Source organism: Somniosus microcephalus, chromosome 9 (assembly GCF_052327205.1).
Source record: "Somniosus microcephalus isolate GS21.2 chromosome 9, FLI_Smic_1.0, whole genome shotgun sequence".
Taxonomy (NCBI): Eukaryota; Metazoa; Chordata; class Chondrichthyes; order Squaliformes; family Somniosidae; genus Somniosus; species Somniosus microcephalus.
Window position 1 is genome coordinate 182677029 of NC_140995.1, and position 72089 is coordinate 182749117.

Consider the following 72089-nt stretch of genomic DNA (forward strand, 5'->3'; position numbering starts at 1 on the left):
GAGACGCCATTGAGCCGCGGAGAAGCAGGGAGAGCGCAGGAGGCACCATTGAGCCGCGGAGAAGAAGGAAGAGCGTGGGAGATGCCATTTTGTGAAGCCGCAGCAGAGAAGACGGGCGAGCGCGGGAAGGAAGGAAAGCGCGGGAGATGCCATTTTGTGCCAGCGGAGAAGAAGGGGAAGCGCGGGAGGCGCCATTGGTGATAGTTAACGCACAACCAAGGATGCCGAAGAGTGGCAGTATCTCTACGTTCGAGAATGAAGTCGAAGATTGGGCGACATATGTGGAACGTATTGAGGTGTACTGCAGGGTGAATGAAGTGCCAGATGCTAATAAAGCACTGGTTCTGTTAAATTCCATGGGTGCAAAAACTTATGGGTTACTGCGAAATCTAATAACCCCAGAGAAGCCTGTAAACAAGAATTTTGAAAGCATAGTAGAAATCCTACAGGACCACTGTTGAGTCTGTGTGTTATAGTGAGAATTACTACACAGACCACAAGAATAAATTCAACAGGTCTTTACTGGTTGGAGGTCGGGCTATACTGAATACAATATTATTACACCACCGGTATTACGTATACAGCAGCCAAAGAAAGTAGTACCTTTCTTAAGGTGGACCAGGCTTAAGTTCTCTTAAGGTGGAACAGGTTACATACACCACAATCCTCCCTTTTTAGTTTAACAGTCATATCCCCAAATAAACATAACATATATACATATATAACTTCAGGTATAACAGTTCAAAGGTTCAGTCTCTCAGGAGGCTTTCTGATTCGGCTTGGATAACGCCTTTCAGTGGTCTCTGATTCTTGTTGTTGAGGTGGCTCCTCTAGTTGGTTGCCAATGTATTGGGTGTCATCATCATCAAATACATTCTCGGCCGAGGTAGATGCTTCAGGTTCATGAACGTCTTCCACAGCTGTCTCTGTCACAACCATGGGTTCGACCCTTGCTCTCGACTCTACCAGTTGATCCGCATGACGCCTTATCACATTATGACCAATATCTACGGTGTACATCAGAGGTCCTTGTCTGGCCCGGATTGTTCCGGACTGCCATTTGTCGTTTCCATAGCCCCTTGCCATCACTGGTTGTCCTACGTCGAAAGTTCGAGTGGTCTTGCTGTTAATATGCCGAAACTGTTTGTTTTCCACTTCCCTCCGCACATTTGGTTTTAACAAGTCCAACTTGGACCGCAACCTCCTGTTATAAAACATCATAGCAGGACTTTGGTTAGTCATGGCATGATCGGCGTTTCTATATGACATCAGGAACTTATCGACCTTGTGTTGCAGCGGAATCTGATCATCATTCATGGTCTTAATAGCCTTTTTGAATGTCTGGACAAATCTTTCAGCCAACCCGTTTGTCGCCGGATGATATGGGGCAGAGGTATAATGTTTAACTCCATTCTTCTTTAAGAATTGTTGGAATTCTTCCGATACAAACTGTGGTCCGTTGTCCGAACAGATCTGTTCTGGCAATCCGTTCCTTGCGAATATTGTTCTTAACACCGCAATTGTCTTTTCTGAAGTAGTGGTATTCATCTTGATGACTTCTGGCCATTTGGAATGTGCGTCCACCGCGATTAGGAACATGGAGTCCATGAATGGACCAGCAAAGTCAATGTGTACGCGTTGCCATGGGGCTGAAGGCCATTCCCATGGGTGTAGCGGTGCTATCGGTGGTGCATTTTGCACTTTTTGACACCCAGCACAGCTTTTCGTTAACTCCTCAATCTGTTGGTCAATACCCGGCCACCATACGTAAGCCCTAGCAAGACTTTTCATTTTAACTCCCCCCAGATGACCTTCATGTAGTTCTTTTAAAACTCTTTCCCTTAACTTGGGAGGAATAATCACTCTTGTCCCGTACATCAAAGTACCATGGCAGACGGACAGCTGGTCTCGCCTTGCCGAGAATGCCGGTAACAGAGGATCACCCCGTGTTGGCCATCCTTTCACTGTCACCTCGTAGACTCTGGACAGTGTCGGGTCGTTCCTGGTTTCTCTTTCAATACTTGCGTTGGTGACAGGTAAACACTCGATAATGGTCGAATGAAATAACTCAACAGGGTCAACTTCCGTCGTGTCTTCATCTTCAGGCAGTGGCAGGCGCGACAGGCCATCAGCATTGCCATGCTGTTTCGTACCTTTGAATTCTATCTGATATTGATGTGCCCCTAAGAAAAGAGACCATCTCTGGAGACGCTGTGCTGTCATCACCGAAACACCCTTCTTAGGGTTAAAAATGGACACCAACGGTTGATGGTCCGTCAGAAGTGTGAATTTTTGGCCCTGTAGGTAATGATTAAACTTCTTCACTCCCCATACAAGGCTAAGGGCCTCCCTATCGATCTGCGCATAGTTGCGCTCAGCGGAGGTCAATGATCTGGATGCAAACGTGACTGGCCTTTCCGTGCCATTTGGCAATTTATGTGAGAGTACTGCCCCAATACCATATGGAGAAGCATCACAAGCCAACCGAATAGGCAGTGTCGGGTTGAAGTGAGCCAACACTTCCTCTGAGGTGATCAATTCTTTGCTTTTGCGAAATGCCTTCTTACAGTTTTCGCCCCAGTCCCATGGTACCCCTTTCTGTAAAAGAGCGTTCAACGGATGCAGCACCGTGGATAGATTTGGCAGAAATTTATGGTAGTAGTTAATTAATCCTAGAAACGACCTCAACTGAGAGACATTCTCCGGAGCGGGAGCCTTTACAACTGCTGCTATCTTGTCAGGAGACTTATGAAGCCCCTCCCGGTCAATGACATGACCACAGTACGAGATCCGCTTCTGGAAGAACTCACATTTCTGCCGATTTACCCTAAGTCCATACTCTTTCAGTCTGTTGAGCACCAGTTCCAAGTTAGCGAGATGCTGTTCATCACCATCACCTGTGATCAGAATGTCGTCCAGGTAACATTGTGTGCCTGGAATTCCCTGTAATACCTGCTCCATGGCCCTCTGCCAAATTGCTGGAGCCGATGCCACACCAAAAACCAACCTATTGTACCGGTACAACCCTCGATGCGTGTTGATCGTGAGGTATTGGCGTGACTCTTCTTCAACCTCCATCTGCAAGTACGCCTGCGCCAGGTCTATCTTGGTGAAGTGTTTCCCGCCAGACAGTGAAGCGAAAATATCCTCAATCCGTGGAAGCGGATACTGCACCGTGTGAAGCACCGGATTAACGGTGATCTTGAAATCTCCACAGATGCGAACCTTCCCTGGACCTCCTGGCTTATTGTTCGCAGGACGTTTCATAACGGGAACAATGGGCATAGCCCACTCACTCCAATCTACTTTAGACAGTACCCCTGAACATTCTAGTGCTTCCAGCTCCGCTTCAACCGCAGGTCGTATTGCATAGGGTACTGGTCTGGCTTTAAAAAATTTTGGTTGTGCATGTTCATCAATCTTGATGTTTGCCGTAATTCCTCTCAGTGTTCCCAGTCCCGGCTAGAACACCTCTTTAGCCTCATCCAATATTCTGGACAATCGTTTAGGTTTGACAGCTGTTTCCCCGGAATCTACCGTTAGTGCTTTCAAGGAGTGCCAGTCCATATTCATTTTCCTAATCCACTCCCGTCCTAGTAGTGGTGGACCTCCTTCAGGTAGCACATATAAGTCCATTACTTGGCTTCCTTCGCCCTTGTGGACCACTTCTACCTCTATTTTTCCGATGGGGTACACTCTTTGCCCCGTGTACGTTTTCAATATAATCTCCGTATCCTGTAAGGGAATATGTTGGAATAACCTTCTGTAATCTTTCTTATTCATGACCGTCAATGCCGATCCAGTGTCCAATTCCATTTTTACTTGGACTCCTGCTATCTTAAGAGTGACCCAAATTGTCTGGAGGTCTGTATCCTTACCAACGTTATGTATTCTTAAGCTATCCAGTTCATTACTGCTAGCGTCTGAATCTGACTTCTGTTCAGTCAAACTGTTCTTTGTCACCTTGTGTACCTTTGCATATTTTCCTTGCGGTGACTTTTTATTGCTGGTCTTCTTTCCTGACCGGCATACTTTAGCTATGTGGCCAAACCTGCCACACGTTCTGCATTCTTGGTTTTTAAACCAACACTGGTTCTGATCGTGCGTTGTCTTTCCACAACGATAACATTTGACAGAACTCAAACCCAATTTGTTTGTACCTAGTTCCGGTGGCCGTAGCTGCATTACTGCCGTGCCTCTCGCTGCGGCCTCATGTGCTGCTGCCATAGTGACCGCCTTCTCGAGAGACAGCTCATTCTCCTTGAGCAGTCGCCTTTGTGTATCCTGTTTAAATAAACCACACACAAATCTATCTCGAAGTGCCTCTGTCAGTCCCGTTCCAAACTGACAATATTTTGCTAGCTTACGTAATTCCATCAAATATTCAGCATTGCTTTCATTTTGCAGCTGTCTTCTATCGTAAAATTTAAATCGTTCCGCTAGCATCAGCGGCGTGGGGCTAAGATGATTTTTTAGGACAGTAACAATCTGTTCGAACGTCTTATCCGCCGGTTCATCTGGTGATAACAGGTGTTTCAATTGCCCGTATGTCTTCGCACCCATTAAGTTTAGTAATGTTAGTGCTTTATCTGTCTCAGGAATTTTATTTGCCTTACAATAGTTTTGTATGCGTTCTACATACATAGCCCAGTCTTCTATATCACTGTCGAAGGCATTAATATTCCCATGTTTAGGCATTGTAGCAATTTATCGTATTTTTAATGTTATCTAAGATGGCGGCTTCCCGCTCTTGCCGTCGTCCTCCGCCCACAAAATGGCGGTTTTCCCGCGCTTGGCGGTCTTCACCCATCCCCCGACGCTGTCTCCGCTTCACCGCGGCTCTCGCGCCTTCAGTTTCCCCAGACGCTGCGCCTTTAGCCCGAATGCGGCCCTTATCTCCGGTCGCGATCGATGTCCCGCGCTGCGCCTCTCGCTCGAAAGCGGCCCGGCCCTTATCTCTGGTCGCGATCGACCTCACCGCCCTTATTCCTCCGTCTTCCCAGCCCCGTCTGTACAGCCAATGCGGTTGACTTTCTGTCGCGTCGCTGCCCGGCTTACCCACCACGAGGTAGTAGAAGAAGCTGACAGTCGCTGATGGAGGCTTCGAGGTCAGGATGTCTTCTGCACTCCGGTTGCTCGATGCCTGCCGCTCGACGTGTCTTCCCGTAGGTGATGAGGGTGGAAACCTCTCTTCGACGTCCTGTCTGTGGACGAAGTCGCCGTGGAAATTACTGCAGCAGGGTAAGAATCGGACTCGTCGCCACTGTTAAGTCTGTGTGTTATAGTGAGAATTACTACACAGACCACAAGAGTAAATTCAACAGGTCTTTACTGGTTGGAGGTCGGACTATACTGAATACAATATTATTACACTATGCTTATATACTGGTGTGGTCACCACCGGTATTACGTATACAGCAGCCAAAGAAAGTAGTACCTTTCTTAAGGTGGACCAGGCTTAAGTTCTCTTAAGGTGGAACAGGTTACATACACCACAACCACTTAAACCCCACACCGCTGCTGATAGCAGAACAATTTAAGTTCCATAAAAGGAACCAACACAAAGACGAAAGCAATGCTGAGTACCTAACGGAACTGCGCAAGCTATCGAAATACTGCTAGTTTGGAGCGGGACTAGCAGACACGTTAAGGGACAAGTTTGTGTGTGGGCTACAAAGTGAAGGAACCCAGAAACGGCTTCTATCAGAAAAGGACATTACGCTGGACAAAGCTTTCAGTATGGCAGTATCACACGAAGCAGCCGCAAGGGGCGCTGCAGAGATACAATGGAGACCGCAAGAATATGGCACCAATGAAATGACCTATAGAACAGGGAAGTGCTATCGCTGCGGCAGAACAACACATGACCAGAAAGATTGTTGGTTCAAGGACCAAGTGTGCAGACAGTGTGGGAAAGCAGGACACATAGCAAGAGTCTGCAGGTCTGGGAAGTAAACCAACAGTAAGAAATCTCCACAGGAGAAGTACAAAAAGGTACACCAGGTGATGGACAGTGGTTCAGACGAACAGAAAAGTGACACAGACTCCGGAAGCAAGGAGCTGGGTTGTCTGAAACTACATAATGTAACCGAAATGGAGGATCACCAGACTATCTGGGTTACACTCAAGATAGACGGAGTCCAAGTGGAAATGGAATTGGACACAGGGTCAGCTCTAACAGTCATAAATCAAAGAGACTACAAGCGGCTATTTTCACACATACCCTTGAAAGCTACAGAGATTGTCTTGAAGACGTATACGGGGCAAAAAGTCTACCCCAAAGGAAAAATAAGGGTGCAAGTGACATATAAAGGTCAGGAAATACCTAAAATGGATATATATGTATTGCCAAATGGAGGACCACCACTGCTAGGACGTGAATGGATCCAGAAGATACATTTAGATTGGCATTCCATACAGGCACTGAAGGTGGAGGCCAAAAAGGATGATGACGTCACACCTGGACGACTGTCAAAAATGCTAATTGACGCAAAAGAAGTGTTCCAGGAGGGACTAGGAATACTAAAAGGAATAACAGCAACAATTAAAATAGAGGGTAATGCAAGCCCAAAGTTTCTGAAGGCCAGACCAGTGCCTTATGCGATCAGACCAGCGGTTGAAGCAGAGCTGGAAGGGTTGGAACGTTCAGGAGTACTGTCCAAAGTAGACTGGAGCGAGTGGGCTACACCCATCATTCCTGTAATGAAGAGGTCGTTGAGTAATACGCCTGGGGAACCAAAGAAGGTCCGCATCTGTGGGGATTTTAAGGTGGCAGTGCACCCAGTCCTTCACACGGTGCAATATCCGCTTCCACGAATTGAGGATATTTTCGCCTCGCTATCTGGTGGGAAAGGCTTCACCAAAATTGATCTAGCCCAGGCGTACTTGCAAATGGAGGTAGAAGAAGCTTCGAAACATTGCCTTACGATCAACACCCATAAAGGTCTCTATCAATACAACCAGCTGGTGTTTGGAGTAGCCTCGGCTCCGGCTATCTGGCAAAGGGCGATGGATCAGGTCCTGCAAGGCATTCCAGAGACCCAGTGTTATTTGGACGACATCTTGGTCACGGGCGAAAATGACGGTGATCACCTCGCTAACTTGGAGAAGGTGCTCGCCAGATTAAAGGAATATGGGCTACGAGCTAATCGCCACAAGTGCGAGTTTTTCCAGAAACAGATCTCGTATTGTGGCCACATCATCGATGAAGAGGGGTTACATAAGTCCCCTGACAAGATAGAGGCAGTAGTCAAGGCTTCAGCACCGGAAAATGTGTCACAACTGAGGTCGTTCCTCGGGCTGGTAAACTATTACCACAAGTTCTTATCAAATTTGTTTATGGTATTACACCCGCTGAACACCCTACTGCAAACAGGGGTACCATGGAATTGGGATGACGAACGTAGACGAGCTTTCCAGAAGTGTAAAGAATTGATCACATCAAAAGAGGTGTTGGCCCATTTCAACCCAGCACTACCAATTCGTTTGGCATGTGATGCATCACCCTACGGCATTGGAGCGGTGCTGTCGCACAAATTCCCAGACGGGTTGGAGAGGCCAGTAGCCTTTGCGTCTTGGTCACTAACCTCAGCCGAGCGCAACTACGCCCAGATTGACAGGGAGGCCCTCAGCCTAGTATGGGGAGTAAAAAAATTCAACCACTATCTGCATGGACAGAAGTTCACCTTGCTGACTGACCACCAACCACTTGTCTCCATCTTTAATCCTAAGAAGGGCATGCCAGTAATGACTGCACAGCGGTTACAAAGTTGGTCCCTGTTTCTAGGGGCAAATCAATATGAAATAGAATATAAAGGCACGAGACAGCTTGGGAACGCTGATGGGCTATCGCGCCTGCCACTGCCTACTGTGGAGGAAGCACCAGCAGTGGACCCTATCGAGATATTTTATTCGTCGATAATTGAACAATTGCCAGTAACAAACGTGGATATAGAGAAGGAGACCCGCAATGATCCGACGCTGTCACGGGTACATGAATTGACGGTGAGGGGATGGCCAACACATGGCGACTCACTGTTGCCAGCATTCTCATCCAGAAGAGAACAGCTGTCAGTATGCCAGGGGACAGTGATGTGTGGATCCAGAGTGGTGATTCCACCCAAGTTAAGGGAGAGAGTGCTAAATGAGCTACATGAAGGTCATCTGGAGGGAGTGAAAATGAAAAGCCTAGCTCGGGCTTATGTGTAGTGGCCGGGAATCGATCAACAAATCAAAGACCTAACTAAGAGCTGCTTAGGGTGCCAGAAGGTCCAAAATGCACCACCACATGCCCCTCTACACCCATGGGAGTGGCCCTCCTCTCCATGGCAACGGGTGCACATTGATTTCGCTGGTCCATTCATGGACTCAATGTTCTTAATAGCAGTGGATGCTCATTCAAAGTGGCCTGAGGTGATAAAGATGTCTTCAACCACTACAGAGAAAACGATTGCAGTCCTACGGACCATATTTGCCAGAAACAGGTTGCCAGAGCAGATCTGCTCTGATAATGGACCACAGTTTGTGTCCGACGAGTTCCAAAAATTCATGAAAAGGAATGGGGTAAGGCATTACACATCCGCCCCGTATCATCCAGCCACCAATGGATTGGCTGAGAGGTTTGTACAAACCTTTAAGAAGGCGATAAAGGCCATGTGCAACGAGGAAATTCCACTACAGCATAAGATGGACAATTTCTTATTAGCCTACCGAAACGCGACACATGCAGTTACCAACCAGACCCCGGCCATGATGTTCTTTAACCGAAGGTTGAGATCTCGTCTGGACTTGCTCAGACCAAATGTGCGAAGAAATGTTGAGGACAAACAATTCCAGCACATCAACGAGAAGCCGACAAGGAGCTTCAATGTAGGGCAACCAGTCTTGGCCCGGGACTATCGAACAGAGAAGTGACAACCCGGAACGATATGTACAAGGCAGGGGCCATTAATGTACACAGTGGATGTCGGGGAGAACATTGTGAGACGCCACGTCGATCAGATCTTAGCATCACAGGAATGCGTCAACCCCATGTCTCGAGTACCTGGGAATGAACCCGACATACCGGTAGTATCTACTTCAGACCCCGTAGCAGTGGAACCCGATGAACTACCCGATGAAAGGGGGTCAGAATCGCCTCTGCACCAAGAACAAGAACCTCCAGAAAGGCGCTATCCCGAAAGGGTCAGGAAGCCGCCCCAAAGACTGAATCTATAAATGGACTTTTGTTATTGAATGTACATGTAAAAATGTAATTGTTATTTGAATATTAAGGGGGTATTATTAATCTAAAAAGGGAGGAATTGTAGTGTATGTGCTTTAAGTCAGAACTACTTTTTACAGCTCCTGTATACTGTAGTACCGGCAGTAACCACACCGGTATATAAGCTTTGCGCATGCCTCTGTACCCCAGTCTAGAGATTACCCTCCTCCAGTAAAGACCTGTTATTTGTTTATGTACAGCATCCGTGTAATTATTTATCCACTGAACCACGGATCTAACAGTAACCCTGCCAGGTAAAACTCTGCATGATGCAGAAACAAGAATTAGAAACATAACACAAGTGTTCCATAAACAATTTAATTTGTAAATTGGAACTGGGTAGGAAAAAGCATTATGGGAACGGGAGAAACAAGTAGGACGGCAGAAAAGATTTTATGAGGCGACACGGGGGACTGCTAATGTTGTACCATTGTTTAAAAAGGGAGAAAGGGAAAAAGACCGAGTAATTACAGGCCAGTCAGCCTAACCTCGGTGGTGGGCAAATTATTGGAAACTATTCTGAGGGACTGTATTAATCGTCATTTAGCAAGGCACAGATTAATCAAGGACAGTCAGCATGGATTTGTTAAGGGAAGGTTGTGTCTGACAAACTTGATTGAATTTTTTGAGGAGGTAACAAGGAAGGTTGATGAGGGTAGTGCATTTGATGTAGTCTACATGGATTTTAGTAAGGCTTTTGACAAAGTCCCACATAGCAGACTAGTCAGAAAAGTAAAAGCCCATGGGATCCAAGGAAAAGTGGCAAGTTGGGATACAAAATTGGCTCAGTGGCAGGAAGCAAGGGGTAATGGTCGACGGGTGTTTTTGTGACTGGAAGGCTGGTTCCAGTGGGGTTCTGCAGGGCGCAGTACTAGGCCCCTTGCTTTTTGTGGTATATATTAATGATTTACACTTTAATGTAGGGGGCATGATTAAGAAGTTTGCAGATGATACAAAAATTGGTCGTGTGGTTGATAGTGAGGAAGAAGCGGTAGACTGCAGGAAGATGTCAATGGACTGGTCAGGTGGGCAGAAAAGTGGCAAATGGAATTCAATCCAGAGAAGTGTGAGGTAATGCATTTGGGGAAGGCTAACAAGGCAAGGTAATACACAAAGAGGAAAGATTGAATAGGCTGGGATGAAGGAATGTGCATTGGCAAAGGGAACAAAGGAGGCTGAGGGGAGACTTGATTGAAGTGTATAAAATTATGAGGGACCTAGAGAGAATGGATAGGAAGGACCTATTTCCCCTAGCAGAGTTGTCAATAACCAGGGGGCATAGATTTAAAGTAATTAGTCGAAGGATTAGAGCGGAGTGGAGGAGAACTTTTTTCACCCAGAGGGTGGTGGGGGTCTGGAACTCACTGCTTGAAAGGGTGGTAGAGGCAGAAACACTCATCACATTTAAAAAGTACTTGAAGTGCTGTAACCTGCAAGGCTACAGACCAAGAGCTGGAAAGTGGGGTTAGGCGGGATAGCTCTCTCTCGGCCGACACGGACACAATGGGCTGAATGGCCTCCTTCTGTGCCGTAAATTTCTATGATTCTATGGCATACTTAAAGGAGCACTATGTTGACACTATTCATAAACAATATGGAGGAAAGTAAAGTGATCAGTCCCATGTGTAAGGAAAATTAATAGTATGTAAAAGGCTCTAGGGCAATTAAACAGCTGGGCCAGGAAGGAGCAGATGGAATTGTATGTGGTTCAATAAGGTAATTCACATGAGAGCACAAAACATGAATCAAATGTACACAATGAAGGAATGTGCATTGGCAAAGGGGACAAGTAAAATGATTTTATCATCGATTGAAAGTATTCAGTCATTGGAAGGGAGTGATCAACAAAAGCAATCAAATGTTAGGGATCATCTCAAAGACATTTGATTATATGTCATATAGGCTAATTTGATTCTGTCAGGCATGAGCTGCTCTGGTTGCTATGTGAACCAGTGTCACAAATGCACCCATAAAGACGCGTTTAGTATTTTCTTACGAATACTAACTAGAGCACATCGACATAAAGGCATTTACGGCATTGTCACATAAAGCAAGCAGAATAACTCTTTACCTGTTATAGACTATCGGTAAAACAATGGCCCAGAAATTCGGCTCTCCCCGGGTGAGTACGCACGGGGTACTCACCCGTAGGCCAAATGGAATTGCCGGTTTCCTGCATGCACTGCGCATGCGCAGGAAACCGGCACTTCTGATCCTCTGAACGAAGGGGTTCAGAGGTCGAACGTGCGCGCAGGGGAGGCTGCGCGTGTGCTTTGAACTTAAGTTTTTTTTACAGGTTTTCCCAGGAGGGTAAGCCTGCAGGATTTACACATTTAAAAAGTAGGTGTAAGGCCTGCTTTTTACAAGGTAAGTCGTCAATTAATTAAAATTAAAACATTTTTTCCACAGGTTTATTATTTTTAAATACTTTAAAGCAAGGTAAGTTTATTTTTAGCCCTGTTTTTTTATAAACATTTTTTTTCCAAAAATTTAAATTATTGTTTAAAAGTTATTTAATGTAATTTATAGTTTATTTAAAAAGTGTGATGTTTTAAAAAAAATTATTTGAAGGTTTACTGCTATTTTGGGGCCCGTCGTATTCGTAAGTTTTCACAGGTCTTCCTGTCAGTCTTATGAATGGGCTTTTCCCTCCTCCAATTGGCTGCCCATGGCTCACGTGATCCCAGGGGACGCATCGCACTAACTACGCCCCTGGGACACGCAAGCACAGCGCGCCGGCAGCTGGGCCAGGCCCCGGAGCGGAATTCCACGGGGCCCTACAGCTCAACAGTGCAAGGTAAGTGCAGGTCGGGGGCTTGCACCCGCGGGAAGCCTCCGACCTGAATTTCTGGGCCAATATGTAGAACATTGTGCAACTGTAGGTACCCTACCTTCAGAAAGCATTCATTTAGTGGTGTCGAGCTCAGAGAAGGAGAACAAGGAGGATTCTGGGACTTTGGGCTCTAAGTTGCAAAGAAAGAATTGCAGAGCCGAACAGGAAGATTGAAAGAATGCATAATTCACATCTTCAAGCTTTACAGCCCACAGAGAAGTACTGCTCACGGTCAGGCACCAGTGGCTGGATTTGAGTATACTTGTTTGGCAGACCCTATTACTGTTATGCTATGTTTTTATAGACCTGTGGCGGAGCCACTAAGGGACTCCGATCAATTGTATATCATTCCCTTTAATAATATGTTAGCTACAGCCTGAGTCTGTATCTTTGTTTTCACTGTTTACATGTACAGAGCGTGATCACTTTAATAGCGCGGGTAAACGTGATGACGTCACGCCGTTCATCACGTGATCCCCACCAGCAGGAAAAATGTGATGACATCATGACGTCAGCCACGGGACCGCCCAAGCAGTCCTCGTGGAGCCTCCGAACTGACTAGACCTATATTCGATGTTCTCCTGTAGTTATCCGTTAAACTCTGTTAGTTTTCATTAAACCTCATTTATTTGATCGCCTGAGTGGACCTCAGTCTTTTGGATAGTGTATTGATTTCTTTGTGGGTTCAATGACGAGACATTTATGAAAGAGAATGTCTTTTTATCTAAAGTCTGTTCAACTCTTTATACAGCATTTACAGGAGACATCATGCAAGTGATGCATCTAGAACGAAACTGAAACTAAACTCAAACTGCTTGTCTCTGTCACATGACCTCTGCTGGTCAGGCATAAGTAATCAATACATGCAAACATGCTGATAAGGCATCATAATCAAACAGGCAAATAACATCACTATTTGCTGATATCATTACATCTCCCTTTCTTAAAACAAAAGTATTTTACTTTTAACTAACAACATGTTTTCTTTGTATTAATCTGCATTTTAACTGTAACACTTAATGAACTTACATTATCATTATCATGATCAAGGTTTTTTAACCTTGCTTTGTGTGTTCACATGAAATATGTAAATACACTAGAACTTGAAGAAAGAATAAGATAACATTACTTCCTTCTATAACAATAGTCCTTAAATTTGCTCAATGAGTCTCTCAGGAGGCTTCATGTGTCTTGAGGATTTTCTGATTGATTGTCCTTGAATCTGAGTTGTTGCCTCCGATGATGTGTTCTCAGCTGTGTGATCAGGTTGTTCAACAGTATCAGTCTTTTGACTTACTGTGGCTGGTCCCATGAGAAGATCTCGACGATTTCTTCTCAGAACAGCACCCTCATCTGTCTGAATGGTGTATGATCTTGGTTGAACTTCACTCAGGACAGTACCCTTCTGAGTCCATGTGTTTGTTTTGTCTTTGAACCTTACTTGGTCACCAGTGTGGAGTTCAGGTAGGTTTTGTGTTCCTCTGTCATAGTAGTACTTTTGCTTTTCTTTCTGTTGTTCTTTGAACTTCCTCACTTTCTCCCCCTCTTTTGTTTTCAGGAGGTTCTCCGGGATGGGTAGGTTTGACCTTAGCCGACGTCCCATAAGGAGCTCGGCTGGTGACTTACCACACTTGAGCGGCATTGTGCAGTATACAAGCATGCTCTGGTAGAAGTCAGTTCCACTGTCTTTTGCCTTGTACATCAGTCTTTTCACTGTGTTTGCGGGCTCTCCTGGGTCAACATCTCTGGACAACGTGTCTGCTGTATACATCAGCTTACCCGGTGTGTACGCAACATTCAGTTCATCATAGACTGTCTCTCCTTCGCTTTCCACAACGAGGACTCTCTTTACCAGGTTCAGTCTCTCACAGGCTTTTAAACCTAGTATGGCTTGCACATCCTTTGGCGCCACGATTAATGCTAGCGTGTGCTCTCTGTCCTTGTGTGTTACTTTGACAATGTATCTTCCTTTCACTGGTATATCAGTACCTGTATATCCTGTCACTTTCACTTTGATTCCATGTATCTTTGGTCTGGGTCTAATTTTCTTAAAATCAGTCTCTGATATCACATTAACTTGTGCTCCAGTATCCAATTTAAATGGAATGTGTATGTCATTCACTTTTAGTGTCAACATCCAGTCTCTTTCTTCTTTTTTGTTTTCAGACACAACATCCACATTGAACTCCTCTATCCTGCTTTCATCTACTGCATGGACCTTGCTTTGTTGCGCTTGGTTCTTACAGCAACGGGCATAATGGTTGTTTTTGTTGCAACTATTGCATGTTTTACCATATGCTGGATACTCTTTTGGTGGATGCTGTGTACCGCATCGACTACATGACTTTCGATTGTCCCTTTCATTTTCGTTCGCTGGCCATGCCTCTTTTTTCACATGGCGCTCTTTTTGTTAAACGGTTTGTGTCCGTTCTTTCTCACTGCATCCACGTTGCAGCTACTGTCACTGAACAGCTCCTTTGCCTGCAACTTCACAGTCTCTGTAGCCCTACACAGTGCTATGGCTTTTCCCAGGTCTAGATCTTGCTCTCTTAGCAGTCTTTCCCTTAGACCATTATTCGGAATACCACACACCAGTCTGTCTTTTATCAGCGAGTCTGTCAGTCCCCCAAATTCATATGTTTTGCTTCTGTTTCTCAGTTCAGTCACATACTGATCAATAGTCTCTCCCGTTTTCTGTACACATGTGAAAAATCTGTGCCTCTCAAACGTCACGTTACGTTTAGGTATGCAGTAGGCCTCAAACTGTTCCATTATTTTATCTAGTTTCATTTTGTCTCCATCAGCAGCGAATGTGAAGTTATTATACACCTCCAGCGCTTCATCACCCACGACATGTAAGAACAGTGACGATTTCTTTTTATTACTTTTCTCGTCAGCTCCGATTGCTGATAAATACAACCCCAAATGTTGTTTGAACCTCCTCCAATTTTCAGCCACATTACCTGTCAACTGAAGCGTCGCCGGTGGGTGTAAACCTTCCATTTTTTCACTTTGTTAGCTATTCTCCAATGGTAAGCAACAATGTTCTCTTTTGGCTTGCTAATTTGTGGAGAGCTGATTTAACTTCAGATTTTTTCTCTTCATCTCTTTCAATCACTTCTGACACCATGTATTGATTTCTTTGTGGGTTCAATGACGACACATTCATGAAAGAGAATGAGTTTTAATCTAAAGTCTGTTCAACTCTTTATACAGCATTTACAGGAGACATCATGCTAGTGATGCATCTAGAATGAAACTGAAACTAAACTCAAACTGCTTGTCTCTGTCACATGACCTCTGCTGGTCAGGCATAAGTAATCAATACATGCAAACATGCTGATAAGGCATCATAATCAAACAGGCAAATAACATCACTATTTGCTGATATCATTACAGATAGGAACTAGACACTCCTATATTGGTGACCCCGACTTTTGCGAACGGTTTTCGCAGAAGTTACTGAACATGGAATCGAACGCCATTGCTTTGAAGCTACCACAGTTCTGGGAGCAACAGCCAGCCATGTGGTTCATCCAGGCTGAAGCCCAGTTCACAATCAGGAACATCGTTGCGGATCAGACCCGTTACTATTACGTGGTCTCCGCCCTCGACAGTGCCACAGCCTCGCGGATCGTCAGCCTGCTTGGTAATCCACCAGAAGATCGCAAGTATGACACGATAAAGGTGCGGTTGTTACAGGTCTTCGGGCTCATGAAGTCAGAGTGCGCCCACCGGCTGCTCGCTATGCCCGGCCTCGGGGACTCCAAACCGTCCGAGCTCATGAGCCAAATGCTCACGCTCCTGGGCTCCGAACCGGAATGCTTCCTCTTCAGGGAGCTATTCTTCAGCCAGCTACCGGAGCAAGTTCAGGCTGCCCTAGCCAGGTCGGAAGTCACAGACTGCGCAGAGCTGGCTGCTGAAGCAGACAAGATCTTCACGGTGACACAGCAGTACTGCGCTGCCACGAGGCGCCCATCCCCCACAGACGCTGCTCCAGCCCCTCAACCTGCGGGGTTGTGCTTCTACCACGCCCGTTTTGGCATGAAAGCAAGATGCTGCCGCCCTCCCTGCAGCTTTTCGCTCAAAAAAAAACCCAGCAGCAACCCTGTCGAAAGAGGACCAATTATAACGAGCGCCCCGCGGCTGCGATGGCAATCGGTAATTCGAGAAAACTCCTCTTCATCACCGACTCCCTATCTGGTTGATGTTTCCTCTGCAACACTGGGGCGCAGTGCAGCATCCTACCCACGTCAAATCTTGATCTACAAGCCGGGGGGCACGGCCCCTCCCTTGAGGCGGCTAATGGCGGGGCCATTCGGACCTTCGGAAGACGGCGGGTTCAGGTGTGCTTCGGCGGCCAGCGGTTTTACTGGGATTTCATCACGGCCAAAGTCTCTCAAGCCACCCTCGGGGCGGATTTTTTGTGTGCCAACGGCCTCCTGGTGGATGTACGGCATCACCGTTGATCAATGCGGCCACTTTTCACTCCATTCCGTGCCACCGCAGTAACGCCGTGTCGCGCACTATCTCCTGTGCATTCCCACCTCCGGATGACTTCACTCGCCTCCTCGGAGATTTCCCAGACCTGACCAGATCCACTTTCTCTTCCACGGCCACGAAACATGGTGTCGAACATCACATCACCACTACTGGCTCCCCGGTCTACGCGCGGGCCCGGCGCCTCGAACCTGGCAAGCTCGCGGCTGCAAAAGCGGAGTTCGACACGATGGAGCGGCTAGGGATTATTCACCGGTCGAATAGTCCCTGGTCTTCGCCTCTCCACATTGTTCCGAAACCTGGCGGCGGATGGCGGCCTTGCGGCGACTACCGACGCCTGAACGACGCCACTACTCCTGATCGGTACCCGATCCCTCATATTCAGGATTTCTCTGCCCATTTGGCGGGAAATACCATTTTTCAAAAGTCGACCTTGTCCGTGGCTACCACCAGGTCCCCGTACACCCACAAGACGTCCCGAAAACTACAGTCATCACCCCATTTGGCCTGTTTGAATTTCTGCGGATGCCATTTGGATTGAAGAACGCTGCACAGGCTTTCCAGCGCTTGATGGATTCCGTGCTTCGGGACCTCAAGTTTCTAGTCGTCTACCTCGACGACATCCTCATCGCTAGCCCTAATAAAGAGGAGCACATCTGCCATTTGTGCACCCTCTTTAGACGCCTCAGTCAACACGGCTTGATCATCAACCCGGCCAAGTGCCAGTTCGGCCTGCAGCAGGTTGATTTCTTAGGCCATCGCATCACATCGGACGGCGCAATTCCCCTGCAAACGAAGGTGGAGGCAGTTACTTCGTTCCCACGCCCGCGGACCATCAAGGCCCTGCAGGAGTTCCTCAGGATGGTAAATTTTTATCACCAATTCGTCCCTAATGCAGCTCTGCTCATGCAGCCCCTGTACGAGGCCCTCAAGGGCAAGTCCGGCAAGGATCCGATTAGCTGGACGGTCAACATGGACCGGGCGTTTGTCGACACAAAAGTCGCCTTAGCCAACGCAACCATGCTGGCACACCTGCTGCCAGGTGCCACCATCGCCCTTACCACCGACTCATCAGACTACGTCATCGGCGCAGTGCAGGAACAGTGGGTGCACGGGACGTGGCAACCGCTGCCGTTTTTCAGCCGTCAACTACGGCGAAACGAACGGAAGTACAGCACGTTCGACCGGGAGTTGCTGGCCCTTTTTCTGGCCATCCGCCATTTCTGGTTCTTGCTAGAGGGGCGCCTGTTCACGGCTTTTGTGGACCATAAGCCACTAACGTTTGCTATGGCCAAGACCGTCGAACCATGGTCAGCTCGGCAACAACGTCAGTTGACGTTTATCTCAGAATTCACCACTGACATTCAGCATGTGTCCGGTAACGGATTGCCTCTCCCGCGTGACCGTTCATGCAGTCCAGCTCGGCATCGACTATGCCCTCATGGCTGCGGATCAAGCCTCGGATCCGGAAGTCCAATCTTACAGAACCAACCCCTCTAGCCTCCAAGCGGCCGACGTCGAATTCCATGCCGCGGGCACTACGCTACTCTGCGACGTCTCCGTAGGAGATCCTCGCCCTATCGTGCCGGTTGCCTGGTGGCGAAAAGTTTATGACGCCATACACGGGTTGTCGCACCCTGGCATGAAGGCCTCGCAACGGCTGATGTCGTCCAAATTCGTGTGGTGGGGCATGCACATGGATGTTCGCAACTGGGCCAACACCTGCGTGGTCTGCCAAAAGGCCAAGGTGCAGCGTCACGTCAAAACTCCATTGGCCACTTTCGCTGTTCCGGAACGTAGGTTTGATCATGTGCATGTGGACCTGGTGGGGCCACTTCCGCCTTCGCATGGGTTTACTCATCTTCTTACAATGGTGGACCGCACCACTCGATGGCCGGAGACGGTTCCTTTGTCATCCACCACTTCCGCAGACGTCGCAAGGGCATTCATCTCCTCTTGGGTCGCCCGTTTTGGGGTACCGGCGGACATCTCGTCTGATCGTGGCTGCAGTTCAAAGCTACAGAAGTCGATCTGACAGGCTTGTCAGGCCTCCTCGCCGTTTTACTTTTGCTATTAAAGGCAATTCTGGGGGGGCGCATGTGGCGGAGCCACTAAGGGACTCCGATCAATTGTATATAATTCCCTTTAATAATATGTTAGCTACAGCCTGAGCCTGTATCTTTGTTTTCACTGTTTACATGTACAGAGCGCGATCACTTTAATAGCGCGGGTAAATGCGATGACGTCACGCCGTTCATCACGTGATCCCCCACCGGCGGGAAAAACATGATGACGTCATGACATCAGCCATGGGACCGCCCAAGCAGTCCTCGTGGAGCCTCCGAACTGACTGGACCTATATTCGATGTTCTCCTGTAGTTATCCGTTAAACTCTGTTAGTTTTCATTAAACCTCGTTTATTTGATCGCCTGAGTGGACCTCAGTCTTTTGGATAGGAACTAGACATTCCTACAGACCGAAGATTAACCTGTTTATATCTAAAGGTGGTTTTCAGGCACTGGGGGTGAAATTGGACTTTGGCAGAGATGGTATCTGCCACCTGCTATACAACTGCTCGATGTTCAGTTCCGTTGAAGTCCACTGGCGGCAGGTGCGATCCCGCTCATTTTACATCCCCGACCAAGTCCACTTTCACCCCCATTGAAAACTCATGTTTTGGAAGTTGTTCCCACATCCAAAATTATGGTACGGGCCAAGAAGAAGAAAACAGACAAGTGATAGTTGTCAAAGATAGAGAAGAATTGAAGTAGATATATTAGGTTCAATTACATTGAATTTTTAAAAATTAAGTTAAAAATAATAAAAATAGGAGAATGAAAATATAGGGAATGGCCAGACAGGCAAGCAGAATGAAAATGTTTAAAACATTTACTTTTATTTAACACTGGGGGAGAAATTCAGTATCGCCCCATTTGGGGCGCAATTATCAGCCGGGCACAAAGATTAGCACCTGCCGCTAATTATCACCTCCGTCTGCAAACTTGGCTTTTATTGCCCCTGGAGGTGATTGGAGCGCTAAATCAGGCGCTTCACGCCTGTCTTAAGGCGCTAATGCCGAAGAGCGAGGCACTACCTCAGAGCGCTGGCGAAGCTCATGTGATGTCAGTCAGCAATGGAACACAGACACACTGGCGCCGGCCAGTTCTTAAAGGGGAGGGTCAATCTTGCTCTCCATCCACACCCTGCTCATTGCAGCCTTGAATCTTGGCCTGGAGAGACCTGTACATCAACTCTGTTGGAAAGAACAAAGGAGAGACCCAGGGAAAGAGCTCAGCGTGCAGCCCCCATATTCTCTTTTAAATCGATGCAAGGAAGATCAAATCAGAAAGAACCTGCAAAGTGCTGCTCAGTACCCAAAACTCTCAACACAACTTTGAATATCTCCTGCAGTCTCTCTTTCTCACTCAGAATGCATGGTGCAAAAACTTTGCAGACAAAAAAAGGCAGGAAGCGGTCGCCTTTACATAGCGCTCCCCCAGTCCCTTCCCGACTGCAAAACGCTCCCCTCAACCTGTCATTGCTAGCGGCAGGTGGTAAGGCAGGGGGCGCCACTCAATATCCGGTCCGGGGCGCTACCGGAGCGTTGCACACTCGACTGACGTCACGATCTGCCGGCGCAGGAGATCGTGGCGGTAGTGTTTAGCGCCGCCGCAAAATGTCTAGTTAATTTCATGAGCGGCGCAATCATCGCCGCGCACGGGCACTCGTGCTTTGCACCACATTAGCGCCCTCTTAAGGTGCTAATGGGAGGCGCAAACCAACCGAATTTTTCCCCCATTGTGTTTTAGCTTTTTTGGGGTTTATGGTTAAAGAAAGAAAGATTTGCATTGATATAGTGCCTTTCATGTCCCAAAACACTAAGAAGTACTTTTGAAGTGTAGTCACTGTTGTAATGTAGGAGGTGCAGCAGCTAATTTGTGCACAGCAAGGTCCCACAAACAGCAATGTGATAATGACCAGATAATCTGTTTTAGTGATGTTGATTGAGGGAGATATATTGCCCAGGAAGATCTCACCTGCTTTGCTTTGAATAGTGCCATGGGATCTGAAAGGACAGACGGGACCTTGGTTTAATGTCTCATCCAAAAGATAGCACCTCCAACAGTGCAGCACTCCCTCAGTTTGCACTGGAGTGTCAGCCTAGATTTTGTGCTCAAGACCCTGGAGTGAGACATTAACACACAACCTTCTGACTCAGAGGTGAGAGAGCTACCACTGAGTCCCAGCTGACACCTTAGAATTAGTCAAAGCTTAGTTTTTGTAATGCTGGCATTCATTTTGGCATCACAGTTCATGAACTGAGGAACTAAAAATATAATCTTGTCCAGGATATTGGCTCTGAAATTCCATGGACCGCAATCCTAACATATTAGTTAAATTTGCAGACAATGCCAAACTGGGGAGGGGGAAGAGAGCAGTATAATTATATAAAGCAACTCAGAAATTACAGCGTGAGCTGGATAAAATATTGTCAGGATAATGGCAGATGATATTTAATTCAGGCAAGAGCTAAGCACTACACATATGATGGAAAAATAAGCAACACACGTGAATGGTATTGAAATCATCAAATCATAGAATTTTACAGCGCAGGAGGCCATTCGACCTATCGTGCTCTTTGGTTGAGCTATTCAGTTAATCCCACTCCCTGGCTCTTTCCCCAGAGCCTTGGAAATCTTTTCTCTTCAAGTATTTATCCAATTTTCTTTTGAAGGTTACAATTGAATCTGCTTCCACCGCCCTTTCAGGCAGTGCATTCCTGATCACAACAACTCACTGTAAAAAAATGTTTCCTCATGTCACCTCTGGTTCTTTTGCCAATCACCTTAAATCTGTGTCCTCTGTTTACCGACCCTGCAGCCACGGGAAATATTTTCTCCTTATAGCTAAGGATGAAAGGAAAGGGACCTAGGCGTCTTAGTAAACTTGACACTAAATAGGGCCCATCAATGCAAAGCAGCAATTCACAAAGTCAGCAGAACGTGTTGAGCTAAATAACCAAACAGTAGAATATAAGTTAAGGGAAGCTATGATCAAACTACAATACTCTGGTGAAACCATACCTTAGTACTGTGTCCAGTTCTGATTGTTGAGAATAAAGGGAGATATTCAAATGCAGAGAAGAGCCACTGATTCCTAGTGTGCGGGATCTGAGTTATGGGGAAAGACTGGAGAAACTTGGGCTATTCAGCCATGAAAGGAGGCGTCTGAGAGGTGATCTTATAGAGGTACATAAATTAATATAGCAAAGGTACATAAATAAATATATTGTAGGTTTGGGTCAAGGGGGCACAGGTTCAAACTAGTAAAAGGTTACTTTAGAACTGCTAAGGAAGTTCAACAACAACACAACTTGCATTTATACAGCGCCTGCAACACAGAATAACATCCCAAGGTGCTTCACAGAAGTGTAATCAGACACAAATTGATGGATAGCCAATGAAGGAGGTATTAGGAGGGGTAACTAAAAGCTTGGCCAAAGAAGTGGGATTTAAGGAGGGTCTTAAAGAAGGTTTTAAGTAGAAGAGAGAGGTGGAGAGGCAGAGATGTCGAGGGAGTAAATTCCACAGCATAGAGCCTAGACAGTCAAAGGCACGGCTGCCAATGGTGGGGCAAAGGGAGCGAGGGCTGAACAAGAGGCCACAGTTGGAGGAATGCAGAATTTCTATCTTAGCTCTATGCTGGCAGAAATTCCTTCCCAACATGTTTGCTGAAGCAGTTTACCAATGTCAAAGTGCTGGATCACTTCATCATAGAACTAGGATTTGAATAATCCTCATCTCCTTGCTAAAAATTGTGTACGTGTTTGCCTTTCTGTTTAAGTATATTTTCAGCAACCTTTGGTGAAATATAACTTAGCTTGTTGCTCTTAAAATAAAGAGCTGCACAATCCCAGGAATATTACAGGAAGGATATGGTCATACAAAAAATTGAAGAGAGGGAAAAAGGAGGAAAGGAATTCTGACACTTAATTCTGAAATTAGTTGGAAAATACAAGGTAGAGTAACCTGTAAAATTCAAATTCATTCAGATTTATACAATGAGGAGTCTCGTCAAATGCATGAATTAAGCCAAAATCTGACTGACAAGAGGTCCTGTAGCTGCCAGTATGTAAAGTATTAGGAATTTAATTTGAAGGGCGGACAGAACGCCTCACCCATAGATAGTGCCATTTCTCTTTAGCTCTGAAGTTCTTTGTTGGTGACATTGCTGATGACATTGCAGGAAATTCCTTCACTTTTATCTTTGTAAAAGAATAAGTTTTTTTTAATTAAGGAAGGGCATTTAGACGAATCCAGCCTTCATCTAAATGAGGAGAGATTGGGTCGATTGGGCTTATACTCGCTGGAGTTTAGAAGAATGAGAGGGGATCTCATTGAAACTTATAAAATTCTAACAGGACTAGACAGACTAGATGCAGGAAGGATGTTCCCGATGGTCGGGGAGTCCAGAACCAGGGGTCACAGTCTAAGGATAAGGGGTAAGCCATTTAGGACAGAGATGAGGAGGAATTTCTTCACCCAGAGAGTGGTGAACCTGTGGAACTCTCTACCACAGAGGGTGGTGGAGGCCAATTCATTAAATATATTCAAGAAGGAGTTGGATATATTTCTTAAGGCTAAAGGGATCAAGGGATATGGGGAGAAAGCAGGGACAGGGTACTGAATTTGGATGATCAGCCATGATCTCGTTGAATGGCGGAGCAGGCTCGAGGGGCCGAATGGCCTACTCCTGCTGCTATCTTCTATGTATCTATGTAACTATGTAGCCTTGATGTGCAAACCACACAAATCAGAATTATCTTAGAACAGGCTGGAGGGGTTTCTTAGGCCACCAAGCAAGTTGATCAGATGTATTCCTCCACTAGACCACCAGAGAAGTACTTTCGACAGATCCTGCGCTAGATAGTTAAGAAACTCAGAAATGGTCCTCCAACAACAAGCAAACAAGGGATTCGCAAACAGCCCTTCACTAGATCACTGGGGGACTTCAGAAAACCTTCCCCATCTGATTGCTGCAGAGGTCAAACACAGCCTCTTCTTCCATCACTGTTATTTTTTTGAGGATGTAACTAGTAAAATAGATAAGGGAGAACCAGTGGATGTGGTGTATTTGGACTTTCAGAAGGCTTTCGATAAGGTCCCGCATAAGAGATTAGTGTGTAAAGTTAAAGCACATGGGATTGGGGGCAAGGTATTGACTTGGATAGAGAACTTGGCAGACAGAAAGCAAAGAGTTGGAATAAACGGGTCTTTTTCCGAGTGGCAGGCAGTGACTAGTGGGGTACCGCAGGGATCGGCCCTTGGACCCCAGCTATTCACAATATATATTAATGATCTAGATAAGGGAATTAGATGTAATATCTCCAAATTTGCAGACAACACAAAGCTGGGTGGGCATGTGTGCTGTGAGGAGGATGCCGAGAAACTACAGGATGATTTGGACAGGTTGGGTGATTGGGCAGAAGCATGGCAGATGCAATATAACGTTGGAAAAAAGTGAGGTTATCCACTTTGGTGGCAAAAACAGGAAGGCAGATTATTATTTGAATGGCAATAGATTAGGAGAAGGGGAAGTGCAACAAGACCTGGGTGTTCTTGTGCACCAGTCGCTGAAGGTAAGCATGCAGGTGCAGCAGGCGGTTAAGAAGGCAAATGGTATGTTGGCCTTCGTAGCGAGAGGGTTTGAGTACAGGAACAAGGATGTCTTGCTGCAGTTGTACAGGGCCTTGGTGAGACCACATCTTGAGTATTGTGTGCAGTTTTGGTCGCCTTATCTGAGGAAGGATGTTCTTGCCATGGAAGGAGTTCAGCGAAGATTCACCAGGCTTATACCTGGGATGGCAGGAATGATGTATGAGAAGAGATTGGACGATTGGGCTTGTACTCGCTGGAGTTTGGAAGAATGAGAGGGGATCTCATTGAAACTTATAAAATTCTGACAAGACTGGACAAACTAGATGCAGGAAGGATGTTCCTGATGGTCGGGGAGTCCAGAACCAGGGGTCACAGTCTAAGGATAAGGGGTAGGCCATTTAGGACAGAAATGAGGAGGAATTTCTTCACCCAGAGAGTGGTGAACCTGTGGAATTCTCTACCACAGAAGGCAGTAGAGGCCAATTCATTAAATATATTCAAGAAGGAGTTAGATATATTTCTTAAGGCTAAAGGGATCAAGGGGTATGGGGAGAAAGCAGAGACAGGGTACTGAATTTGGATGATCAGCCATGATCGCATTGAATGGTGGAGCAGGTTCGAGGGGCCAAATGGCCTACTCCTGCTCCTATCTTCTATGTTTCTATGTTTCTATGTTTATGAGTGGAACATAGACATGTCTTCAGGCCTCCGAGCGAACCTTTACCACAACACAAAATAGTATCATATCATAGAATCATACAACACAGAAGGAGGTCATTCAGGCCATCGTGCCCGTGCCGGCTCTTTGAAAGAGCCTTCTAATTAGTCCCACTCCCCTGCACTTTCCCATAACCCTGCAATTTTTTACCTTCAAGTATATATCTAATTTGTGTCAGCTGTGGCTCAATTGGCAGCACTCTCGCCTCTGAGTCAGAAGGTTGAAGGTTCAAGTCCCACTCCAGAGACTTGAGCACAAAAATCTAGCCTGACACTCCAGTGCAGTGCTGAGGGAGTGCCGCACTGTCAGAGGTGCTGTCTTTCGGATGAGACGTTAAACCGAGGCCCCGTCTGCTCATGGATGTAAAAGATCCCGTGGCACTATTTCGAAGAAGAGCAGGGAAGTTATCCCCAGTGTCCTGGCCGATATTCATCCCTCAATCAACATAAAAAACAGATTATCTGGTCATTATCACATTGCTGTTTGTGGGAGCTTGCTGTGCGCAACTTAGCTGCCACGTTTCCTACATTACAACAGCGACTACACTTCAAAGTAAAGCGCTTTGGGATGTCCGGTGGTCATTAAAGGCGCTATAGAAATGCAAGTCTTTCTTTTTCTTTTCAATTCCTGTTTGAAAGTTTCTATTGAATCTGCTTCCACCACCCTTGCAGGCAGTACATCCCAGATCATAACAACTCGCTGTGTGAAAAAAATTCTCCTCATGGTACCTCTGGTTCTTTTGCCAATTATCCTAAATCTGCGTCCTCTGGTTACCAACCCTCCTGCCAGTGAAAACAGTTTCTCCCTATGTACTCTATCAAAACCCCTTAAAGTTTTGAACACCTCTATTAATTCTCACCTTAACCTTCTCTACTCGAAGGAGAACAATCCCAGCTTCTCCAGTCTCTTCACATAACTGAAGTTGCTCATCCCTGCTACCATTCTGGTAAATCTCCTCTGCACAGTCGCTGTCGGGGCAATGTGCTAAGGCAGGGGGCGACAATGAATTTTGCAGATCAGGCGCCCAGTGAGCATTGCACGCTCACTGACGTCACGATCTGCCTGGCATTCAAGTCGCTGGCAGTAACTGTTACCGGCGGCTCTACGGGGGGTGGGTGGGACGGATTTGCCGTGCGGCGCTGGATTCACCTTACCCTGGCGCTACTGCATCAGCGCCCTGTTAGCACCCCTGCCAGGTGCTAACAGGAGGCGCTATCTGACTGAATTTTTCCCCCTATAGGTTATAAGGGACAGACTCCATTTATGGGAACTGTTGTCAAACTGTTTGATGGGAAATTGACATTTCCAGGCCCTGAATTTCAACACAAATATCACCATACAGCTTGCTGAAGATTGCTAGACTAGGAGATCAGACAAATGCTGTCCAAAGCCATGCATAAAGAGAACATTGTCTTGAGGGATGTCTGAACATTTCACTGAGGAATTAAATTGACCATAGCAATCAATACAGATTGATCTTGACAAGGAGGGAGTCATAGGATTTGATTTAAATACTAACCCATTACAGAGAATGAGATTATTAAAACTATGGATATATTTAAAAATGATAACTGACATGCCATCACAGGTGTTTAAGTCTTTAGTTCTCATAACTTATTAACAGAATTTGGGACGGAGCTAAGCTAAGGTTGGTACAGAAGAGTCATTGTAAAGCTACAAAGAGAATGATTAAAAATGTGGCAACTGAGAGATAGGGAGAATGTCTCTCAGCATGAATTGCTGAAAGGAATTATGACAGTAATTATTTTTAATCTCAGAAAATTAGCTTGAGAAAAAAACATCAAAGTAGATTAAGATTCAGATCTTTTTACTTCCTCGGTTTGTCAGTTGAATTCCAGAGCCATGTGTGAATTGCACATTATACACCAGTATTTTGAGGATTGCATTCTGTGATTGTGTCCATTTCCTGATTATACATTGAGAAAATCTTCAAGCATTTAAAAAAAATCTGACAATAGGTTATGAAAATCATCCTTTTTAAAGTTACAAGTCCTGAATTATACCTCAAATTTTACTGCCAAATTTATGTTCCTTTCTAGCTTGTTGTCAATGAACTGTGAGACTCGACCTATGACATAGAATTATAGAATCATACAGCACAGAAGGAGGCCATTCGGCCCATCGTGCCTGTGCTGGCTCTTTGAAAGAGCTGTCCAATTAGTCCCACTCTCTTGCTCATTCCCTATAACCTTGTAAATTTCTCCTTTTCAAGTATATATCCAATTCCCTTTTGAAAATTACTATTGAATCTGCTTTCAGCACCCTTTCAGGAAATGCATTCATAACAACACGCTACGTAAAAAAATGTCTCCTCATCTCCCTCCTATTTCTTTTGCCAATTATCCTAAATCTGTGTCCTCAAGTTACAGACCCTCCTGCCAGTGAAAACAGCTTCTCCCTATCTACTCTATCAAAACCCTTCATAATTTTGAACACGTCTATTAAATCTCCCCTAACTTTCTCTGCTCTAAGGAGAACAATCCCAGCTTCTCTAGTCTTGTCACATAACTGAAGCCCCTCATACCTGGTACCATTCTGGTAAATCTCCTCTGCACCCTCTACAAGGTCTTGACATCCTTCCTAAAGTGTGGAGCCCAGAATTGGACACAATACTCCAGGTGAGGCCTAACCAGTGATTTATATAACATTAAATAAAAACAGAAAATGCTGGAAATACTCAGTAGGTCAGGCAGCATTTGTTGAGAGAGAAACAGAGGGCAGGATTTTCATTGGGCCGTGGAGTCGTGATTGGAGGCGTGCGGGGGGAGTTAAAATCCCGAAATCAGGGGTCCCGACCCCAACCCGCACACAAACCCACCTCCATGCCAGTTTCAAAGGAGGCGGGTACCCGCCCCTCACTGGGACCCACCTACCCAAGGCGGGAAGGGATTAGTGCCAATTAATTGCCTGTTAATAGGTAGTTAACAGGCAGTTTTTAGCCGACGGCTCCAAACCACGCCAAGTTAGAGGAGGCGGGCCGTCGGGTTGAAGGACTTGGAGGGGTCGAAATGTCAGTGTTCAGGTGAGTGATGTGTGCATGAGTGCAAAGGTAAGTGTGTTTGGTGTGTCTAAAGTGATTAAATAAGTTTTACATACCTTTTCTTACCTTTGCAGCCTTACTTCCTTTAGGTCTCGGGAGTCCCTCATCTCACCGGCACAGAAAGCAGAATGGTTGCAAACTACAAAAGTGACAGCCTTCAGCTTTCTGTGCTGGTGAGATTTCTAACTGAGTCTGTGGAGAAGGACTCAGGTTAGAAGTAAGACTGTCAGTGTTTGACAGCTTCAAACAGCTGTGAAACGCTGATCTTTCATCTGTCAAAACCTCTTGACAGATGAAATTTCAGTTTGTGACGTCACCTGTTGCCGGGTGGCCCTTAATTGGCCTGCTGAGCCCGCTGGGTGGGCTCAACAAGGTCAATCAAGTTAAAATCGCGTGGATTGGCCACATCTTGATGGAGGCAGGACTACAACCCTGAAAGTTGTAGTCCCGCCTCCCACCCAACTCCTGAATGAAAATCCTGCCCAGAGTTAACGTTTCAGGTTGATGACCCTTCGTCAGAACTCAGAATTTATATAATATTGTTGCTTTTGTATTCTATGCCTCTATTTATAAAGCCAAGGGTCCTGTATGTTTTTTTAACAACCTTTTCAACTTGTCCTGCCACCTTCAAAGATTTCTGTACGTAAACCCCCAGGTCGCTCTGTTCCTGCACACTCTTTAAAATTGTACCATTTAGTTTATATTGCCTCTCCTCATTCTTCCACCAAAATGCATCATTATAAAGTGAAGAGGTTGACATTAATAGTGCACAGACACAGGAAGAACACTAATATTACACAGGATCATTATGTAATAAACTCCCCCTAGTATTTCCCCTCTTTTGAAGTTTAAAATATAGATTTGGTGTGTTTTTGTAGTGTTAATGTAAGAGCTGAAATATCAGAAACAGCTGGATGATGCAAGTAAACCACATAATGTTTATGGTTGAGTATATAGATCATATAATCAACAATAATTTTGTAGACCAGTACATGAAATCATTCAACTCAGTCTACAGTCTGACAGTCTGTGGGAAAAGCTGAAGTCATACAGAACAGCGGGGAAGTGGGTGAGTTTGATAAAAGACCTTTATAAATCAGCATAGTCAGCACTACTGATGGATAGACTGCTTTGAGTCTGAGATTAATTACAGTTGGGAATCTTTGCTGTCACCATATTTGCTCAGTCTGTTCCTGGAAAAAATAAAAAGGTAAAAGAATGGAATGAGAAAAGATGGTTTGCCCTTATGGGTCTGCTATTTCCAAGAAAAAGGACAAATTGCATTATCTTTAATTTTTCCCAACATGTTTAATCCTTTGAGAGAGGTGATTAATCACAGATAAAGTGTTCAAAAAAATACAAGGGAAAACACATGGAAAAAGCATTCGACAAAGTGCAACACAGGAGGCTTATTAAGAAGATGGAAGCTCATGGAAATAAGGGGAAAGTGGCGGTGTGGATACAAAATTGGCTCAGTGACAGGAAGCAAAAGGTAGTGGTGGATGGATGTTTTTCAGACTAGGAGGTGGTTTGCAGTGGTGTTCCCCAAGGGTCAGTTTTGGGCCCATTACTCTTTTCAATTTTTATAAACAGCCTAGACTCGGGTGTAGCATTATAAAGTTTGTAGATGATACGAAACTTGGCAAAGTAGTAGATCATGTTGAGGATAGTTATAGGCTTCAGAATGACAGACTGGATGGTGAAATGGGCTGAAGCATGGCAGATGGAGTTCATGCGGAGAGTGTGAAGTGATGCACTTTGGGAGGGCTAATATGGAAAGACAGTATACTATAAATGGCACGATTTTAAAAAGTGTAGATGAGCAGAGAGACTTTGGTGTCCATATATACAAATCCTTAAAGGTGGCGCGGCAAGTTGATAAGGTGGTTAAAGAAAATATGCGTTACTTGAGTTTATAAATAGAGGAATAGAATATAAAAGCAAAAAGATCATGCTATAACTTTATAAATCTCTAGTTAGGCTTCCTCTGGAGTAGTGTGGACAATTCTGGGCTTCACACTTCAGGAAAGATGTAAAGGCCTTAGAAAGGGTACAGAGGAGGTTTACCAGGGTGTTACCAGGGATGAGGGACTTCAGTTATGAGGCAAGGTTGGAAAAGTTAGGACTGTTCTCCTTGGAACAGAGAAGGTTAAGAGGTGACATAATGGCCCAAAAATTTGGGTCGGAGGCTTCGCGCCAGCCGTTGTGCTGTGGGCCTGCGTGGGATTCCGATCCTGGGCCTCCTCCAACTGCCGGCGTGCAGCGCTTGTGTATCCCAGGTTCGCAGTTAGTTCAAAGCGTCCCCTGGGATCACGTGGGCCTGGAGAGCCAATGGTAGCAGGTAATCTGTATTCATAGATTTGACAGGAAGACCTGTCAAATCTATGAATACAATTCAGCCCCAAAACATCACTAAAACTTCAAATAAATTTTTAAAAACCATCACATATTTAAAATAACTATAAATTACATAAAATAACTATTTTAAACAATAATTTAAATTTTTGAAAAAATTAATTACAGTTTCTAATGGGGCTAAAAATAAACTTACCTTTCTTTAAAGTATTTAAAAATAATAAACCTGTGGAAAAAATGTTTTAATTTAACTTAATTCACCACTTACCTTGTTAAAAGCAGGCCTTGCGACTGCTTTTTATAAGCGTAGCTCCTGGAGACTTACCCTTCCGGAGAAACCTGCAAAAAAAACGGAATTTCCAGGCATACGCGCTGCCTCTCCGACGCACGCGTTCGACCTGTGAACCCCTTCCTTTAAGGGAACGGAAGTCCCGGTTTCCCACGCATGCACAGTGCATGCACGAAACCGACACTTTCGTTGGGCCTACGCGTGTGTACCCAGCGCGTACTCACCCGTGGGGACCCGAAATACTGGTCCAATAGAGGTTTTCAAGATGATGAGAGATTTTGATAAGGGTAGAGAGAGAAAAAGCTATTCCCTCTGGTGAGTGGGTCAATAAGTACAAGTCATAGATTCAAAATCTTTGGCAAAAGATCTAGAGGGAAGATGAGGAGAAATTTTTCACATAGAGAGTTGATGGGATCTGGAACGCTGTACCCAAAAAGGTGGTGGAAGCTGATTCCTTAAATAATTTTAAAAGGGAGTTGGACAGGAACTTGATGATGAGGAACTTACAGGGTTACGGACAAAAAGCGGGGATGTGGGACTAAGCACGACTGCTCTTTCAAAGAGCCAGCACAGGCACGATGCGCCGAATGGCCTCCTTCTGTGCAGTAAGTTTCTATGATTCTATGATAAACAATAAACCTAGAATTGCAAATATCATTGATCTGTTAGGATGAAATAGCCTGATAAGGTCTTACCATCGGCGTGAATAAACCAATCAGAGTTTTGGTATGTTGCACTCAATGACAAATCTCAGATGACGGTTTTCTGCACACAGGCAGAAGCTGACCCAGTTAGTATCGTCTTATTGCATCAAAATGTCATGAGTACTGATGAGTTCAAATTGTCTACCCAAAACATTCAGGGGGTCATTTTAACGTAACTCACCTGGCGGGAAACTGATGGGCTTGAACTGGCCGCTTGTTTTACACCTTGCCTGTTTTACTTTCCATTGCAGTCAATGCGTTTGGTTAAAATTACTCCCTCGGTGTTTTCCTGTTCAGAATATTTCCATTTAACTAACAAGAAAATGTTGAAAGATGACTGCTTACCATCTTGCTCATTTGTGGTGAGACATGGATGTTAAAGATAGGGTGGCATATAAAGGCTGAGCATGCTGGTGTTTCTGATGAAAAGTTACCACATGAAGTTAAATGTTAAATAGGATCATACCTATCCCACGGCATGTCTGACATTATGGGGTAAATATTTTATTTCTGCATTTCGCCATATCTCTAAAGCAAATATTGTAAAATCGCTCAACCACAGCCCATGAATCATGGGCCAGTGATGTGCAGTTACACAATCTGCTCTTCCAGCAGGCATGGGAACTCAGAAGTAGAATTTATACCCCATAGTTATAGACAAGTCAAAATTTCTTCCAACTGAACAGTGGGAAGACAAAAGCCATCAGTTTTGACTCTCTTCATAAACTCAATTCCTTTTCATTGACTCCATTCCCCTCTGACCACTCACTCAGGCTGAATCAGGCCATGTGAAACCTTGGCATGATATCATTAAAAAAAAGGGTGTAAGGATAAACCCAGCAACTACAGGCCAGTCAGTTTAACCGCGGTAGTGGGGAAGCTTTTAGAAACGATAATCAGGGACAAAGTTAACAGTTACTTGGACAAGTGTGGATTAATTAAGGAAAGCCAGCACAGATTTGTTAAAGTCAAATCGTGTTTAACTAACTTGATCGAGTTTTTTGATGAGGTAACAGAAAGGGTTGACGTGGTGTACATGGACTTCCAAAAGGCGTTTGATAAATTGCCACGTAATAGGCTTGCCAGCAAAGTTGAAGCCAGTGGAATAAAGGGGACAGTGGCAGCATGGATATGAAATTGGCTAAGTGACAGGAAACAGAGAGTAGTGGTGAACGGTTGTTTTTTGGGCTAGAGGAAGGTATACAGTGGTGTTCCCCAGGGGTCGGTACTAGGACCATTGCTTTTCTTGATATATATTAATGACTTGGACTTGGGTGTACAGGGCACAATTTCAAAATTTGCAGATGACACAAAACTTGGAAGTATATTGAACAGTGAGCAGGATAGTGATAGACTTCAAGAAGACATAAACAGGCTGGTGAAATGGGCAGACATGTGGCAGATGAAATTTAACACAGAAAAGTGATACGTTTTGGTAGCAAGAATGAGGAGAGGCAATATAAACTAAAGGGTACAATCCTAAAGAGACCTGGGGGCATATGTGCATAAATCGTTGAAGGTGGCAGGACAGTTTGAGAAAGCAGTTACAAAAGCATACGGGATACTGGGCTTCATAAATAGAGACATTGGGCTCAATTTTCCAAGCCCCGAGGAGGCAAGCATGGAGGCGGGACAGCACATAAAATTGGAGAAATTGAGGGCAGGTGGCAAACCCACCCCCATCCCGCCTCCGTGCCCTTTAGCCAGGAGGCGGGAAGATGTGCAGCTTCAGGTCCCATCTCCTGGAGGCGGGAAAGGCTTTTAACTGCCTGTTAACAGGTAGTTAACAGGCAAAAAAAGGGATTAGTGCCATTTTACCTTCACAGGTGAAGGCTTCCCGACCTCGAAGAACCCCGCCGGGTTGGAGGAGACGTGGAGGAGGTCTGCGGCGGTCGGAGGCACCTGGAAGTAAGGTGTAGAGGTGAGTGATGGGTGCAAGTGTGCAGTGGTAAGTATGCAAGGTGAGCGATAAGTTTAAAAAAGTGTTCACTTACCTTTTTTTAACTTCTGTAGCCTTTAACTGTGCTGGATCGGGAGAGCGGACATCCATCTTGTCAATTTCAGGTAATGGCTGATGGACCCTCCGATCCATCAGATATCTGAAATTTACTTTTTTACAATGTTTTTTCAGTCCTCACCACAAAAACGAATCAAACTCACAGAGCTGTCAAACGCTGTCATTTCTTCTTTCAAGAAGTCTTGACAGATATCACGTCTGACGACATGATCTGTCGGTGACTTCTTCCCTAATTGGCTTGCTGAGCCCGCCGGGCGGGCTTAACAAGCTCAATCAGGGGAAAATCCCTCTTAATGGTCAGGCGAGGATGGAGGCAGGACATTGACATGACAAGCAGCTGTCCCGCCTCCAAGTCGCCTTCATTGACAAAATCCAGCCCATAGAATACAAAAGCAAGGAAGTTATGATGAACCTTTGTAAAACACTGGTTCGGCCTCAACTGGAGTGTTGTGTCCAATTCTGGGCACTGCACTTTCGGAAGGATGTGAAGGCCTTAGAGAGGGTGCAGAAAATATTTCCGAGACTGATTCCAGGGATGAGGGACTTCAGTTATGTAGAGAAGCTGGGATTGTTCTCCTTAGAGCAGAGAAGGCTCAGAGGAGATTTGATAGAGGTGTTCAAAATCATGAGGGGTCTAGACAGAGTAGATAGAGAGACACTGTTCCCATTGGCGGAAGGGTCGAGAACCAGAGGACACAGATTTAAGGTGGTTGGCAAAATACCAAAGGCCACACGAGGAAAAACGTTTTTATGCAGCGAGTGGTAAGGATCTAGAAATCACTGCCTGACAGGGTGGTGGAGGCACACTCAATTGTGACTTTCAAAAGGGAATTGGATAAGTACCGGAAGGAAAAATATTTGCAGGGCTATGGGGAAATGGTAGGCGAGTGGGACTAGCTGAAGTGCTCTTGAAGAGAGCCGGCACAGGCTCGACAGGCCGAATGGCCTCCTTCTGTGCTGTAACCATTCTATGATTCTATGATTTAATCTAAAGCTCTGCTTCAAAACCTGCACCCTATTCATCACCAAAATGCCCTACTTCCATTATCATCTGCTTCTACCTCAGTCTCACCCCCATCACCACAGAATCCCTATTCATGCCTCCCTCACCTCTAGATTCGACTTCCCCAACATTCGCCTTGCCAACCTTCTACCTGTCACTTTCCATAAACTTCAGCTTGCCCAAAACTAAACCACCCTTATCCTGTCCCACATTCGTGCCTCTTACCCATCAGCTCCATCCACACTGACCTGTCTGCCTGTGCATTCAATTTAAAATGGCCTTCATCCGCCTTTGCCTCACTTTCTGGAGCTCCGTCCATAAATCGCTTCACCTCTCTACTTCTATTTTCACCTTTAAAACCTTCTCAAATCCATCTTTGCAACCAAGGCTGCAGTCACCTCTCCTACTCTCCCACCATGGCTCGGTGTCTGTCCTTTTACTCCTTTTTACATATTTACATTTCCTCCTCCTCCTGTAAAGTGCCTTGGGATGTTTTCTATTGTAGCAGTTTGTGTTCATCTAAGTAGATATCGGACGAATGACTACTAAATAATCGAGTTCGACTTCAGGAGAACAATCTAGAAGTTGTTTATTTACAAGAACAGACGAAATACAGCAGGTAAGGCAGCTGGATGCAGGAGCACTGTGAAGTAGGTCTTTCCCCAGCGGGGACGCCACGAGGACTGAGTCCGCAGTCCTCTGGATAGCGTGATGACGTCATCATGCTCGGATGTGTTTTCCCACGCTTCGGGCGTCACGTGACCGCGTCGTGACATCAGCGCGTTCGCCCACGCTTGGGGCAGTCACGTGACCTGCGCCGATACGTCGACGCGTCTACCCGGCACTGAGGCTGGCCGTTGTGGCCGAAGTCGCGAGCGCGAGAGGCACCCGGCACTGAGGCTGGCCGTTGCGGCCGAAGTCGCGGGAGCGGAAGAGGCACCCGGCACTGTGGCTGGCCGTTGCGACCATCGAGGGAGCGGACGGCCGAACTAGGCCGGCGGCCGACGCATTTAGGTGCGTGACGTGATGTCAGCGCGCTAGGGCGCGTCTTAAAGGGGCAATGGCCCAAACAGGTAAGTTAAAGGGGCAACGGCCCAAACAGGTAAGTAATATACATACAGTTAGGTTAAAGTGAATTATGTACATTATCTATGTAAGGGACACCCGGTGGAACCGCCACATGCGCCCCCCCAGAATTCGCTTTAACGAAAGTCCAAAGATGAGATGGTCTGACGAGCTATTGGTCTCGGCGGGCGTGCTGTCTCGACTCGGCGGGCCAGGTCTGAAGATGCTGGTCGTAAGTGGATCCTTACGCACGTCGTGGCGAATAAAACGTATCCGTCAGGCGAAGGACCGTGGAGACGTGCGAAACAGCAGGCCTTGTCAAAGTGACGGGCAGGTTGGGCGGACGCGGGCGATGTCTCTGTTGAAGTTGAAACAAGTCCTTGTTCTGACAAACTCTGCAGAAACACCAAACGAGGGATCCAGAAGGACTTGACAGGCGAGGTTGGTGAACTCAACAACAGGTTAGCGAACTCCTCGGGAGGCTGGAACGCACGGAACGGTGCGTGCCATAGTGCAACGACGATAACACAATGGAGGGTGAAAAGTTGCTGCGTTGATCAGTGATCGGTGAGGACAGCAACTTTCACGTGGCTGATCGCGGCCGCGAGATGCCTGTTGGACCCGTCCTCGATGTTTGCAGCGTCAGTAGATGTTTGCGTTTGTTAAGGAGAAAACTGGAGAAAGGGCGGCAACGGTCCAGGTTGTTGTTAATTTCGGTAGGGGTAAACTCTGCCTGGAGGGCGGCAACACTTGTTGTTGTTCTTGCTATAGGAGAAAACAGCCGGGAGGGCGGCACGCTTCTTGTCTCGCCGAAAAGTGTGGTAGGTAACACAACCAGCAGGCTGACAGGCTGGCGCGTTGTCGGCGGGGCATGAGTCTTCGTTTTTCACGAGGAATGGGTCCTCGTGGTTCACGAGGGATGGGTCCTCGTGTTTCGGGAGAAGCGAGTCCTTGCGTTTCGAGAGGAGCGAGACCTCGTGTTTCGAGAGGAGCGAGTCCTCGTGGCATCTCCGCGGGGGTGTGCTCCGATCTTGCGGTCTCGAAAACCTGCGGACCCCGCGCTTGGAGGGATTCATACTTGCTGTTGCGTTGGGAGATGTCGTAAAGGCGGACGAACCGTGTGGCGGTAGAAATATTGAATACGGAGACCGTAAGCAAGTGCGTGGTCTGCGACGTATCGATGTTCTCGGCGAACAAGGCTTCTTCCTTTACAAAGCACGAGGGCGGTTGTTTCTCCCTGAATTGCGGTAGCGACAGCGGAATGGCTGGTGCTTCCATGGCGTGCTTCTTTTGTGAAAATTGTTCACAAAAATCGGGGTCTGGCTGCATTTTGTCCGTGAAAAATGGGACCACCTCCAGGCTGCGCTTCCTTTGCGAATACGTTCGCAAAGACAGGGTCGCCAATGTAGGAACTGGCGTTCGTCGGTTGCTGTTCTTCGGTTGTTCGTTGGTTGTTCATCGGTCGTCTTGAGGTTCAGGCTGCTCGTTGCTTCCGTGAAAAACGTTCACGGATACGGGTTCACCAATGTAGGTATTGATGAGCTCCCGTACTCACGTCGTTGGGTCACCAATGTAGCAGTTGATGAGGTCCCGTATTCCCGTCGTTGGGTCACCAATGTAGCAGTTCGTGTTCATCTAAGTAGACATCGGATGAATGACTACTAAATAATCGAGTTCAACTTCAGGAGAACAATCTAGAAGTTGTTTATTTACAAGAACAGACGAAATACAGCAGGTAAGGCGGCTGGATGCAGGAGCACTGTGAAGTAGGTCTTTCCCCAGCGGGGACGCCACGAGGACTGAGTCCACAGTCCTCTGGATAGCGTGATGATGTCATCATGCTCGGCTGTGTTTTCCCGCGCTTCAGGTGTCACGTGACTGCGTCATGACGTCAGCACGTTCGCCCGCGCTTGGGGCGGTCATGTGACCCGCGCCAATACATCGACGCATCTACCCGGCACTGAGGCTGGTCGTTGCGGCCAAAGTCGCGATCGCGAGAGGCACCTGGCACTGAGGCTGGCCGTTGCGGCCGAAGTTGCGGGAGCGGGAGAGGCACCCGGCACTGTGGCTGGCCGTTGTGACCGTCGAGGGAGCGGACGGCCGAACTAGGCCGGCGGCCAACGCGTTTAGGTGCGTGACGTGACGTCAGCGTGCTAGGGTGCGTCTTAAAGGGGCAACGGCCCAAACAGGTAAGTTAAAGGGGCAATGGCCCAAACAGGTAAGTAATATACATACAGTTAAGTTAAAGTGAATTATGTACATTATATATTTAAGGGACACCCGGTGGAACCACCACATTATGTTAAATGTGCTATATAAATGAAAGTTATTGTTAAATAGCAACATTGGGGGGAATTTTTCGGGGGGTTCAGTGGGCGCATTTGGTGGTGGGTCAGGTGTAAAAAAAAATATTTTGACTGCGGGTTGGGACCCCGCTGTCAACCCGCCACCACGCGCCTTTCCCAGATGTCAGGTCTGTCAGCACTGAACAGACCCAACTCACAGTGGCGGGGGAGGCAATTGACGTCATTATGACCTTGTTAACAGCCCATTAAGAAGTATTTTGAGCTCACCTTCAGTGTTTACCAGGTCGCCCATGGCATCTACGCTGCTCGGGGATCACTTCAGGTAAGCAGGTTGGGAGTTGTATGACCATGGAATCATCTCATTACTTGACAGCTGCAAATGTGCTATAAAAGCTCCCATCTCACAGCTGTTTGCTTTCCAAGCTCAGAAGCTGTTGCTTACTGCATTTGGAAGACAGATTGAGCTTTATGCAGGTTGCAAGTGTTTGGAGTAAACTCTCTATCCAGAGTCACCTCATTGGGTTATGCTACAGCTATACAAAGCCCTGATTAGACCATACCTGGAGTACTGTGTTCAGTTCTGGGCACCACACCTTAGGAAGGTTATATTGGCCTTGGAGGAAGTGCAGCATAGGTTTACCAGAATGATACCCAGATTTCAAGCGTTAAGTTACGAGGAGAGATTAAACAAATTAGGGTTGTATTCCCTAGAATTTAGAAGGTTTGTGAAGGGGGATCTGATCGAAGTTTTCAAGATATTAAAGGGAACCGATAGAGTAGATAGAGAGAAACTATTTCCACTGGTTGGGGATTCTAGGACTAGGGGACATAGTCTAAAAATTAGAGCCAGACCTTTCAGGAGTAAAATTAGGAAACACTTCTACACACAAAGGGCAGGATTTTCATTCAGGAGTCGGGTTGGAGGCGGGACTACAACTTTCAGGGTTGTATTCCCGCCTCCATCGAGATGCGGCCAATCCACGCGATTTTAACTTGATTGACCTTGTTGAGCCCGCCCAGTGTGCTCAGCAGGCCAATTGAGGGCCACCCGGCAACAGGTGACGTCACAGACTGAAATTTCATCTGTCAAGAAGTTTTGACAGATGAAATATCAGTGTTTCACAGATGTTTGAAGCTGTCAAACACTGACAATCTTACTTCTAACCGGAGTTCTTCTCCACAGACTCTGTTAGAAATCTCTCCTGCACAGAAAGCTGCAGGCTGTCACTTCTGACAGTTCGCAGCCATTCTGCTTTCTGTGCCGGTGAGATGAGGGACTCCCGAGACCTAAAGGAAGGAAGGCTGAAAAGGTAAGAAAAGGTATGTAAAACTTATTTAATCACTAGACACACCAAACACACTTACCTTTGCACTCATGCACACATCACTCACCTGAACACTGACGTCTCGACCCCTCCAAGCCCTTCAACCCGATGGCCCGCCTCCTCTAACTTGGCGTGGTTTGGAGCCATCAGGAATCCCACACTTCAACCTTAAAAATAGGGATTAGGCTAAAAACTGCCTGCTAACTACCTGTTAACAGGCAGTTAATTGGCACTAATCCCTTTCCACCTCGGGTAGGCAGGTCCCAGTGCGGGGCGGGTACCCGCCTCCTTTGAAACTGGCATGGAGGCGAGTTTGGGTGCGGGATGGGGTCGGGACCCCTGATTTCGGGATTTTAACCCCCCGCATGCCTCCAATCCCGACTCCACGGCCCAATGAAAATCCTGCCCTAAGTTTGGAACTCTCTTCCACAAACGGCAACTGATGATCATTTTAAATCGGAGATAGATAGCTTTTTGTTAACTAAAGGTATTAAGGGACCAAAGGCCATATGGAGATAGCTCACGGATCAGCCATGATCTCATTGAATGGAGGAACTGGCTTGAGGGGCTCAATGGCCGACTCCTGTTCCTATGTTCCTAGGATGACAATAAGATGAATTGGCTTGATTGTGCATGTAAAATATTAATTGTTTGTGAAGGGGGATCCAGTGAAAGAAGGTAGGATGTGCATGAAAGAGAGGTCATCAAAATGGACAGATGTCATCTGTAAAGTGGACTGGTCAGCATTTGTCACCGTGACTGGCCTGTGATGGAGTGGGGTGGAAATGATTGCTTCAGTGCTAAGAGATAAGTAAGTGTGTGTTAGCTTGGCTCCGTTGGTAATACTCTCACCTCTGAGTCTGAAGGTTGTGGCTTTGAGCTCTAGGCTGACACTCTAGTGCAATACTGAAGGAGTGCGGAATTGTTAGTTGTGCCACTCTCGTATGAGCTGTTAAAAACCAAAACCTTTTCCCCTTGTTCTGGTGGTTCAGTTGAAGTAAAAGTAGGGAGCTCTAATGTCCAAGACACCATTCCTCACTACACCAATCCTGTTACTATGACGACGATGATGACTATAGGGACAACAACAGCTTTCATAATGTCCTCAACATAACAACATCCCAAGGTGCTTCATAGAAAGTGTATGGGAAAAAAGTTATTCTAAGCACTTGCTTTATTATGTTTTGCAAATGTTATTTTTTTCATGAATAGGAAATGTAACTACATAATCTTTCAGGGAGATTGTTGGGGATGTACCTAAATGCAGGGATGTCCTGTGGACCTCATTACACCATCCATGCACCCCTTGTCATTCTGGTGACTGACAAAGCTGTTAGTATTGGATTGTAATGAAATCTGTTTGTCTTGATCCTGTATTCGTTTTGCACTCATGTATATTACCCTCCCCCACTGTGTATAGTTTCACTTCCTCTTTCCCGACTAACCTGGGAGGTTCCAGGTCTTGGCTCTTGGGTCCGCCCCTGACTTCTCTTACATAAAGATCCCAGGATCTGTATGACTCATTCCTGTGAACCAGTCGGCGTGTTGAGATGTTAGCTCTGATCTTAGTGATTAAAAGCCAACTTGTTTAAGTCTATAACTTCTAGTTTTGTGGTTATTGAAGGCCCATCAATTTTAATCACTAAAGAATACTAGGATGGATCGACTCCTAAAACCAGAGCGTCTGGACTTGGATCCACATTCTGCTGAAGCATCAAATCAATTTGGACACTGGCTCAAATGCTTCGAACTCTTCGCGGGGGCCTCATCCGCTAGCGAGGTAGATAAACTGAGTCTACTGACTACTCGCATAAGTCATTGGATTTATTCATTCATCCGGGACGCCACCTCTTACACGGAGGCCGTCACTATCCTGAAGGCCCAATACCAGAGGCCGGTAAACGAAGTGTACGCCAAACATCTGCTGGCTACACGCAGGCAGCAACCAGAGGAATCAATGGACGATTTCTTACAGGGCCTAAAGGACCTGGTCCGGGACTGTAACTGCAAGGCCGTGACGGCCAACGCGTACTCTGACGAATTGGTCCGCGATTCCTTCATCACGGGCCTCAAATTGAATTATATCCGGCAGAGACTGCTGGAGAAGGAGGTCCTGGACTTTAAAAAAGGCAGTGGCCACTGCGCGATCGCTGGACGTGGCCCAGAAAAACCCTGACTCTTATTCTTCCGGCCATGCGGCCCTCACCGCCTCGTGCGCACCGAGGGGGCCGCCATCTTGGAATCAGCCATCTTCCCCATCCAGGTCTCAGACCAGCTCTACGCCGCCGGAGTCCCCACACAGAAGTTCACCCAGGAGTCCTACTACAGCGGCAATGTCTTGAGGCCCGAAATGCTACTTTTGCGGCCAGGCCAAGCACCCCAGACAACGATGCCCAGCGAAGGATGCTACATGCTTCAAATGTAAGAAAAAGGGGCATTTTAGCAAAGTCTGCAGGGGGAATCCGATTTCCAACTCCATCACCGCCTCGTGCGTGCCGTGCGGGCCGCCATCTTGGGATCCGCCATCTTTTCCTGACTCAACGGCCGCCCAGGGCCCAACAGTGGCTTCGATCACGGTGGATCAATCCAGGCCACACCCGTTGACAAAATCCATGATGGACATACAGGTAAACGGGAATTTAACGAAATGTTAATTGACTGTGGGAGTACCGAGAGTTTTATCCACCCTAGCCTGGTACGGCGGCACTCATTAATGGTAACCCCTACACGGAGCAGAATTGCTATGGCTGCTAAGCCCCACACTTCAGACATTTTGGGCTACTGTGTGGTAACACTGACTGTAAAAGGCACGGACTACAAGGATTTTAAACTTCTCGTGATGCCAGAACTCTGTGTTAATGTAATCTTGGGCCTGGATTTCCAGTGCCACCACAAAAGTGTCACGCTAGCATATGGCGGGTCCCAGCCACCACTCACAGTCTGTGGCCTATCAACCTTAAAAATCAGCCCGCCCTCTTTATTCGCTAATCTCGCTCCGAACTGTAGGCCCACAGCGACCAAAAGTAGACGGTACAGTCTGGAAGACAGACACTTTATCAAGGCGGAAGTGGACAGACTCCTGCAGGAAGGCATTATTGAATGCAGTACCAGCCCGTGGCGTGCCCAAGTAGTCATAGTTAAAAATAGCGAAAAGGAACGGATGGTAATTGACTACAGCCAGACTGTTAATATTTATACCCAGCTGGACGCCTACCCTTTACCCCACATATCAGAAATGGTCAACCAGATTGCGCAATACCGAGTCTTCTCGACTATCGACCTCAAATCCGCGTATCACCAGCTCCCCATTAGAACGGAGGACCGCCCATACACCGCCTTCGAGGCGAACGGGCGCCTCTACCATTTTCTCAGAGTGCCCTTCGGGGTAACAAATGGGGTCTCGGTCTTCCAACGTGAGATGGACCGCATGGTTGATGAGAATAAACTACAAGCTACCTACCCCTATCTGGACAATGTCACTATCTGCGGGCACAACCAGCAAGACCACGATCTAAATCTTGCGAGATTTTTAAAAACTGCCCTAAAGCTGAATCTAACCTACAACGAAGACAAATGTGTCTTCAACACAACCCGTCTCTGTATCCTCGGCTGTGTGGTGGAAGATGGGATAATTGGACCGGACCCTGACCGATTACACCCCCTAAAGGAACTGCCCCTGCCACACAATCCCAAAGCTTTAAAAAGGTGCCTGGGATTTTTTTCGTATTATGCCCAATGGGTGCCCATTTACTCTGATAAGGCCCGACCCCTCATTAAATCGACGTCCTTCCCACTATCAGCTGAAGCTCGGGAGGCTTTCACCAGTATTAAACAGGACATTGAAAGGGCTGCAGTGTGTGCAGTGGACGAATGCATTCCCTTTCAAGTTGAAAGCGATGCGTCAGACTTTGCCTTAGCTGTGACCCTCAATCAGGCTGGGAGACCTGTGGCCTTCTTCTCCCGAACCCTTCAGGGACCTGAAATCAGGCACTCTTCTGTCGAGAAGGAGGCACAGGCTATAGTGGAGGCAGTGCGGCACTGGAGACACTACCTAGCCGGCAAACGTTTCACCCTGCTCACCGACCAGCGGTCGGTGGCTTTCATGTTTAATAACAAACAAAGGGGGAAAATCAAGAATGACAAAATACTCAGGTGGAGGATCGAACTATCCACGTTCGACTGTGATATTATGTACAGGCCGGGAGCCCTTAATGAACCCCCAGACGCCCTATCGCGGGGAATGTGTGCCAGCATTCATACGGACAAATTACAGGGTCTCCACAACGACCTCTGTCACCCAGGGGTCACCCGACTATACCATTTTATAAAGTCCCGCAATCTGCCCCACTCCATCGAGGAGGTCAGGGCAATGACCAGAGCCTGCCGCATCTGTGCGGAATGCAAGCCTCGTTTCTACAGGCCTGACCGTGCACACCTTATCAAAGCCACATGGCCATTCGAGCGCCTAAGTCTGGACTTCAAGGGACCCCTTCCCTCTGCCGACCGTAACGTATACTTCCTCAATATCATTGATGAATATTCCCGCTTCCCCTTCGCCATTCCCTGCCCAGACATGACCAGTGCCACGGTCATCAAGTGTCTCTGTAATCTATTCTGCATGTTTGGCATGCCGAACTACATACACAGCGATAGGGGGACGTCATTCATGAGTGACGAGCTGCGCCAGTTCTTGCTCTCGAAGGGGATAGCCACTAGCAGAACCACTAGCTACAACCCCCGGGGTAATGGGCAAGTGGAAAAGGAGAATGCTACTGTTTGGAAGGCTGTCACGTTAGCCTTAAAGTCAAAAGGCCTTCTGACCTTCCGCTGGCAGGAAGTCCTCCCAGACGTGCTCCACTCCATAAGGTCTCTGTTATGTACTGCTACTAACGCTACCCCTCACGAAAAGATGTTTGTTTTCCCCCGGAAATCCACCTCAGGCATATCTCTACCCGCGTGGCTGACGTCTCCGGGGACAATACTATTGCGGAAGCACGTGAGAGGCCATAAAATGGACCCCCTTGTGGAAAAGGTACAGCTCCTCCATGCAAACCCTCAGTACGCCTATATCGAATACTCTGACGGGCGAGAGGACACTGTTTCCATAAAAGACCTCGCTCCCTCGGGGAGCGGAGAGAACGATGGGAGACTACCCGATGAAGACCTACACTACAAAGAGACAGGACGCCCAGAGGTATCAATACCCAACTTTAACCTGGAAGACACTGCGGAGGCCCGGACAGCGGAGGAACCAGAATCCATTCCCCTAGAGGCACCCCAACCGGCTTTGCGCCGATCACTGAGAACTGCAAAACCTCCTGACAGACTCACTTATACCAACTTTTAAGAAACATCACCCCGATGGACTAAATCTATAGAAGGGGTGAATGTAATGAAATCTGTTTGTCTTGATCCTGTATTCGTTTTGCACTCATGTATATTACCCTCCCCCACTGTGTATAGTTTCACTTCCTCTTTCCCGACTAACCTGGGAGGTTCCAGGTCTTGGCTCTTGGCTCCGCCCCTGACTTCTCTTACATAAAGATCCCAGGATCTGTATGACTCATTCCTGTGAACCAGTCGGCGTGTTGAGATGTTAGCTCTGATCTTAGTGATTAAAAGCCAACTTGTTTAAGTCTATAACTTCTAGTTTTGTGGTTATTGAAGGCCCATCATGGATGAATGCCAGTTGTGAGATCTACAGTGAGAAGCTCTATACCTGAAGCATCTACTCACGCCAAAACTAACATGGCTACAAATGGCTAATTGCACTTGTCACGCGAACTGCAACTGCAGGGGGCAGCCAAGTAGCATTAATGTACTGTATTTTTCTTCTCATCCCTTGTTTTATCATCTTTTCCTTGCCTGTCTTTTTCTCCCTCTGTTCTTTTCTCTGCCTCATATTTTCTTATATGTGTATATATCTTTCTCTTCTCAGTGTGCCAGGCTGAGAGATTTTTTCAATGTTGACAGCTCTGATTAAGCTGGCCTATTTGCAAAACACAAATCCACTCTTGATCAAATCACACCATGGAATTCCAGCAATAATGATATAATACACCTATGCATTTAGATCCCAACAATCCCATATGTATTCTGATTATATAGTTATGTTTCTCTTTTAATATCAAAAAAACGCATTATCGCCATATACAAGCTATAATAAAGCAAGTAGGTCAAATAATCTGCAAAAAAGCACAAACTTCTCTTCAAACAGGCTTCACAAAATTGCATTTCTGCGTGAATTTAATCAAATGTAATGGTAACAGAGGGTCCTTCCCCTCGATTGCAACGTTATCTGCTCCCAGCCCATGGTCCTCTTTCGGACCTGTCACTTACTGACCATGGGGGTGGAATTTCCTGTGTGCTGTATTGGGTGATTGGGCAGAAACATGGCAAATCCACTATAATGTGGATAAATGTGAGGTTATCCACTTTGGTGGCAAAAACAGGAAGGCAGATTATTATTTGAATGGCAATAGATTGGGAGAAGGGGAAGTGCAAAGAGACCTGGGTGTTCTTGTGCACCAGTCGCTGATGGTAAGCATGCAGGTGCAGCAGGCGGTTAAGAAAGCAAATGGTGTGTTGGCCTTCGTAGCAAGAGGGTTCGAGTACAAGAACAAGGATGTCTTGCTGCAGTTGTACAGGGCCTTGGTGAGACCGCACCTTGAGTATTGTGTGCAGTTTTGGTCACCTTACCTGAGGAAGGACGTTCTTGCCATGGAGGGAGTGCAGCGAAGATTCACCAGGCTGATACCTGGGATGGCAGGAATGACGTACGAGGAGAGATTGTGTCAATTGGGCTTATACTCACTGGAGTTTAGAAGATTGAGAGGGGATCTCATCGAAACCTATAAAATTCTGTCAGGTCTGGACAGACTAGATGCAGAAAGGATGTTTCTGATGGCCGGGGAGTCCAGAACCAGGGGTCATAGTCCAAGGATAAGGGGTAAGCCATTTAGTACTGAAATGAGGAGGAATTTCTTCACCCAGAGAGTGGTGAACCTGTGGAATTCTCTGCCACAGAGGGCGGTGGAGGCCAGTTCATTAAATATATTCAAGAAAGAGTTGGATATATTTCTTGAGGTTAAAGGGATCAAGCGATATGGGGAGAAGGCAGGGACAGGGTACTGAATTTGGATGATCAGCCATGATCTCATTGAATGGCGGAGCAGGCTCGAAGGGCCGAATGGCCTACTCCTGCTCCTATCTTCTATGTTTCTGTGTTTTATGTTTGCTCTGAGAGATATGCGTAAATCAGGGTATAAAGCAAATACCTGCTGTAGAAGACCTAGGAAAACTGGGCGCAAGTGAGTTACACATGTAATTGTGCTACACCTGAATTTCCTCTTTCTTTATCGTCGATCAATCCCTGTGCCCGAATGCATCTCAACTTATTAAAACAGCCCCACCCCAGGGCCCCCCCGAGTTCATATTTCTGGTGTTTCACGACAGTTTGTGAAATGTTTGTCTCTATTTATCCTCACTAAGACATACACTGGCCCTGAAATTAGGATCGGGAGCTTGCCGCGCGTGCAAGCCCCCAATGTTCACTTACCCGGCGCGCTGACATTTTAATTCTGGCCCACATTGCATTTCCTCTCACTGGCCCGCTTGAGGTCCTGCCGCGCTGTGCGTGTGTGACCCAGCGGCGTACTCGGTGCGATGAGCCGGCCGGGATCACGTGAGCACAGGGCAACCAATGGGAGGTTGCAAAAGTTCATTCATGAGTTTGACAGTAAGAGCTGTCAAACTCATGAAAACTCCTGGCCCCAAAACACTACTTAAACCTGAAAGAAAATTAAAAAAAACATTGCACTACTTAAATGAACCATAAAGAACTCTGAAAAACTATTTTAAACAATAATTTTAAAATTTGAAAAAAAAAATTATATAAAAAATCGGGGCTAAAACTAAACGTACCTTGCTGTAAATTCTTTAAAAATAACAAACATGTGGAAAAAAAATTTCTCAATTGTATTAATAGACCACTTACCTGAAAAACTAAGTACTCACGTGTGGTTTTTCAATGCGTAAATACCGGAGTCCTTTACACACGCGCAAATCTCTAAAAATAGAGGAAATCCAAGTCGCACGTGCTGCCTGATACCGCGCACGCGTTCAGCCTCTTAACCCCTTGGGTCAGAGGACAGGAAATGCCGGTTTTCAGCGCATGCGCTGTGCATGCAGAAAACCGGCAATTCCTCCGGGCACACGCGCGAGTACCCTGTCCTTACTCAAGCGTTGGGCCAGGAATTGCTGGGCCATTATATTTTCTGTTTCTTTGAATTTTTTTATGGCATCAGTATCAGTGACATTAAAAATAGGACAGCTTCCATTATTGCATGTTCTTAAACATGCTGGCCTGGAGTTTCCTGTGTATTTGTGGCCAGAGACACACAACTGTCAGGGCACAAAGCAAATATGTGGTCTAAAAGATCACCAAAATTTGCACGTGCAGGTGCAATATGCCAAACGCTCCTCGATCTTTTATGATTGTCTATAAGGGGTTGGCCATTTAGGACTGAGATGAGGAGAAATTTCTTCATTCAGAGGGTGGTGAATCTTTGGAATTCTGTATCCCAGAGGGCTGTGGAGGCTCAGCCGTTGAGTATATTCAAGGCAGAGATCAATAGATTTTTGAATATTAAGGGAATCAAGGGATATGGGGATAGTTCAGGAAAGTGGAAATGAGGTAGTAGATCAGCCATGATCTTATTGAATGGTGGAGCAGACTCGAAAGGCCAAATGGCTGACTCCTGCTCCTATTTCTTATGTACTTATTCCTCTGCCCAAATGCATCTCTGCCCAAAATAATTACAGAGCCTTATACGTGATTTCCTGCAACTGCGCTTGCTCAGAGACTCTCTTCAAATTACAACCAGATTTTCAGGCGCAGCAAGAACTTTTCTGGTATTTTACTATGATTTGTTGTGCGTTTTTTTATTTATCCTCACTAAGACCTGTATTTTCTATTTCTTTGAATGCATTTGTATGACCGTATAAATTACATTAAAAATTTGAAAAGCTTCCCCGATTGCAAGTTCTGAAACATGTCATGGATGATGGTTAGATGAGTTGAAACTTTAATTTTCACACTTAAGGAAGAAATATATGGTGTGAGTTCAGCGCTTTCCTTGGAAGCCGATTGTTTTTAACTGATTTCTGCTGAATTACGCCCATTTACACCATTTATATGTGTGGGCCTATTCTAATGAGATTGGCAGGAATTTTGAGCATAATTTGACATCCATAGAATGGACGTTGGAATGGCCACATATTCGGGTCTAACATCCTGGTTGCACCCACGGAGGAACTTCCAGGCCATGAATGATGGTTAGACGGCTACAAACTTTTATTTTCATACTCGAGGGACACATGGTGTGTCCTCGGGCCCCGATCGTTTACACTAAATTCCGCCTGTTAACATGGTTTTTTTAACATTCCGGCGACTGCTAATGATATTGGCAGGAAATTTAGGGCGTAAATCAACATCAGCAAAATGGGGGTATGAATGGGCGTAATTTGAGGCGCAACTTCCTGATTATGCTCCCAAAAGAAATTCGACCGCATGGTGGCCAACGTTCCCGCTAAGCTGCGCGGCTGATCAGCTGTCTGCTGGGACCGTGCAGCCCGTTAAAGAGACCGCGCACCCAACAAACAATTAGGCGGCACATTGATGGTGGCTATTTTGAGGATCGCTTGTGCTGAGCGAAGGGGAAGTCATTGTCAGCACCGACAAAGAGGCCAAAGGATTATACACTGACCATTCCTCTCCACCAGCTACAGGGGAAGCGCTGACCTTACCCATTCAGTTAGCAAATCTTCCAAACCAGTGCTCTTGATGAAAGCACCAGGGCTCATCATTTAAAATAGATCTGGCATCAGATTAGTCTAATTAACTAATAGCAGATTATCCTCTGCATCTGGTTCCAAAGGTTGTTAAATGGCTGTAGCAGCAACTGTATATAGTTATCAACTTTATAGAGACTGCCTCCATTTGGAAATGAGTGCCATGATATTTTTAATGGATTATCATAAATTCATTCTGAAAAAAAAATCACATATATTATTAACAATATTATTAGAATGCAAAAATATTGCTGATAATTAAAAGATAAAATTATTTTATCAGGTTAACATCATTTTTACAGTCGTCAACATTTGCTAGTGATTTATCGTGGAAATTTTGGTTTATGGTCAGAAGGAAGACAATCTTTTAATTAATATTGTATGTTTTATACATAACAAGATATCAGTATATGACAATTTTGTGAGATATATATTCAGGATCCAAATCAGTAACTAAATCTGTAGTTTTGCTTTTATGCTTCTAGCCTTTCAGCCTATTTGTTTTATGTACACAAGCAGATATGCAGGCAGAGTTGTTACATTTTATTAACAGTTTCAAGTTACCTTTTGTAATTTTCTGGACAGCCTGAAAAATTTGAAAAAAAGGCCATTTGCTTCCTGGTTTTGTACTTGTCGGCCTAGAAATTCGGGCAAAAAAAATGGGCCCATGCACTGCTATGCGAGACATGCTTGCGCCTGTTCAAAAAGCACAGGCAGCACAACAACTGCTAATTATAATGATTGCAGCACACATCCTAGAGCTGAATGTGCTGTTGACAGGCTGTGTGCTCAGTAGGGTGCCAAAGTTTGTGTTGTTCGAGCGAGGCTAGCTTTACTTAAAGCTAGCCTGCTCCTTTTAAAGGCAGTCTGCACCTCTTAAAGGTGAGCTGCCTTCTGCTGAACAAAAATGGTAAAATTGCATCAGCACTAACACATCGGCCAGGGAAATGGCATCCAGGGTCTTGGATACAGCACTTGGAGCTTTGTGCAGGTGGTGAACACTGGAAGAGAGATCCTCTACCCACAGGGAGCCAGGAGGCCCTCCAGAAAAAAGGATGAGGGACCAGATCGCCTAGGCGGTCAATGCCAGCAGTGTTGCCCCCCAAGACCTGTTTCCAGTGCCCAAAGAAATTTCATGACCTCAGCCAAGTGGTCAAGGTCAGTGAATGCATCTTCAAAGGCCATGTCCTACCAACTGTACCACTAGCCTCACACACTGCTCAATGCACGACCGCCCCCCCCATCACTCATCTACCAAACAGGAGGCACACCTCACATTCCTAGCTTTACCTCACCCCCTTGGAAAAGACAGCGCTGGCCATTTTTTGTCAGTGGCAGGGCTGAGCCCTTAGCCAGCAGCAGGGTTGAAAGAATACAAGATGATGGTATTCTCATACGTTATCCTACTTCTCACATCCCACTTCCCCCTCATCCCACAATGCCTTCTGATTTACAAGCTGCACATGGTGTAAACATGCACCTCTTGCTTTACCCCACTCCCCTCACCACCACCCTACCCTTGTGTCTTCCTCATTTCAAATGCCCAAGAAATCCAGCCTGCCCAGCCAATGGTTGACCATTGACCTTATTGAATGCTTTTTGGAAATCCAAATATACTATATCCACTGGTTCCCTTTTATCTACCCTGCTAGTTACATCCTCAGAAAACTCTAATAAATTTGTCAAACATGATTTCCCTTTCATAAAACCATGTTGACTCAACCTAATCATATTATGATTTTCTAAGTGCCCTGATACCACCTCCTTAACAATGGACTCCAGCATTTTCCCGATGACTGATGTCAGGCTAACTGGCCTATAGTTCCCTGTTTTCTCTCTCCCTCCTTTCTTGAATAGTGGTGTTACACTTGCAACCTTCCAATCCGCTGGGTCCGTTCTAGAATCTAGGGAATTTTGGAAGATCAAAACCAATGCATCCACTATCTCTTAAGCCACCTCTTTTAGAACCCTAGGATGTAGGCCGTCAGGTTCAGATTTGTCAGCTTTTAGTCCCATTCGTTTCTCTAGTACTTTTTCTCTACTTATATTAATTACGTTAAGTTCCTCACCCTCATTAGACCCTTGGTTCCCCACAATTTTTGGTATGATTTTTGTGTCTTCTACTGTGAAGACAGATACAACATATTTGTTTAACGTTTCTGCCATTTCTTTATTCCCCATAATAATTTCTCCTGTCTCAGCCTTTAAGTTTACTTCTGCTACTCTCTTCCTTTTTACATACTTGTAGAAGCTCTTACTATCTGCTTTTATATTTCTTGCTAGTTTTCTCACATATTCTATTTTTTTCCCTTTTTATCAATTTTTCGGTCATCCTTTGCTGGTTTCTAAAACTCTCCCAATCCTCAGGCTTACTGCTACTCTTCGCAACATTATAAGCGTCTTTTTTCAATCTAATGCTATCCTTAACTTCTTTAGTTAGCCACGGTGGATCACTTTTCCTGTGGAGTTTTTGTTTCTCAATGGTAAGTATTTTTGTTGAGAATTATGAAATATTTCTTTAAATGCTAGCCACTGCTTATCTACTACCATACCTTTTAATCTATTTTTCCAATCTACCTTAGCCAACTCGCCCCTCATACCTATGTAATTGGCATTATTTAAGTTTAAGAATCTAGTTTCGGACTTAGGCTAGTCACTTACAAACTTAATAGGAAATGTTATCTTTTTATAATCACTCTGCTCCAGAGGATCCTGTAATGATCAGTAACATGTCATTCTAGAATGGTACACTAGGTGGAGCTGTATGTTTAGTAGTGGGCTACCCACAAGGCAGTAGTCAAGATGGATGCCTGTACACTAGTCCACCTGGCTGAATAAATGACTAGCTCAAGCTAGCTGTTCATAATGAAAACGTCTATTTATTTATGAACATATAACATGGTACCAGGATTGGTAATATCTGCTGAATATTGTGAAACGTGACATGGAGAATTTGAAGCCACCGGAGGGTTTGAAACTCACGGGGAATGTCGACTGCAATTGGCGGACTTTCAAACAACAATTCGAACTCTACATTGCTGCCATCGGGTTCGGTACGAAGCCAGACGCAAGGAAAATAGCGTTACTGCTCACGGTTGCAGGCCCACAGGTGATAGAGGTATTTAATACATTTGTATTTGATCAAGAGGAGGACAGAGAAAAAATGGACGATGTGCTAAAGAAGTTTGATACACATTGTTCTCCCAAAGAGAACGAGACCTATGAGAGGTACGTGTTCCATTCACGGACACAGCAGCAAAATGAGACTTTTGATAGCTTTCTGACCGATCTGAAACTGAAAGCACAGACATGTAATTTCTCTGAACTGAAATCATCCATGATTCGTGACCAGATTGTGTTTGGTATTCATGATAAAAAGGTCTGTGAACGTTTGTTGAGAGAAACCGAACTAACATTGGAGAATGCTGTGAAAATATGCTATGCCAGTGAGCTAGCTCAACAGCACGCAAAGACTTTCAGTGAAATTAATAATGATGCGACTGTAATGAGTGACTGTGCTGCTGTCGGTGCTGTGTCCTACAAAGGAAAGAAACGTGGGCAGAACAGAAATGCAAAGCAATCGGAGGATGGAATTTTTAATTGTAAACACTGTGGTTACCAGCACCAGTGAAGATGATGCCCAGCGTTTGGGAAAATGTGCACAAAATGTAATGGAAAGAATCACTTTGCCAAACAATGCTTTTCAAAAGTAAAAACGAAGAAAGGGCAACAAGTCAATGTGATTGAGGACACTGATTTAAGTGAGATATTTTTTGTAGGAATGGTTTCATGTGACACTATCGAAAAGGATACAGAAAATGTGCAGCCCTCAGGAATGGACAATGCTGAACATAAAGTTAATGCAGTAAAAGAGGACAAATGGATGATGCCACTGCAGGTAAATGGAGCATTAGTTACATTGAAACTAGACACTGGGGCAAAAGCAAACTTAATCAGTATGAGTGACATTAAAAATATGAAAGAAAAGCCCAAAATACAGAAAAAGTCAGTACTACTGAAGAACTATAATGGACAGAAAATAGATAGCTTAGGTGTATGCAGACTTAAAGTGACAGTCAAAGACAAAGTGCATCATCTCATGTTTTCTGTTGTGGCTGAAGGACTTGATTCACTACTAGGTGACAAAGCTTGTGAGGACTTAGAACTGGTCAAGAGAGTCTACCGTATAAACTGTGCCATAAGCAGACCAGATGACTCAGTGGGTTCTGTAGTGAGTAATTTCCAGGATGTGTTCAAAGGATTTGGAGTTCTACCATTCACTTACAAGATCCAGCTAAAGGAGAATGCTCAGCCAGTGGTACATGCTCCACGGAGAGTTCCATCACCCCTGCATGACTGGCTCAAGAAAGAACTGGACAGAATGACCACACTAGGAGTCATCAGGAAAGTCGAAGAGCCAACAGACTGGGTTAACTCCATGGTATGTGTAAAGAAAAAGAACAATGATCTAAGAATATGCATGGATCCAAAGGACTTAAATGCAAACATAAAACGTGAACACTACCAGATTCCCAAGCGAGAATAAATCACCAGTGAAATGTCAGGTGCCAGATACTTCACAAAGCTCAATGCCTCACAAGGATTTTAGCAACTAAAACTGGATGAAGAGAGCACCAAATACTGTACCTTCGACACACCATTTGGCAGGTATTGTTTCCTCAGAATGCCTTTCGGGATAATATCTGCATCTCAAATCTTTCATAGAGTGATGGAACACATAATTAAAGGTCTGGAAGGAGTTCGGGTCTATGTTGATGACATAATCATCTGGGCTCCACACTGAAAGAACACAATGAGAGACTGACTAAAGTGCTACAGAGCATACGCCGGAATGGACTGAAGCTCAACAAAGCCAAGTGTCAGTTTGACGTCCAGGAAGTCACTTTCCTAGGAGATAATCTATCTGGTAAAGGAATAGAGCCAGATATGGAAAAAGTAAATGCCATACTCAAAATGCCCCGATCCACTGACAATAAAGGAGTGCTATGCATCATGGGGATGATAAACTTAATTGGAAAGTTCATTCCTAACTTGTCAGCCAAGACAGCCTGTCTGCGAGACCTGCTACATAAAACAAATGAGTTCGCATGGACAGAAAGACATGAACAAGAGTGGATGAACCTTAAAACAGTGCTGACAACCACACCTGTACTCACCTTCTTTGACCCAACAAAGAGAATCAAAGTGTCAACGGATGCATCAAAAGATGGCCGAGGCGCGATCTTGCTACAAGCAGAGGGTGAAGATTAGAAGCCTGTTGCCTATGCCTCCAGGTCTATGACTGATTCTGAGTGTCGATATGCCCAGATTGAAAAGGAATGTCTAGGCTTGGTTGTTGGACTAGAAAAGTTCCATGGCTACATATATGGACTTCCCACCTTCACAGTTGAGACAGACCACTGCCCACTGGTTGCCATCATAAAAAAAAATCTGAATGAGATGTCTCCAAGGATTCAATGACTCATGATGAAGCTGCAAAGATATGACTTTGAACTGATCTACACACCAGGCAAATATATAGTGTTAGCAGATGCACTATCCCGAGCACCCACAATGAGTCATGTGAGCTCTACTGAGGAAGACGTGGCTGTTCATGTGAGTATGGTCACTGCTGCGCTGCCCGTGTCAGACACAAAATCAAAGCAAATAGCAGAAGAAACAGTAAAAGATACGCTGTTACAAACAGTAATAGAGAACATTCATCATGGTTGGCCAAAAGGTTCCTGTCCAAAGTACTATCACATAAGGTCAGAGTTAAGTGTCGCAAGTGGACTATTGCTAAAACAGAACAGAATAGTCATTCCACAGGCTCTACGTCGAGACATGCTCAAAAGGATTCATGAGGGACACCTCGGTATTGAAAAATGCAAAAGGAGAGCAAGAGACACTGTTTATTGGCCTGGCATAAATAAGGACATTGAGAACATGATAGGCGAATGTGAGACATGTCAGAAACACCAAAACAAACAAGCAAAGGAACCAATGATAGTAGCTGACTTACCAACAGCACCATGGCAAAAGGTTGGTATGGACCTTTTTCATTTGAATGGTAAAGACTATCTATTAGTGATTGACTACTATTCTAACTATCCTGAGATGGCGCTGCTCTCAAGCACATCAGCAAGCAGTGTCATAATGCATGTTAAATCTGTAAAGTCTGTGGGTTATATGGTGAATTAATACACCGACTACAAGAGTAACTTTAACAGGACTTTACTATTCGAAGGTCAGGGCGAATCTGCCCAATCAATCCTTACACAGCACTTATATACCGGTGTGGTCACCCCCGGTATTACAGTATACAGTAGCCAAGACAAAGTAGTGCAACCCTTAAAATAGTTCTCTTAAAGGTGGAACGTTACATACACTACAATCCTCCTTTTTTAGGTTAACAATATGTACATATTCCCATTAATATAACATCTTAACATATATACAACTTATGTGAAACAGTTCACAGATTCAGTCTCTCTGGAGGCTTCCGGACTCTGTCCGGATAACGCCTCGGTGGTGTAGTCGTTTTCGGTGGTGTAGTAGGTTCTTCTGGCAAGGTCGATTCGGCTTGAAGGACCGTTTCAGGTTCATCGGATTCCAGTAATACCGGATCGGAGGTAGATGCTCTGGGTATCTCTGCTTCAACATTAGACGTATAGAGTTGTGGAGTAGGTTGGGCCTTTGTGGATGATTCTATGATCTGGTCAACATGGCGCCTTATTATGCTTTCACCAATGTCCACGGTATACATCAACGGTCCTAGCCTTTTTCCAATAGTTCCAGGCTGCCATTTCTCGGTACGGTAGTCCCGGGCCAAAACTTGTTGACCTATCTGAAAGGATCTAGTTGGCCTTTCATTCATGCCTTGAAATTGCCGGTTCTCTACGTCCCTTCTGACGTTTGGCTTAATCAAATCCAGCCGGCATCTTATTCTTCTATTGAAAAACATCATGGCGGGAGTTTGGTTTGTGACCGCATGTGTTGCATTCCTGTACGCCAACAAGAAGTTATCTACCTTATGTTGTAGATTTATGTCTTCATTACCCATGGCCTTTATGGCCTTCTTGAAGGTCTGGACAAACCTTTCAGCTAATCCATTGGTGGCGGGATGGTATGGGGCGGACGTATAGTGCTTAACCCCATTGCTTTAAGAACTTCCTGAATTCTTCGGACACAAATGGCGGTCCATTATCAGAACAGATCTGTTCCGGCAGCCCATTCCTGGCAAATATGGTCCTTAATACTGTGATGGTTTTTTCCGTGGTGGTGGAGGACATTTTTATTACCTCCGGCCACTTGGAGTATGCATCCACCGCGATTAAAAACATTGAGTCCATAAATGGACCAGCAAAGTCGATATGTACCCTTTGCCATGGAGATGAGGGCCACTCCCATGGTTGCAGAGGAGCTTGTGGTGGCGCGTTTTGGACCTTCTGGCATCCTAGACAGCTCTTGGTTATTTCTTCGATGTCTCCATCGATACCTGGCCACCACACAAACGCTCTGGCTAGGTTCTTCATTTTCACTCCACCCAGATGCCCCTCGTGAAGCTCCTTTAGTACTTTCTGCTGGAGTTTGGGTGGAATCACCACTCTAGATCCACACATCAAGGTTCCTCGGCACACTGACAGCTGTTCTCTTCTGTGCGAAAATGCTGGCAGCATTGGTTCGCCATGTACTGGCCATCCCTCCACCGTTAAATTGTAGACTCGTGAGAGAGTCGGGTCATTTCTTGTTTCCTTTTCGATCATGGAATTTGTTACTGGTAGACATTCCATTATGGTTGAGTGGAACATCTCCACTGGGTCCACTGTAGTCGCCTCTTCCACTGGCAACGGTAGGCGCGATAACCCATCAGCATTTCTATGCTGTTTGGACCTTTTGTATTCGATGTCATATTGGTGTGCCCCTAGTAGAATGGACCACCTCTGTAGCCTTTGTGCTGTCATAGTGGAAACGGCCTTGTTAGGGTTGAATATGGACACCAACGGCTGGTGGTCTGTCAGCAATGTAAACTTCTTGCCCTGCAGGTAATGATTGAATTTCTTTACTCCCCACACAAGGCTGAGAGCCTCCCTATCTATCTGAGCATAATTTTGCTCAGCGGAGGTCAATGATCGGGACGCAAATGCGACTGGCCTTTCCAAGCCATTTGGTAACTTGTGTGAGAGTACAGCTCCAATACCATAAGGGGAAGCATCACAAGCTAGACGAAGAGGTAGCGTTGGGTTGAAGTGAGCCAACACTTCCTCAGAGGTAATCAACGCCTTGCTTCTGCGAAAGGCCTTCTTACAGTCCTCGCTCCACTTCCATGGTACTTCTTTCCGCAACAGGGCATTCAGCGGATGCAGCACCGTGGATAGATTTGGCAGAAACTTATGGTAATAATTAATCAACCCCAGAAATGACCTCAACTGTGATACATTTTCCGGAGCAGGGGCCTTCACGACCGCTTCGATCTTGTCAGGTGACTTGTGCAGCCCCTCTTGGTCAATGACATGACCGCAGTACGAGATCCATTTCTGGAAGAACTCACATTTCTGGCGATTAACTCGAAGGCCATATTCCTTCAACCTGGTGAGCACCAGTTTCAAATTTGTGAGGTGTTCCTCCTCGTCTTCTCCCATAATCAGGATATCGTCCAAGTAACACTGAGTGCTTGGAATACCCTGTAAGACCTGCTCCATGGCCCTCTGCCAAATTGCTGGAGCCGAAGCTACTCCAAAAACCAGTCTATTATATCGATACAAGCCTCTGTGCATGTTGATTGTGAGATACTGGCGTGACTCTTCCTCGACCTCCATCTGTAAATATGCTTGTGCCAGGTCTATCTTGGTGAAGTGTTTCCCGCCAGACAATGAAGCAAAGATATCCTCAATCCGCGGAAGCGGGTATTGTACCGTGTGAAGCATCGGATTAACTGTGATCTTGAAGTCTCCGCAGATGCGGACCTTCCCCGGTCCCCCTGGCTTGTTACTTGATGAAGACTTCATGACGGGAACAATGGGCGTGGCCCACTCATTCCAGTCCACCTTCGACAGTACCCCTGCACGTTCAAGCTCTTCCAGTTCTGCCTCCACAGCAGGTCGTATCGCGTAAGGTACCGATCTGGCTTTGAAAAATTTTGGGCTTGCATGTTCTGCAATCTTGATTTTTGCCTTAATTCCTCTCAGTGTTCCCAGTCCCTGCTGGAATACCTCTTTAGCCTCGTCCAATATTCTGGACAACCGTTCAGGTTTGACATCTTTCTTTCCGAAATCTACCGTCATTGTGTTTAGTGAGTGCCAGTCTATCTTTATTTTCCTGATCCACTCCCGTCCCAGAAGTGGTGGACCTCCCTCGGGCAGTACATATAAGTCCATTCCTTGGTGAACTTTGCCCTTGTGTCTCACCTTGACTATTATCTTTCCGATGGGGTATACTTTATGCCCCGTGTATGTCTGCAATACTATCTCCGTATCCCATAGGGGAATATGTTTGAATAACTTTTTGTAATCTTGTTTATTCATGACCGTCAACGCCGATCCGGTGTCCACTTTCATCTTCACTTGGACTTTTGCAATCTGCAGTGTGACCCAGATAGTTTGTCGGTCAGCTTCTTTACTCACATTGTGAATCCTCAGACTACCCAGTTCCTTGCTGTTGGGGTCTGAATCCGAATTCAGTTCATCTGGACTCTTCACAGTCACCTTATGTACCTTTCTGTACTTCTTCTGCGGTGACTTATTGTTGCTGGTCTTCTTTCCTGACCGGCATACTTTAGCTATGTGACCAAGTTTGCCACATTTTCTACATTCCTGGTTTTTAAACCAGCATTGGTTCTGGTCGTGTGTTGTCTTCCCACAACGGTAACATTTCGTTGTACCCGAAGTCATTTGATCCACACTGAGTACCGCTGTCTTCAGCTGCATTTCCGCCGTGCCTCTCGCTGCGGCTTCGTGCGATGCTGCAATAAGGACAGCCTTATCAAGTGTAAGATCGTTCTCTTTGAGCAGTCGCTTTTGTGTTCCTTCCTTCGACATCCCGCACACGAACTTGTCTCTCAGTGCCTCTGTCAGATTTACCCCAAACTGGCAGTATTTTGCTAGCCTATGCAGTTCAACCAGGTACTCCGCGTTGCTTTCCTCCTTTAGTTGCGTTCTCCCGTAAAATGTAGCTCGTTCCGCTAACATCAGCGGTGTGGGGTTCACATGATCCTTCAGGACAGCAACAATATTAGCGAAAGACTGATCCGCCGGTTTAGCTGGTGATAGAAGATGCTTCAATAACCCGTATGACTTCGCACCCATTGAGTTTAGTAAGGTTAGAGCTTTATCATATCTTATTGACCTTACAATATATCTCGACGCGTTCTACATACGTGGTCCAATCTTCCACATCAGAATCAAATTCGTTGATGTTGCCACGCTTTGGCATCTTCACAATCTTCCTGAGAAACAACAACGAAATTTTTCTTTAACTTTTTTTTTCCAAAAATGGCGGTTTCCCGCGGTTGTCTTCTTCCCCGCCCACTTTCAAAATGGCGGTTTCCCGCTCCGGTCTTCTTCTCCGTCTACTGGCGGGAGGGGTAAGCTTTTCCCTCGGGCGACGACCGCTGGCTTTCGGGGTTCGCAGCCTGCGCGCCGGCTTCAGTGCGTTCTTTGTTCCCTTTTCTCGGCAGGGCAACCGACGCTGGGGACAACCCGTTGACGGCGAACAGTTCCAGCCGCTGGCTGAATCTCCTCGGTCTCCCTCGCTCGGCTCGGTCTCTCCCGCTCGCTCGGGCTCTGTCTCTCCCTCAGCGGCTTCCAATCCCGCCTCCCAGCCCTCTCGCAGTCCGGTCCTTTCCTCCCCCGGCTGAGTTCTCCGCGGTTTCTTATTTTTATTTCTTCCCGCGCCTTACGATCCCGGTCGCAGCGCCTCGCGGCCTCGGTAGCTGCCCGGCCTTTCGCCGGTCGCGGTCGAGCTGTCTCATGACGCTGTTGTGTCTCCCAGCCCGCTTGTAGCCCGGTCTCTCACACCGGCTGCGTTCCCGCTGGTAGCCCGGTCTCTCACACCGGCTGCGTTCCCGCTTGCACTGCGGCTTCCGTGCCCCACGCTGCCCCAGTCTCAGCGCCTCTGGGCCCGACTTCTGTCCGGCTCCTTTCCCCCCGACCGTGGTCGAGTTCACCGCCCTTCCTCCGTTTTTTATTTTTTATTTTCCCCCTACTCACAGTCAACGTGGCCGACTTGCTTCTCATGGCTGATCGGCTCACTCACCACCATGGCAGAAGGGACGATCACTGCCTGTTGCTGATGGAAGGCTTCGTGTCTGAATTCTTCCTTCTTCCTTGCTCTGCAGACTCGAGTCTTCTCTCAGCAGAATGACGAGGGCGGGTACCTCCTCTCGACGCTCGTTAACTGCTTCGGATGTATCGCTGCCGTAGGGTAAGATCGAACTCGTTGCCACTGTAAAGTCTGTGGGTTATATGGTGAATTAATACACCGACTACAAGAGTAACTTTAACAGGACTTTACTATTCGAAGGTCAGGGCGAATCTGCCCAATCAATCCTTACACAGCACTTATATACCGGTGTGGTCACCCCCGGTATTACAGTATACAGTAGCCAAGACAAAGTAGTGCAACCCTTAAAATAGTTCTCTTAAAGGTGGAACGTTACATACACTACAAAATCCATCTTCGCCAGACATGGAATTCCCAGGATTGCCATTAGCGACAATGGTCCATGCTTCAACTGTAAGGAATGGCAACAGTTTGCAGCACATTATGACTTTCAACACATCACATCCAGTCCTCTGTATGCTCAGTCGAATGGTAAGGCAGAGAAAGGTGTTCAAGTTCTCAAACAGCTACTGAAGAAAGCAACAGAAAGCAAGTCTGATCCTCATCTTGCCCTGCTGAGCTACTGAGCCTCCCCTTTAGACTCTGGTTCTTCACCTGCTGAACTCCTAATGGGTCGCAAGTTGTGCACCACGCTACCCCGCTGTGCAAAAGAAAAGCAGAGTAAGGAACTAAGACAGAGACTTCAACTGTTAAAGCTGAAACAGAAATCACACTATGACAAGTCATCCAAAACTCTGAAACCATTGACAAGGGATGATGTTGTCAGGATTGAGGATCCAAATGCATGGAACAGGAATGCTACAGTTCTTGAGGAAGTAGGACCAAGGTCATACACTGTTAGAACTGCGGAAGGACAGATTCTCAGGAGGAACCACCGTTCCCTCCTGAAAACACAAGAAACTATCCAACAGCAAATCGATGACAATGCCGCAACTGAATCTTGTCACTCACCACCAGAACAATCTAACACAAACACACATACAGGCTCTCATGAAAACACATCAGACTTACCTGTGCTGAGATGATCCACACGTGAAGTAAAAAGCCTGATATAGTTTTCTTTATACACAAAGATTAAATCTAATAAAAGAATGAAAAGCTTAGAGTTCATAAAGTAAAGCTTTGAAAATGTGTTGACTGTTGTGAAGATGTTTATGTCGTTATGATTGATTGATATTGATTTTGTTCAACCTCTAAGGAAGGGGAATGTAATGATCAGTAACATGTCATTCTAGAATGGTACACTAGGTGGAGCTGTATGTTTAGTAGTGGGCTACCCACAAGGCAGTAGTCAAGATGAATGCCTGTACACTAGTCCACATGGCTGAATAAATGACTAGCTCAAGCTAGCTGTTCATAATGAAAACATCTATTTATTTATGAACATAACAGATCCTTTACTGTGAGATTGCTAGTTAAACCTGTCTCATTAGACAATACAAGATCTAAAATTGCCTGTTCTCTGGTTGGTTCCATGATGTTTTGGTCTAGGAAACTGTCCTGAATGCATTCCATGAACTTGTCCTCCAGACTACCTTTGCCAATTTGATTTGTCCAGTCTATATGAAGATTAAAGTCCCCCACGATTATTGCATTACCGTTGCTACAAGCTCCTACTATTTCTTGATTAATATTCTGTCCAATGGCATAGCTACTGTTAGGGGGCCTATATACTACTCCCACCAGTGTTTGCTGCCCCTTGGTATTCCTTATCTCCACCCATACTAATTCTACTTCCTGACCTTATGATCATCCTTTATTATCAGGACTACTCACTCTCCTTTTCCATTCTGCCTGTCTTTTCGAAATGTCAAGTACCCTGGAACATTTAGATCCCAACCTTGGTCACCTTGCAATCACGTCTCTGTAATGGCTATTCGATCAAACCCATTTTTCTCTATTTGTGCCACTAGTTCATCTATCTTGTTACGAATGCTTCATGCATTCAGATAAAGAGCCTTTAATTTAAGTTTTTTACCATTATTCCCTGCTTTGTCCTTATTCTCTGCTGCACTGCTAACGTTAAACTCTCTGTCCCTTCCTGTCACACTCTGCTTATTTTTACCCAAATCGCTACACCACTCTACTACCTTGACCTTTCTCTTTAGATTTCCAAATTTCACCTCACCTGACCCTGCCACCCCCCCTTTTTTCGTTTAAAGCCGTATCTACAGCCCTAGTTATTCAATTCACCAGGACACTGGTCCCAGCCCGGTTTAAGTGGAGCCCGTCCTGACGGAGCAGCTCTGTCTTTCCCCAGTACTGGTGCCAGTGCCCCATGAATTGAAACCCCTTCTTCCCACACCACTCTTTGAGCCATGCATTAACTCTCTGGTCTGCTTGACCCTATGCCAATTGGTGCGTGGCTCAGGTAGTAATCCAGAGATTATTACTCTTGAGGTTCTGCTTATTAATTTAGACCCTAGCTCCTCAAACTCCCTCAGCAGAACCTCGTTCTTAGCTCTACCTATGTCATTGGTTCCTACATGGACCACGACAACTGGATCCTCCCCCCCCCACTCAAATGTTCTTCTCCAGCCGTGAGGAGATATACTTAACCCTGGCACTGGACAGACAACACAGCCTTCGGGACTCTCTTGCGCGGCTGCACAGAACAGTATCTACCCCCCTGACTATACTGTCCCCTACTACTACCACATTCCTTCCTTCTCCCCCAACTTGTGTGGCCGCTTGTACCACGGTGCCGTGGTCAGTTTACCCATCCTCTCTGCAGTCCTTTTCCTCATCCATACAGATAGAAAGTACTTCATACCTGTTGGGCAAAGTCCAGGGCTGTGGCTCCTCCATCACTACATCCTGGGTCACCATACCTTCCTGACTCATGGTCACACCCTCCTGTCCCTGATGAATTCTAAAGTACTACTTAACCTAAAGCATGGGACTGCCTCCTGGAACAAAGTGTCCAGGTAATTCTCGCCCTCCCTGATGCATCGCAATGTCTGCAGCTCATACACCAGCTCAACAAATCTGAGTCGAAGGTTATTGAGTTGCAGACACTTACTGCAGCTGTGGTTGCTCGGGATCGCGATGCTCACCACAAATTCCCACATGCTGCAGTTGCGACACATCACCTGCCCTACTATCTATATATATATAAAATTGCTCTTCTGTCTGTCTGTCTGTCTGTCCGTTCACTATACATTCGAAAGTTATAGAGCGTACCTACATACCTACACGCGTGTTACATCAAAAGAAAGATTACGATTCCGGAACGGTCATAAGCGTATTTACTTTTCCGTCAGACAAAAATCGTGCCCACGGTATCCAAAAAACATTCAAAATTCCGCTCATTAAATGGGAAAAGTTCTGCTCATTTGCTCATTAGCATTGAGTGACGTGAAGGTTGACCAATCGTGCAGTCGAGCGACCTGACAGTTGACCAACGGTTGACCAATCGCTGCGTCACGGGGGCGGGTTCATTGCGCGTGCGGGCAGGCCATCCTACAGTTGAGTGTTGAGTGACTTGACGATTGACCAATCCTACAGTTCAGTGACCTGATGGTTGACCAATCGGTGCGTGTGTGGGCGGGCCTTATCATTCTGAACCGAGGTGAGTGGCCGCCATCTTGATTCTTAACGATTTTTTTCCCACACTTTCTGTGTGTTAGGGAACTAAGGAAAAGAACAATTTATTTCAGTTTTAAATTGTATTTAGGAACAGTTAGAAATGAAGTGATCCCCTGCCCTTCGCCCGGAGGCTCGCCTACTTTGACGGCCATTTCGAGCGGCTGTGCTGGCGCCGGGCGCGGCCTAGCAGCCCGGGAAGCCTGGGCCTTGAATTGAGCGGACTCCCGGCGCGATGCCGCTGCCCCCTGGGCCCGAGGCGGACGCCGATCGATTTGTTTTAGTCGGCAGTTTAGACAATGCCCGGAACCTTTGTAAAGGTTGGAGGGACGGGCCTGAGCCGAGCGCAGCCACCGCCGCCATCTTAGTAAAGGCTGGCGGGGCGGAAGTCAGCGCGCGCGTCAATGTCGGCCCGGACCGCAGCTAAGGTGAGTCCGGCCGGGCCTCACGTGCTAGCCCGCGCATCGGCCGGCCCTGAGGCGCTGATCCGCGGAGAGGGAGGGAGAGAGCTAAGGTGAGTCCGGCTGGTCCTCGCGCGCTATGCCGTGCGCCGGCCGGCCCTGAGGCGCTGATCCGGGGAGAGGAGGGGAGGGAGAGGAGAGGAGGAGGGAGAGGAGGGGGGGAGGGAGGGAGAGGACAGGGGGGAGAGGACGGGGGGGGAGAGGGATGGAGAGGAGAGGGGGAGGAAGAAAGATGAGAGGAGGGAGGGAGAGGAGAGGAGAGGGAGGGAGAGAGAGGGACAAGGGAGGGAGAGAGAGTAAAGCAGGGAGAGATGGGGAGGGAGAGAGAGAGGGTGAGGGAGTGAAGGAGGGAAAGAGTGAGGGGGTGGGACAGGGAGGGAGAGCTTACCTTCTTCCTTCCTTCCTTCCTTCGCAGGGGTCCATCGGGCCAGCCCTCAGGTGTTCCTTCCCCCCCTCTCTCTCCAGGCTAATCCCGAACTAAATCCAGCAGTCTCGCTCTCTCTCTCCCCCCAGTCTCTCTCGCTCTCTCTCTCCCCCCCCAGTCTCTCTCGCTCTCTCTCTCCCCCCCCAGTCTCTCTCGCTCTCTCTCTCCCCCCAGAGTCTCTCTCGCTCTCTCTCTCCCCCCAGTCTCTCTCGCTCGCTCTCTCCCCCCAGTCTCTCTCGCTCGCTCTCTCCCCCCAGTCTCTCTCGCTCGCTCTCTCCCCCCAGTCTCTCTCGCTCGCTCCCTTCCCCCCCCACTCGCTCGCTCCCTTCCCCCCCACTCGCTCGCTCCCTTCCCCCCCACTCGCTCGCTCCCTTCCCCCCCACTCGCTCGCTCCCTTCCCCCCCCACTCGCTCGCTCCCTTCCCCCCCACTCGCTCGCTCCCTTCCCCCCCCACTCGCTCGCTCCCTTCCCCCCACTCGCTCGCTCCCTTCCCCCCCACTCGCTCGCTCCCTTCCCCCCCACTCGCTCGCTCTCTTCCCCCCCACTCGCTCGCTCTCTTCCCCCCCACTCGCTCGCTCTCTTCCCCCCCACTCGCTCGCTCTCTTCCCCCCCACTCGCTCGCTCTCTTCCCCCCCACTCGCTCGCTCTCTTCCCCCCCACTCGCTCGCTCTCTTCCCCCCCACTCGCTCGCTCTCTTCCCCCCCACTCGCTCGCTCTCTTCCCCCCCACTCGCTCGCTCTCTTCCCCCCCACTCGCTCGCTCTCTTCCCCCCCACTCGCTCGCTCTCTTCCCCCCCACTCGCTCGCTCTCTTCCCCCCCACTCGCTCGCTCTCTTCCCCCCCACTCGCTCGCTCTCTTCCCCCCCACTCGCTCGCTCTCTTCCCCCCCACTCGCTCGCTCTCTTCCCCCCCACTCGCTCGCTCTCTTCCCCCCCACTCGCTCGCTCTCTTCCCCCCCACTCGCTCGCTCTCTTCCCCCCCACTCGCTCGCTCTCTTCCCCCCCACTCGCTCGCTCTCTTCCCCCCCACTCGCTCGCTCTCTTCCCCCCCACTCGCTCGCTCTCTTCCCCCCCACTCGCTCGCTCTCTTCCCCCCCACTCGCTCTCTCTCTTCCCCCCCACTCGCTCTCTCTCTTCCCCCCCACTCGCTCTCTCTCTTCCCCCCCACTCGCTCTCTCTCTTCCCCCCCACTCGCTCTCTCTCTTCCCCCCCACTCGCTCTCTCTCTTCCCCCCCACTCGCTCTCTCTCTTCCCCCCCACTCGCTCTCTCTCTTCCCCCCCACTCGCTCTCTCTCTTCCCCCCCACTCGCTCTCTCTCTTCCCCCCCACTCGCTCTCTCTCTTCCCCCCCACTCGCTCTCTCTCTTCCCCCCCACTCGCTCTCTCTCTTCCCCCCCACTCGCTCTCTCTCTTCCCCCCCACTCGCTCTCTCTCTTCCCCCCCACTCGCTCTCTCTCTTCCCCCCCACTCGCTCTCTCTCTTCCCCCCCACTCGCTCTCTCTCTTCCCCCCCACTCGCTCTCTCTCTTCCCCCCCACTCGCTCTCTCTCTTCCCCCCCACTCGCTCTCTCTCTTCCCCCCCACTCGCTCTCTCTCTTCCCCCCCACTCGCTCTCTCTCTTCCCCCCCACTCGCTCTCTCTCTTCCCCCCCACTCGCTCTCTCTCTTCCCCCCCACTCGCTCTCTCTCTTCCCCCCCACTCGCTCTCTCTCTTCCCCCCCACTCGCTCTCTCTCTTCCCCCCCACTCGCTCTCTCTCTTCCCCCCCACTCGCTCTCTCTCTTCCCCCCCACTCGCTCTCTCTCTTCCCCCCCAACTCGCTCTCTCTCCCCCCCCAACTCGCTCTCTCTCTTCCCCCCCAACTCGCTCTCTCTCTTCCCCCCAACTCGCTCTCTCTCTTCCCCCCAACTCGCTCTCTCTCTTCCCCCCAACTCGCTCTCTCTCTTCCCCCCAACTCGCTCTCTCTCTTCCCCCCAACTCGCTCTCTCTCTTCCCCCCAACTCGCTCTCTCTCTTCCCCCCAACTCGCTCTCTCTCTTCCCCCCAACTCGCTCTCTCTCTTCCCCCCAACTCGCTCTCTCCCCGGAGCGGAGAAACTACGCCATGTTCTTCGCAGCCTTCAACATGTCATCGATGATGATGAACACCTCGCTAAGGCCATCTCCACGCCTCCACTACTCACCTTCAAACAGCCGCCTAACCTCAAACAGACCATCGTTCGCAGCAAATTACCCAGCTTTCAGGAGAACAGCGACCACAACACCACACAACCCTGCCACGGCAACGTCTGCAAGACATGCCAGATCATCAACACAGATACCATCATCACACGTGAGGACACCACCCACCAGGTACATGGTACATACTCACGTGACTCGGCCAACGTTGTCTACCTCATACATTGCAGGAAAGGATGCCCCGGAGCATGGTACATTGGCGAGACCATGCAGACACTGCGACAACGGATGAATGGACACCGCGCAACAATCGCCAGGCAGGAGTGTTCCCTTCCAGTCGGGGAACACTTCAGCAGTCAAGGACATTTAGCCTCCGATCTTCGGGTAAGCATTCTCCAAGGCGGCCTTCGAAACACACAACAACGGAAAATCGTAGAGCAGAAACTGATAGCCAAGTTCCGCACTCATGAGGACGGCCTCAACCGGGATCTTGGGTTCATGTCACGCTACATGTAACCCCACCTGACGTAGGGTCATCCAGACTCGAGTCGTCATTGGCTTGTTCTCTCTACACAGATGCGGCCGGACCTGCTGTGATTTCCAGCAAAAAAAATGTTTTTTTGTCTGTTTTTTGTTTTTCATACAGACCCCAGCATCTGCAACATTTGACCCCTTGTGACCCCACCTCATTGTTCTTTGATGTAATGTTTTCTTGACTAACCTGTTTGGACACCATTCACACCTTTGATTGCTGTGATTATCTCTCTGCCGAGGTGTGATAAATGGCAGTTAGAAAGATTACCTGTAATCATCTGGCATTATTCTCTGACTATATAAGCTGTGCCTTTATGCATCTCTCCACTTCACCTGACGAAGGAGCAGCGCTCCGAAAGCTTGTGATTTCAAATAAAACTGTTGGACTATAACCTGGTGTTGTGTGACTTCTTACATTTGTCCACCCCAGTCCAACACCGGCATCTCCGCACCATTCCTCAGTTCAGACATCCAAGAAATCCAGCCTGCCCAGCGAATGGTTGACCATCTGGAGGGAAAGGAGAGTGAAGAAGAAGAAACACCTTCACTCGATTTCACACTCCCCGCCGCCTTCAGCTCGAGGTCGTCCTGCAAGGCCATCTACAGACTCCCGCACTGATAGTCAGCAGCCTTCGACCAGCCATGCTGCAGCCATTGGGGTAGTACTGGATAACAGCACTGGGAAAGGCAAAGGCACATGCTGGACATCCATTGTTTTTTCCTCTTGTTTCCTCACATGGTAGTTGTTAATGTTGCTGCCATTATCATTCACACATCATCTGGAGCCATCCTTTGTTTCTTAACTTGTCCCATTACCTCTCCTTCTGCCTTACACTATCATCCCTTTTGTCAGTCAATCTCTCCTGCCTTCCATCCTATCACAGACCTTCCCTTTGTTCTTTCCTCCCCTCCTCCCTGCCCCTGCTTAAAAATCTCTTTTCCCTAACCTTTTCCAGATCTGACGAAGGATTAAACCCGAAACATTGACTCTGTTTCTCTCTCCTTGATGCTGCCGGACCTGCTGAGTGCTTCCAGCATCTCCTGTTGTTATTCCAGGATGTTGATGTTGGTGATTTGTCGATGGTAATGCCATTGAATGTCAAGGGGCGGATTGCATGAGTGACTGATATGGCATCTGATGTTCATACAGATTGAGTTCTGATCATCTGCACAATGGGATGTGTCTGCTATGTTAATATCATATGTCTAACTCATGCCTTTACTCCCCCACAGGACCATCGAGAGCCCCCCTCCCCACTGTCCAGGAGGAAGAACCAGAAGATTCCTCAGAGGAAGCTGCAACCTCTGAAGGAGCTTCATCAGCAGAATTGAGTACACCCAGCACCAGCGCAGAGACGCACTCCTCGGTGGGTCATTTGCGAGATAGAGTAGTGCTGTCACCTGGTGTATCACAGCTCAGAAGTGAGCATCAGCAGATGGTGGAGACAGGGACAGCAGTGGAGCGTCCTCATTGGAGGGTGTGGAATGCTCTTAACTCTGCTCAGCTGCATGTGGACACTGTGCCTCTAGGGCCATCCAGAAAGGGAGCGGTGCTGAAATTTCAGGAACAAGTGCAGGAGTCTCTGACAAAGTTTGCAACCACTGTATCGGCGAGTGTGCAGGGATTGGAGGAGTCCATCTCAAACATGAGCAATGACCTGGTGCACTCAATGGTGAATGTAGGTGCCGCCATGGAAAGGATGGCAACCTCCATGGAGGATATAAATCGCCAAATGCAAATGAACATGGTGACTTCTTCTAAATAGCTGGTCTGCTGTGGAGGATAGATGGGCATCTATTGAGGAGAGGAACCAGAGGTATATGAACGTCCCCATTATGAGGACTGTCAGTACAGAGACAGGTCCTCATGGCCCCACTGATGTGCAGCAAGGTGCTCTCCAGCTACTTGCTAGCAGTGAAGTGCGGGTGACCCATGAGAGGGATGTTGGTGGTCGACAACATGGAAGTGGGGGCTCCTCTCCAAGTGCTCACCACTCCCATGCCACTGTGGAGCCCTTGGTCAGAGCCACTGATTCCTCATTCAACTGAGATGGCCGTCTCAGCTCCTACACAGCCGTAGGAGGAGCAGTCTGTTGCCGACCCCTGCCAGACTCCTAAACCCAGAGTACGCCCGCCAAATGCATCGAAGCAGGCGCAGCATGGAAGTGTGTAGGTGCCTCAACATCTGCTGAAGCCACAGGGGAAGCACCACGTAGAAGCACACGTAACAGAAAGTTAACACACAAATTGTCGCAAGGGTAGTCACTTGGGTGTTTTGATATAAAACAAAGTGGTGATTTTCATCGTTATTTCAATTGTAATAAAGAGGTGCGATGTCAAAGCTTCAAAAAGTTGGCCTATATATACTCAGAAATGGAAGAGTCACAGTGAGGTGTCAGGGTGCCTTTCATCTGTAATGCTGGTGCTGAGAGTGATAGGAAGCCACATTTTATTGTATAGATGCTGTATGGTATGTTTAGAAGGCCGGTCAGACACTTATTTCCATGTGCCAGCCACATGTGTTGGCTGCGTAAATGTACGCGAATCTGGCATGGATTAGTGCATCCCCTGCCTCACGACCAGCAACATGCTCGCGTGCTGGTGGAACTGGCACATGCGCCTCTGCAAGGTCTTCCTCATCTGCACCCTCCTCCTGCTCATCCTCATCCTCCTCTGAGGAGGAGGCTGTGCACTGAGCCACTCATTCCTCAGGCAGCGGTAAGCCACACTGCTGTGTGATGTTGTGCAGTGCACAGCAGACCACAATAATTCTGGAGACCCTGGCTGGTGAGTACTGTAGGGCTCCACCTGATCTGTCGAGGCATCTGAATCGTATTTTGAGCAAGCCAATGCTTTGCTCTATGATGCTTCTGGTGGAAATGTGGCTCACATTGTAGCACTCCTCAGCTTCATTTGATGGCCTCCTCATCAGTGTCATTAGCCACGTCTTCAGGGGATAGCCCTTGTCTCCAAGTAGCCATCCAGAATGTTGGATTGGCGGATTGAAGAGCTGAGGCACAGTAGACAGCCGCAGGATGATCGAGTCATGGCAACTGCCAGGGAACTTGGCGCAAACATGCATAATGTTCTTCCTGTGGTTACAGACCAGCTGGACGTAAAGGGAGTGGAAGCCCTTGCGGTTGACAAATACAGCTGGGTTGTGATGGGGTGATCTAATTGCCACATGCTTGCATTCTACGATGCCCTGTATCCTTGGGAAGCCTGCCATATTTGCAAAGCCAACCACATGCACGGTTACACTTGCTTCATCCGTGGAGAAGTCGATGTAATTGTGTGCCTTTGCAAAGAGGGCATTGGTAACCGGCGTGATGCAAGTGTGTGCAGCCGACTGGGAGATGCTGCTGATATCTGCTGCTAGTTCCTGGAAGGACCCTGAAGCAAAGAAGTTGAGGGGCAGTGGTGACTTTGACAGCCACTGGTAAGAGGTGTCCACCCGCTCCTCTGGGCTCCAGGTGTTGGTGCAGCATTGTGCAGATGTCAGCGACTACCTCTCGCGAAAGTCTCAGCCTCCTCTGGCACTGCTGCTCACTCATGTTGAGGAAGCTCATCCTCGGCCTGTAAACCCTGTGTTGGGGGTATCTCCTGCGGTGTGGTGCAGCCCTGCGCTGACACCCTCTGCCCTGTGCAGCATCAGGTGGCTGAGGAGAAGGTTGGTGCTCTTGTTGTTGCTGCTGCTGTTGTGTCTGGTTCTGCTGCAGTCGGGCTGCTCTTCCTCCGATTCTTAGTACCAGGATGAAAACATATAAATGGTTCCCATTCCATTGGTATATCTCAGTTGAGGAAGAGATGTTATAAGAACTCAGTCAATGTGGGGAGAGGGCTTTCCAAGGAGGTCACAGTGCATATGGACCTCAGCTTAAACACGTACAAGCTCAATAGACCTGCAAAATGTGTTCCAAATCCTCTAAACACAAAGTTCAGGCATCTGAAAGTGAACTTATGTTGTAGGTCAGCTTTTATGCTGCAGGTGCAGCAATTCAGCGAGTTGTTAAACCTGGGACAATCAGCTGGCATGTTTGTCACACGACGTGCAACAGGCTGAAAATAAGAACATAAGAAATAGGAGCAGGAGTAGGCCAATCGGCCCCTCGAGCCTGTTCCACCATTCAATAAGATCATGGCTGATCTGATCCTAACCTCAAATCTTCTATCACTCTCCATCCCACCCGAACCCATGTGATCTCCCGGGAGAGGCGAAAAAAGATAAAAAACCCAATGGCCAATTTGGGAGAAAAAATCTGGGAAATTCCTCTCCGACCCATCTAGGCAATCGAAACTCTTCCAGGAGATCACTCTGTCCCTATATTTTCTACAGTACTTACCTTCTGTAAAGGCGATCTCCACCCCAGCCAGGAACAGGAATAAAACCATCTCCTGAAATCTAACACAGAATTAGAACACAAGAAGTAGGAGCAGAACCAGGCTACACAGCCCCTGGGCCCGCTCCACTACCCACAGGGCCATGACCATTCCGAAACTAGACTCATGTCCAATTTCCTGCCCGCTCCCCGTAACCCTTAATTCCCTTTACTTCTAGGAAACTATCCATTTCTGTTTTAAATTTATTTAATGATGTAGCTTCCGCAGCTTTCTGGGGCAGCAAATT